This window comes from Lissotriton helveticus, chromosome 12 (assembly GCF_964261635.1).
Source record: "Lissotriton helveticus chromosome 12, aLisHel1.1, whole genome shotgun sequence".
Taxonomy (NCBI): Eukaryota; Metazoa; Chordata; class Amphibia; order Caudata; family Salamandridae; genus Lissotriton; species Lissotriton helveticus.
The window spans coordinates 349,875,342-349,947,430 of record NC_136073.1 but is presented as its reverse complement, the minus strand read 5'-3'; positions in this window follow the sequence as shown (position 1 = coordinate 349,947,430).

Below are 72,089 nucleotides of genomic sequence, written 5' to 3'. Positions count from 1 at the left end.
GACCGCTACTGACAAGAATATTTCATTATTGGTGCTGTCAATTTCAATAAATCTATTGGATAATTAAAAAGAAATTGCCACGGTCTCTTCGTTGTTTAAATGTTTTTACTGTTTTTGTTTTGTTGTATATATTTATATGTTATTAAAGTTTTATATTCCTACTACTTTGTTGGAGTGCTATATATTTTTAATGTGACACATAATTGTAAAAACTTTGATGTACAAAGAGTCATTCCTGGAATCTTCCGCTTCAGGCTCGGTCCCCTCCCCAATCACAATACAGGATGGTTTTCAGATAGTAGGAACACGTGTGGTGTGACGGATCTCATCGGGTGTGGGCCTTGATCTACTATAACTCCTTTGAAGAGGGGTGATTCTTTACAGCTGGGGCCATAAACTACATCTGCAGGGCTAGCTGATAGCCTGGACAATCGGACACAGAGAAAGAGGAGTGTCAGAGGGTGCGGTAGTGAATAGGGCGAAAGGGAGGTGTCGGGCGGGCACAGAGTGTGATTCTCAGGGAAGAGCAGCGCAGATGGGGGGAGGTTTATTGCCCATGCATAAGACAGAGAGCGGTGGTGACCAGTGCCTAGGGAAGATGCTTGCGTGGGTGAGGAGCCATGCTACGAATCGACAGCGTGCAGAGAGTGGGTCTGGTCAAGACATCTAAAATGGCTGCCGTGCACGACAAAAGTGTGGCATTTCAAAAAAGGCAAGATGGCGCAGACAATGTTTTTCAACACTTCCTCATTTCCTTCGAATCGAACGTTAACAGACGTTGGGGCATATTACCAAAGTTAAGCGATATTTATCGCTAACGATGCTTACCAACCAATTTTTCTACGACTAAGCATCGTCAGAAATTATCGAAGATAAACCTTACTATTATCAAGGTTTATCGCAAATGTGATAATAAACGGCCGCAATGCATGAATATCGCTAAAAACTCAGCGATATTCATGCATTACCGAGCTAATGCTCTTAGCCATGTTATCCACCTCCCATTGGATAACATGGCTAAGAACTGCTCAGGGCAGGTGTTACTTTTTGGAGATATTCGCGCTTAGCGCGAATATCTCCAAAAGTTGGTAATAGGAGATAGATATCTTGCATGTTGTAATGCAAGTTATTGTGGTATATGGAACTCATACCATAATCTCTCAGGAAAGCAGAAACTGATCCTTTTGGGACCGCCTAAAAAGGCCTAGGGGGTGAGGAGTACTCTACTTTGCCCCCTTTTCACGTTCCGAACTATTTTATTTTACTCTCTTCTGTAATTACACAAAATAGCAGCGATAAGATGCATCGGAGACACACAGTGAGAGAAAGGAGGCCGGAGATGAAGAAGACATGTCAAATACACATTGGAGATAATATAGTGGCAGAAGGGAAGTAAATATGAGTAAACTTACCATGTAACATAAAAATGTTGCACTCTATACTATAAGTCTCATTTTATACTACAATCACTTCGCTACAACCTCATAAATTAAAAATAAAAATGAATAATGTCTCAAACTATTTTTGATTTCTAAATATAAATTTATTCTTCAGAATTTTCTAAATTTGAAAGAACTAGTAACATGTCCTCATCAGCAATGTCCTCATTAAAAGTCTCCAATGATGATTCTTGTAACTCTATGGTCTCCAAACACTCGATAAATTCGCCATCAAGAGATTGATCAAAAAAATCATTCAAGTCATCTCCTCCTTGTGACAATATTTCATTATTGGTGCTGTCAATTTCAATCAATGTAGTGGAATCATTCAAGTCATCTCCTCGTGACAATATTTCATTATTGGTGCTCTCAATTTCAATCAATGTAGTGGAATCATTCAAGTCATCTCCTCCTTGTGACAATATTTCATTATTGGTGCTGTCCATTTCAATCAATCTAATGGAATCATACAAGCCATCTCCTCCTTGTGACAATATTTCATTATTGGTGCTCTCAATTTCAATCAATGTAGTGGAATCATTCAAGTCATCTCCTTGTGACAATATTTCATTCTTGGTGCTGTCCATTTCAATCAATCTAATGGAATCATACAAGTCATGTCCTCCTTGTGACAATATTTCATTATTGGTGCTCTCAATTTCAATCAATGTGTTGGACAATTCAAAAGAAATTCCCACGGTCTCTTCATTGTGAGCCATTTTATTTTGAAATTGCTTGCTGTAAATTGCAGAAAAAAATAATCACTTTCATTTATCGTTTTTAGTAATACATAATATAAAACTAACTTTATCAAGTATTTAGTATAACAGAAGGACTGCAAATAAATAACAGAAAACATTTTTCAAATTATCTTCAAGTGTACAACATAGTTCCCCTTACAAATTAACAACTCACCTTTTTAAAAGTAGCAGAAGTGTTAGTACTGTGTAAATCAAACACCAGAAATTCACCACCAAAAATTCCTCACAAATGTACCTCAGACAGTAGTATCACAAAATGGCTGTGGTTTCCTCTCATTTGACATATATACATAACCAATTAACTTTCATCACACACAAATACAAAACCAAAGTAACTTTTTAATTGGTTCTAAATTTCAACACTCTCAAATGTGTTTTCCCCATGCAATTTTCCATAGGACATTTACATACGTCTACAGCCTGAATGGCTGAACGGAATTACACCAAACTTGGCAAAATGGTACATCAAACCTAAGAGGTCAGGAAGGATCTACTATGCCCCCTTATGGTCATTTCCCCCTTCGCTTTGGCCTCCTCTTGTCTCTCAATCCTACCGAGGGACAAGATGGCGGCCGCTACGGACTGTTTGGAATGTTGACAGACGCCGGAGAACCAATCAGCTTCGCAAAGCTCCGTAACGCGAAAAGTACGCGAAGCGGAGCGCTGTTACAGATATATATCTTTTTTTGAACGTTAATTTCTCAAAATCCACTGGAGCACATATATTGAGACCTAGCAAAGGCACATCGGGCTACCAGTCCCTAATATTTTGCCAAGTTTCGTGCAAATCCATTCAGCCGTTCGATTATTATTATTTTGTTTTTTTTTTGCCCCGCGGGGCCCTTTTAAAACCTCCACATCAAACCTAGGGGGTCAGCGAGGATCTACTATGCCCCCTTATAGTTATTTCCCCCTTTGTTTTGACCTCCTCTTGTCTCTCGATCCTACCGAGAGACAAGATGGCGGCCGCTACGGACTTTTTGGAATGTTGACAGACGCCGGAGAACCAATAAGCTTCGCTTCACAAAGCTCCGTTGCGCGTAAAGTACGCGTCCTGGGACGCTGCCAGGTCCGCTGTTACAGATATATATCTTTTTTTAAACGTTAATTTCTCAAAATCCACTGGAGCACATATATTGAGACCTACAAAAGGCACATCGGGCTACCAGTCCCTACAATTTTGCCAAGTTTCGTGCAAATCCATTCAGCCGTTCGGGCTAAAAGTGAGGCCAACCGCCCTATGGAAAACTCAATGTTAAAAACACGTTTTGGGACCCCCCTTTTTTCTCGGCCCCCCCTTGACGAACCCCCCCCAAATTTTCAAGGGCTGCTCAGAAACAAAATGTGCCATTTTCCTGAAAATTTCAGCCAATTTCGTCCACAAACGCCAAAGTTATTAGACATAGAATTTTCAAAAAACCCATAGAGAAAAAATCCTAACTATATATACCTACTGGCGACCGCCAGTAGGTAATATATATATATATATATATATATATATATATATATATGTATATATATATATTTATATATATGTAGCACAAAACCACCTCTGTTGAATGATTTCAAGGACACAAGGGGGATACAAGAAGGACCTCTTTATTTTCAGTTCATTGCACAGCGTAATGCATTTCGGCTTTCCCAGCCTTCTTCAGACGCCGACTGCAACAGGATGTCGCCCTTTCCTCCCCTGAAAATCCTCCGGTATCAGCTGACCCGTCTTATTGGGAACACCTGCAGTCCAATCCACGACTACAGTTCCCAGCATGCAATAGCAAGGTAAGTGATCAGGCGGGATGAAACGCTGAATTACCCAGTCGGGGGGGGCCATGTAGTGGCAGGCAGCTTCCTTAATTGTAGAATCGGATGTCCCTCGAGTCCCCAACGCTCCAGCCACGTTCACAGGGAGAACAGACACAGAGCTGAGGATAGCGCAGGGTTTACCCTCTCCTTCGTGTATTTCACGGACTGTCAAAGCAGCAGCCCCGCATCCAGCTGATTCCCATGGCGGTCCTGGGAAATTCGATACCTCGAACACAATGGAGCAAAAGAGCAGGATGCCAGTAGCTCCCAGGACACTTGAGGGGGCGGGTCCTTGTACCGCGTTTCTGGCTTCACGCGGAGAATATGTAGCACAAAACCACCTCTGTTGAATGATTTCAAGGACACAAGGGGGATACAAGAAGGACCTCTTTATTTTCAGTTCATTGCACAGCGTAATGCATTTCGGCTTTCCCAGCCTTCTTCAGACGCCGACTGCAACAGGATGTCGCCCTTTCCTCCCCTGAAAATCCTCCGGTATCAGCTGACCCTTCTTATTGGGAACACCTGCAGTCCAATCCACGACTACAGTTCCCAGCATGCAATAGCAAGGTAAGTGATCAGGCGGGATGAAACGCTGAATTACCCAGTCAGGGGGGGGCTATGTAGTGGCAGGCAGCTTCCTTAATTGTAGAATCGGATGTCCCTCGAGTCCCCAACGCTCCAGCCACGTTCACAGGGAGAACAGACACAGAGCTGAGGAGAGCGCAGGGTTTGCCCTCTCCTTCGTGTATTTCACGGACTGTCAAAGCAGCAGCCCCGCATCCAGCTGATTCCCGTGGCGGTCCTGGGAAATTCGATACCTCGAACACAATGGAGCAAAAGAGCAGGATGCCAGTAGCTCCCAGGACACTTGAGGGGGCGGGTCCTTGTACCGCGTTTCTGGCTTCACGCGGAGAATATGTAGCACAAAACCACCTCTGTTGAATGATTTCAAGGACACAAGGGGGATACAAGAAGGACCTCTTTATTTTCAGTTCATTGCACAGCGTAATGCATTTCGGCTTTCCCAGCCTTCTTCAGACGCCGACTGCAACAGGATGTCGCCCTTTCCTCCCCTGAAAATCCTCCGGTATCAGCTGACCCGTCTTATTGGGAACACCTGCAGTCCAATCCACGACTACAGTTCCCAGCATGCAATAGCAAGGTAAGTGATCAGGTGGGATGAAACGCTGAATTACCCAGTCAGGGGGGGCCATGTAGTGGCAGGCAGCTTCCTTAATTGTAGAATCGGATGTCCCTCGAGTCCCCAACGCTCCAGCCACGTTCACAGGGAGAACAGACACAGAGCTGAGGAGAGCGCAGGGTTTATCCTCTCCTTCGTGTATTTCACGGACTGTCAAAGCAGCAGCCCCGCATCCAGCTGATTCCCGTGGCGGTCCTGGGAAATTCGATACCTCGAACACAATGGAGCAAAAGAGCAGGATGCCAGTAGCTCCCAGGACACTTGAGGGGGCGGGTCCTTGTACCGCGTTTCTGGCTTCACGCGGAGAATATGTAGCACAAAACCACCTCTGTTGAATGATTTCAAGGACACAAGGGGGATACAAGAAGGACCTCTTTATTTTCAGTTCATTGCGCAGCGTAATGCATTTCGGCTTTCCCAGCCTTCTTCAGACGCCGACTGCAACAGGATGTCGCCCTTTCCTCCCCTGAAAATCCTCCGGTATCAGCTGACCCGTCTTATTGGGAACACCTGCAGTCCAATCCACGACTACAGTTCCCAGCATGCAATAGCAAGGTAAGTGATCAGGCGGGATGAAACGCTGAATTACCCAGTCAGGGGGGGGCCATGTAGTGGCAGGCAGCTTCCTTAATTGTAGAATCGGATGTCCCTCGAGTCCCCAACGCTCCAGCCACGTTCACAGGGAGAACAGACACAGAGCTGAGGAGAGCGCAGGGTTTACCCTCTCCTTCGTGTATTTCACGGACTGTCAAAGCAGCAGCCCCGCATCCAGCTGATTCCCGTGGCGGTCCTGGGAAATTCGATACCTCGAACACAATGGAGCAAAAGAGCAGGATGCCAGTAGCTCCCAGGACACTTGAGGGGGCGGTTCCTTGTACCGCGTTCCTGGCTTCACGCGGAGAATATGTAGCACAAAACCACCTCTGTTGAATGATTTCAAGGACACAAGGGGGATACAAGAAGGACCTCTTTATTTATATATATATATATATATATATATATATATATATATATATATATATATATATATATATATATATATATATATATATATATATATATATATATATATATGTATATATATATATATTTATATATATATATATATATATATATATATATATATATATATATATATATATATATACATATATATATATATATATATATATATATATATATATATATATTCCAAACCAAAGTTTTCCAGCGCGATTGCGACTTGCCACAGCATGCGCCAGGAATACAATGCACGGACCAGATTTGCGGTGCTCAAATCTCTTTATTCGCATGTCGGCTTCATAACGTTTCGGCACACAGGTGCTTTGCTCACATGACAGCAAACATTAGTGAGAGTGAATTATTTAAAGTGCAAGTGCTGTGCTGTGATTGGACTCTTTCGAATAGAGCTAGAAAGCAGACCCAGTATTATTTCAATGTAAAATACATTTCATTTGAAATCCGTCGGTAAAATACATTTCAATCGTAAGTTAAATACATTAGTTTGAAGTAAAGCATGATGTACCTTAGTTAAAATGCCTTTCGTTCTAAAAGCAATAATAACAAAATACCATCATAGATGCTTACATAATATATAATGACTCCATATGTAAGTCTTTGCTTCCATGTTGGTTTAGCTATTCATTATATCTCTATAACAATCCTTTTACCTAAATTGTACAGAGCCTCCAACACATAGTGCATATGTGTACTTATGTTAGTGCAATACCGTGATGAAAAGTGCATTGTGCATAAAATAACCACATATAATCCTTTAAAACCACATTTCTAAAATACTTGACTGAGCCCAGTCAGTATAATAGAAAAGAAGACCATCTCATGTCTGCATTACCTTCACAAAATCAATAATTGTTATATTTAGCAGACACAAATTTGAATGCCCCCAGTTAAAAACATCTTCACACTAATAATAAAGTTCCATGTGTGGGTGCCATAACTTGAAAAAAACTGGATAATTTTAGTTAGGTATTACTCCTAAAATAGGGGGGCATAGATATCATCCCTAGATAAATCAAAATATTACGATTGTACATTGCAGTACGCTTCATTCAATTTCTAGTTCTTATATAATACAGATAGCCCTTATGTCTCATAAGTCCAAAGTCCTTGCTCACAATATTGGTTGGTAAGTCTGATTGATTTATACTTTAGAGGATCCACCTCGTAGACATCTGAATTTCATTTTTTCTTTCCTGCATATTATAGATACTGTTGAAGAAACAGAACAAAATTCCTGTTAATTCCATAAATGTTTGACCGTAACCATTTTTAATCAGGTGTCATCCGTTGCTAACCAATAATAAAGACCAAATATACCCTCATTTGTATTAAAAAACACATTTTACAATAATTGGTAATCAATATCATATATTAATAAATAAATAGGATAAAAACCATCTTTTTGATCAATATTGTATCTTTCTCCATGTTAAACTGACACTTGGGTCCTAATCTTGATGTTATTAGATCACATCACTGTGGTATATCTAGTATCCTAGTCTATCTAATGCTGACAAGTATAAAGGTCTTCAGTCACATTTAACCCATTGGGCTGTTTACTGTTGAGCTGTAAGATGTATCTTGTCTCAAGCTTTCTGAGGTTGGCCTCTCTGTCGCCTCCTCTCCTGCAAGGTAAAATGGAATCCACCACCTGTTACTGTGGTGTTACTGTTGTGGTGGGTCCTGAAATGACGCCCCACAGGATAAGTATTATCCTGTGATGTTATAGCCCTCAAATGCTGCAGGATTCTCTTATGTACAGGGAGCTTGGTACTGCCCACATATTGTAGTGGGCAGGAACATTCTAAGATGTATATAGCAAACTCAGTTTTGCATGTTAAGGTTTTAGTAATTTTGTGCTCCCTGTGACCAAACCCGTCTTGATAGCTCGTGCGATTAATCCCATGTGTGCAGGCCTTGCATGTCTTACACTTGTGGAAGCCTCCTCTAGTGTGATACCATGCTGTTTTTGTTAGTACTTCAGGTCCCGTCTCCACCAATCTGTCCCTCATACTGGGGGCCCTGCTATATGTTATTGAGGCCCGTTTAGGCAGTTTATGCCCTATTATGCTGTCCTTCAGTACTATGGGCCAACTTTTGTTAATAATCCTCCTCACCTCCCGGTGCTGAGATGAGAAGCCCGTAATAATTCTGAAGGTTCCTGATTGGGGATTGAGTACGGATCCTGTAACTGCTACACTGGTTGCTGTGCTAGTGGGAGGGCTATGTTTTACTAGCAGGTCTTGGCGAACTAGATTTCTTGTTTTGTGAATTGCTTCATCAATGACTTTCTGTGAGTAGCCTCGCTCCCGGAATCTAGCGCAGCTGGCATTCTGTGCTTCGATTAAATCATTCTCAGTACTGCACAGTCTGTGGAGTCGCAGCATTTCGCCGTATGGTATACTCATGCTCAGGTGGCGGGGGTGTGCACTATCAGCATGGAGTGTTGTATTGCCAGCTGTTCGCTTGCGGTACAACTTCGTTTCCAGCTTGTTATTTTGTATATACACTAAGGTGTCCAGAAAGGGGACCTGTTGCTGACTTAGCTCCCCTGTAAAGTGTATGTTGAGATTGTTATCGTTAAGACGATCTATGAACCCCAACGCCTCCTCCTTACTCCCCCTCCACACCACAAATAGATCATCAATGAATCTATGCCAACTAATGACATGATTCCTCATATATATATATATATTCACTGAAAAAACCATAGGTTTCACACATGTTATAGTTAGCTGGACATTTCACTCATACAAAAGCATTGAAATTCCCTTGTTATAGTTAATTTAGCTAACTATAACTTGCGCGCCCGCAAAGTGGAGGAAGCGTGGCTCAGTGGTTAGAGGCGGCAGACCCGGAAGCTGAGATCGACCGTGGACCAGGGTTCGATTCCCCGCCTCGGCGGGTCTCGGGCTCAAAATTCCACAGACTCGACAATTCTCGCTCTGGTGCCTACTCAACCCACGGAGTCACACTCTGCGACTCTGGGCAATAGCTTGCTTAATCTCCACTACAGCCCCTCGCGGCGGGATGCCTGGCTTTCACCTTGTGGACACCCTGCCGGGGTTTCTCACAGGGGAATACCAGGACGGGTTCCCTAAGCAAGCGCCGGGACGCTTACGGGCAGCTGTCGGCGATTTACAAGTCCAGCACATTTACATTTACATTTACATTTACAATGCACTACTGATGACGTCACATATTGCATCACTCATGACATGGTCAGTGACATCACTCATGACATCACTGATGACATCTCAAATGACATCATTGATGACATCACTGATGACGTAATCCAGTGAATGTGTGTCTTTCTGAAAAATAAATATGTTTTATATATGTATATCTAAAGGTCGATGGAAGAAAAAATGTGTAAATAAGTGTCTAAATGGATGGTTTTTTTTGTAAAAATGATTGTATAACTGACTTATTAAGTGTATATTAGTGAATACATGTATTAGCGAGTAATGTTTAAATATGAAAATATCTGTATCAGTGTCTCACTTTGTGTATAAGTGGTTGCATGGGTTGGTGACTAGCTACTTGAGTGTCGATATGGGTTATTAGTTGGTTTTTAGAGTATCAGTATGAGTGACTGTATGGTTTGGTGGGTGGTATTACTTACCGCATAGATGCATGAATGGGTGACTCACTGTTTGTATGTGTTTTGAAGACAGCATGTGTGTAGGACTGTATGGGTGGATGAGTGTGTGTATGGGTGTGTTAGTGAGTGAATCACTGCCTCAATAGAATCTTTATGAGTAACTACATATGTGTTAAACTAGTATATGTGAATATTGATGTATATAAGTGAGTATATGTGAGAGACGAGAGTTTGTAAGAGTTCCTGTGTAAATAAGTATGTGTTTCTATAAGTGATTGTTTAAGAGAGTAAGTATGTGTACGATTCTGTAGAAGTAAGTGTAGTGGTGGGTGTATAGCTCTATATGCAAGTAAATGGATGTTTGATAGTTTATTTGCATGTGTGAGTTTGTGTGTGAGTAACTCTATAGATGAGTGTCCATGTGTAATAAGATGTATAGGTGTATGAGTACATATGATGAGTGAGTACATGTATGAGTGCCTATATAAAACTGTTAGTGAATGACTGGATGTGTATGTAGATTTTGGAATTACTGAATAGGTTGTTCTAACTGGAATTGGTACCTCCATTTTTTTGAAAATTTTAGTTTCTATTTTTGAATGTGTGTATCAAGGGTTATATTACGTTGAGAGGAGGTCTGCCACTCTTTCACAAGGATGATGTCATCAGTGATGTCATTTGAGATGTCATCAGTGATGTCATCAGTGATGTCACTGACCATGTCATGAGTGATGTAATATGTGACGTCATCAGCAGTGCATTGCGGGCGCGTGAGTTATAGTTAGCTGAATTAACTATAACGGGGGAATTTCAATGGTTTTGTATGAGTGACATGTCCAGCTAACTATAACATATATGAAACCTATTGTTTTTTCAGTTAATTTCTAAGGTTTTTTAAATGCTAATTTTTAACTATAACATAACTAAAACCTATGGTATTTTCAGTGAATTCCTATGGTTTTTTAAATGCTAATTTTTAACTGTAACATGGCTGAAACCTATGGTTTTTCAGTGAATTTCAAAGGTTTTGTAAATGATAATTTTTAAATGTATTGATTTTTATATTTTTTATACTGATTTACTGCATTATTTTAAACTATTTATTTTTAGATATTTTATTTTTTAAATTACATTACACATTTTTAATATAAATTGAAAAAAATGTTTTTTAAAATATTGAAATTGTAATATTTATTTTATTTAATATTTTTTTAATTTAAATATATTTTATATAGCAAGCAATGATATCCTATGGAAGGAAATTCAAGTTACTGGTAAGTACAGTTACATTTACTTTTCAGGATTAGTAGTGAGCTAGATTGGGAAATTAATTCCTTTTCAATCCTGAGGTCCCCTGTGAGCCAACTAGCCCTCCAGGTACCTCCAGTATGTGCCAGGCAGCTGTGTTGCAGAGAGTCGTTCAAAGGGCACGCCCCCTTTTTACAACACTCTGCAACACAGCTCTGTGGCGCTTACTGGAGATACCTGTTGGACTAGTTGCCCCCTAGGGGACCTCTGGATTGAACAGGAATTAATTCCCCAACTTAAAATGCGCCTCAGGGCATGTTTGCACTCACATCACCTCAAGCGCCGCCCCCTACCTTTACCACTGTGCTAACGGGCCCTGTAGAGTGTTCTAAGTTTGGGGATTAAGTCCCCTTGCATACTGAGGGTCCCTGGGGGCCAACTAGCCCACCGGGAACCTCCAGTATGCGCCAGGAGGCTGCATTGCAGAAACGTGTAATGAGGCCACGCCCCTTTTTACACCTCTCAGCAATGCAGCCCCCGGGCGCATTTGCAGAGGGGGAACTAATTCCCCTTGCATACTGGGGGTCCCTGGGGGGCAACTAGCCCACCAGGAATCTCCAGTATGCTCCAGGGGGCTGCATTGCAGAGAGGTGTAATGAGGCCACGCCCCTTTTTACACCTCTCTACAATGAAGCCCCCGGGTGCGTTTGCAGAGGGGGAACTAATTCCCCTTGCATACTTGGGGTCCCTGGGGGCCAACTAGCCCACCAGGAATCTCCAGTATGCTCCAGGGGGCTGCATTGCAGAGAAGTGTAATGAGGCCACCCTCCTTTTTGCACCTCTCTGCAACGCAGCCCCCTGGCGCGTTTGCAGAGTGGGAACCAATTCCCCTTGCATACTGTGGGTCCATGGGGGCCAACTAGCCCACCTGAAACCTATAGTATGCGCCAGGGGGCTGCGTTGCTTTGCCCCGGGGGGTGGTGGTCACCGGGGCAATGTGGGATTGGCCCCCCCACACTTCTTTTTCACTATTCCCCCGGGATTTGGTCCCCCGGGGGGTAATTTGAAAAAAAGCAGACCGGGTTTTAAAAAAAAAGAAATTTGGGCCTTGGGGGTCCTTGTGGGACCACCTGAGCAGGCCTAGGGGGTCAAGCTGTTTCTACCCTGCCCCCTTGTTGGGTTCTACACGTTTGTTTTTCTGCTTTCTTGTGCCTCGGTCTACCGAGCACAAGATGGCTGCCAACACTTCCTGGTTTGGAGTGTTCACAGCCAATGAGCATGCAGCTCGTACTCTGAAAGGTACGCGTACGGTACTCATTAGGTACTCGTACGGTACTCATACCCCGCGTTTTTTGTAAAAAAAAATAATTTGGGGGGCCTTGAAGGTCCTTGTGGGACCCCCTGAGCAGGTCTAGTGGGTCAGGGTGTTTCTAGCCTGCCCCCTTTTTGCGTTCTACACGTTTGTTTTTCTGCTTTCTTATGCCTCGGTCTACCGAGCACAAAATGGCTGCCAACACTTCCTGGTTTGGAGTGTTGACCGACAGTTGACAGTCAATTAGCATTCAGCTTGTGCTCGGGAAGGTACAGAGTACAGTAAGCTTACAGTAAGCTTACCGTATGCACCTCTAGATATACTTATGATTTTACTTTTGATTTTCTAAGGAATTACTGCACGGATTTAAACCATTTAACAAAAAGGCCCATCTGTGAACAGAACTCTACCTTTTTGCCAAGTTCGGTGTAATTCCTTTCAGCCGTTCGGGCTGTAGCCCCAGGTAAAGGTCCCATGGGAAATTGCATGGGGAAAACACATTTTGGGACCCTTCTTTTTTCTCAGCCCCCGGTTCATGAATCAACTTTCAGGGAAGGAGCGGAGCCAAGCAGGCCATCTTCTTGGGGAAATTCGCGAAGATTCATCCACCGGCGCCAAAGTTATTCCAAATAGAATGTTGCGGATTTCCTATGGAAACTAGACTTTAACTATAACTACCTATTGGCGACCACCAGTAGGTAATATATATATTGGAATATTAGAAAATATAACTGACATTACTGACTCTTTAGTAAGACCACACTATTATACTGCCAAACATAAAGGTCCAAAGTCACGTGCTGTTACACCATACACAGGTGTAACTTTATAAGCCTGACTACAAGATAGAAATTGCAACCTTAAACTAATGTGATCAGAACCGGCTGTCAGCATGTCAATGTAAACCATTTTTTACATATTGAAAGCATACACTTTATATTAACTAAGTTAACTAAGTTACCTACACTTACCCCCTTGTGCGCCACAAGGTATGTGTGCATATTATGTAAATATGAAAAGTCATATTTTCCAGACGTTGGATTTTGATAGGACCAAATTATTACCCTTGCACCTGTAATATTCACAAAAATCTAATTCATTAGTTAAGATGTATTCTTGGTAAATATGCCACAAAGCTGGAAAATGTTATTTCTGCTCCAGGAACAGGCTAGTTATGGTAGGTTTATTCTTAACTGCTACATTATTTGAAATACTCAGCTCTGCTGAAGAGGTGTGAAGAGGTTCCTACAGAAGAACAAACAAAGCTTGGAAGCAGATGGAGAGAACTTGAATGGCCTCTCGCGGTTGTTGCAGAGACCATTCAAAGTTGCTAGGCCTTGTTTCTCCAGCATAGCTAGACAAATTTAGGCTGAAATCTCATTTATTTATTTGGCTGTTATTATCACTGAGTTAATGCTACATCACAATTGTTCTTGGTGCATAACTGTGTGATTTCCATTAAGAGAGCTACAATGTTCTAGGGCCAGCCTCAGCATGAAGGAGATGTGCATGCTTTGTTGACAGAAAGCACTGGTATTGAGTTGCACAAAAGGCGTGCACATGTGTTCCATCTTTCAGTTTGGAGTGTGGAGACTCCATACTGACAGAACCGACAACTCTCTCTTCAGCTTTTGATGTCAACATTGTATTACATGACTCAAGTGCTAGCATGTGTGACGAAAGCCAAACCCTGAGACCAGCCTTCTCTGCTCATGGCTGAAGAGGATCAATGATCCCCAGAAATTCATGCTCATAACGCAAGAAATATAACAGAAAAAAAAGAAACGTTAAAGTGACATTACAACTCAGTATGATTATAAATTCTTAACTTTCGTTAAAAAGACATACATGTTCACAAAAAAAACATAAGTACCTACTTGATGGAATCAGAGATGCAAAATTGGAATAAATGTCCCACAGAGAACACTTCAGTAAATTAACAAAATAAGGGGTTCTTTTTGGCACAGGAAGTATGATTGGTGCTTTAGAAAGCTAAAATACAGACACATTTTCTGTGAGCTTTCAAATATTTTCATTATCCATTTCAGTAAAACAGTCTGACATGCAGAGTGAAACTTGTACTTTCAACACCAGCAGCGATCTTGCAGGCAATTCCTAAGGACCTAACTACAGCATCACCACAGAATTCTCACAATTAGAGCGGTAACATTTTACATTGAAGACAAAAATGAGCACTCTGAATAACATTTGGTTGGAGTAAGAGTTCTAGGGTTTAAAGCAGCATTGTAAGGTTAGGTGCCAAGACGTAACTCATTCTTTAAAAAAACAGAAATTTACTAAAAAAAACAGCAGTTAGGGACATTATATTTATGAGACACTAGGAATGTACAAAATCCCCAACCACTTTAAAATGGCAGTTATAGTAAGGTGAACTCACTTGTGCCATGCACTGCTTATGCTCACATATTGCATCACTAATGACATGTTAAATGGCATTGTTGATGACATCACTCATGACATCTCAGTTATAGCCTCTGGCCAGTCTGCACCCAAACCGCATCAGACTTGAACTCAGTACCTAGAATCTGGCAAGGTCTGGCCTTCACCCAACCTCCCACCAGCCTCAAACCTCCACTGCACACACATTTCAACCATATGTAGGACTGGTTTGTCAGAGGGCTTGGTCTGTGCCCAAGGTCTGCACCCACCCCTCTACAAGCAGCCAACTCACACTATACAGAGACTTTGGACATACACAGTGAGATTGACTGCAGGCCTCCTATCACACTAAACCGAGAATCCATCATACAGTAAGGGTTGGGTGATGGGCTTGCCCTCTGTCTAGACCCTGCCATCAATCTTTAGCATGCGGGAAACCCCTACTGTTTATCCCCATGCTTCCATGACTACCTAACACCCAAATGCTCAGCATTCAGCCCTCCGCAGCAAAATTTGACCAAAAGGTCAATTGTTCAATGATGCTCAGCTGCCAGCTTCCTGCAGGTGGCCTACCCCACTGTGTTGATCCTTTAGGTGAATATATTGGCAATCATCAAACGTTCTTCACTTCTCAAATATCCAGTGTATTTTGCATCTTTTGAAAATGAACAGATAAGGTTATAAGAGTTGAACAATTGTTTTAGGTTGTTGTAGTACTCCTCATTCACAAAGCCCAGAGCAAACTGTCAGAATCATTGTTTGATCTCGAGTTTGCCTCCGAACAGGTGAGGCATGGAGGGTATAGGAAAATGTGGCCTGCCTACATTTCTGCGGAATCCATCCCATGCAAGTTGTGTTGCTCTTTGGAAAAGGATGATAACAGAATGCAAATAGGAGAGGGGTCGGTTCTCCATTAAACACATATCTGTTCAAGACAAAGGGGCAGATTTACAAGCCCCTTGCGCCACTTTTGCGTCATTTTTAACATGGGAAAAGTGACGCAAAAATGGCGCAAGGGGCTCGTAAATCTGCCCCATAGTTCAGTCAACGGTGACTGAGCGAAGGCAATCTGTGCAGGATGCTATTTGACACTCTATACAGACTCATTGATCATTTTCCCTGGTGTACTCTGGAGCTTGCACATGGTTCACAGGGAGACAGTTCCTCCCTTTTGATTTCTAATGAAGGTTTCTCTAGAAAAGCAAACTGCTGCCTTCAGTTTGGTTTTGTAAAATACACAAGTTTGCTGAGAGGCGGCATCAAACATGGTGGGAGCTCAGCAAACTTTCAGTACTTTCAAAGGAGCCACTAGCTGAGACCTCTAAATATGTCTGGCATTGTTCACATGTCAAACTCTAAGTGATGCCCTTAGGATCCCAGGGAAATCTGGAGGGGTTACTTTACTGAGAGATCCATTTTTTAGAACGCAATCAGGCCAGGTGACTTAGGCCTTGATGACCCTGGTACAGGAATCATTTTCTCACTTCCTTGTCAATTTATTGAAAGAGTGACAATGACAATTTAGTGGATATTGTGGTCACCTCACGAAATTCAATTTGGGTCATTTTGCATTCTAAGGGCAATCCTTATTTTATGCCAGAGGTTATCACGAATCCTGAGTTGGGGGGGATGGGCTACATCTCCTGCTATCACTACATTTGTCACACACATAATCTGATGCATGCATGTGGTAGGAGTTAACTGCACTCAGAATGTCAAATAACTATTCTTCTACATAAACATGCTATGACCCCATGTGTTTTGCCGGCAATAGTGTTCTTCTTATCTGAAAAGGGAAGGATATTGATAGAACCACTCAAGACTTTTGTCAAGACGTACTGTAATATGTGTTGTGTCCTTTAACTCAAATCATAAAAAATCCTGAGGATACGGAGGTCACTGGTAATTCAGTCACTCTGCCTATCTTAAAGTGTTGTAAACAGTCAGCTATCTGTATACTGGAAAACGCTGATATGGCTATTGTGGCAGAGAGAAGAAAACCCTCTTGAAGACAATAGATCCAAAGTTGGTGGGGATGGCAGGCAAAGAGTTGAGTCTAGATGCTAAAGGCGATTTGTTTGGGGAGCATTTTGTGGAGGAAACATTTTCTTACATTCTGACTTTCACCTCTTTAGGCAAGGGGCAGTAGAATATCAAGAAAGCCTTCAATCCCTGCGTTTTGGATCGGTTGACTGAGACAGAGCTTACTATTCTGTCTCGTTACAACAGGACTCCTTGTGACTTTCTTTTACGCCAAGAGAGGAGGGCATTTTTCAGGCTCTATGATAGAGGAAACTATACTCACTATTCTCCCCAGAGAGGGGCTCAGTTCAGAGACCGGTTACAGCATGGCAGAGACCACTCTCATCCTAATGATAATTAATCCCTTCCTATGAAGTCTTTCTTCCTCTAGGAGATGGGTGGCAAATGTGGCCTGTTTGTCAACACTTAGAGTACAATTGCATCAGAAACATGGAGACATTTTATGGCATGGGCAAAGTGGGCAATTGCCCAGGACCCTTACCTTCCATCTACCTTCCATGGGGCCATCTGGGAAAGAGAAGCCTTTTCCAAGTCTCATCTTAAGGATTTTAGGCCCTTGGAAAGACATATTTCAATTGCTCTTTGTGACTCCATTCTCAAAGGTTTATTTGGCATTGTGTGGGCTTGAATTAATGTGAATAGTGTAATAAAATTAAACGTTGCTCAGAAAAGAGGCATCTAAAATATGTCTTTCCAGGGGTTCCAAAAATCCTCAAAACGAGACTGGAGACACATGGATGTTGCAAACAGTTCAGAGTTACAATATATAGTTATACGTTCATGGCTGCTCCATGTCCACTGGTGTTTTCTTGCTTAGAGAGAAGATTTTTCACTGAGGAGGTGAGGGAATGGTTAGTATTTTTGTTTCAGGTAACGGCTACATGACCAAAATGCACCCCTCTTATCTTCCAGTCGTCTGATCTGGTGTTCTAGGCACACCCTACTCCACCTCATGGGAGCCGGGATAGAGTGCTGGATCCTGTCCCCAGTCCAGGTAATGCACACACATCTCTCTGAGACACCCTTTTCTTCCTGAAACCGGACATCTGGCTTCTGTGCCGTTTTGTCTGATGCCATCTTCTTTGCCATGTCTGTTCTGAAATGGGTGCCAAGTGAAGTCTCCCACAGAACAACAAGGGCATCTTTGCTGGCTTTGTATAGTCTCCTAGTAACTGTTTAATGCAAAATGTGACGCCTCCCCGATTCCTGATACACGTTTTAATAAATAAAAGTGATAATGATTTTTGATAACTGTCGTGCCTCTTTTTAAATTATAATGATAATTTTTCATTAGAAACTACAGTAAATCCAGGAACCAAGATAAGACAAATTAAATAAAAAAATTTGTTTACTACATGCCCTATTTTCTAGTAGTATATATGGAAATTGCTCCTGAGCTAGGATTCGAAACGGAAAGGAATATTATGGCACACGTTAACTTGTAAATTATTTCTCTATCTTCAGGGCACAAACCTTTTTACATTTCTCTAAAGTAACCAACTGCCTCCGAGATCTTGGTTATTATTTGACACGGAGTACACACAGTTTTGTTCTTCTAAAATGCTATATCACAAATATGCACATATTGAAAAGATAACTCGACACTTGGGAATCAGAAGAAAATAAACATTTTCACTTTCACTTGAATTTAGAGTTGCATATTCCTGCGGTGATGCAGTGCACCCCATAAAAATGCAAATGCAGTAGAATCAAACGAAAGAAATGCTATCTCAGTTTTATTTCCACTAAAACAACAATTTCAGGTCATGGGTGCAGTTATATTGTATTTTCTTCCGTGCTTGTGATTTCAGATGATGTCTGTCTGTTCTTGACATTTCATCCTATTAACAGATCTGCTCCTCCTATATATTCCCCCGTGGCTGGAAAGATGATAGACAGGAGGATACATTTCACATGAAGTTTGCGTTTTTCCTCCTGCTTACAGTGATATTCTACATATAGGATCTGTCACTAAGGTAATACGGCCTGCATTTCCCTCTCTGAGGCATCTTGAGATCTGTTTTGCTCGGAGACCTCTGTCAGCAGTGCAAGCTGAATTTTAAGTAGGACATAAATTACTTTTTTCAAGTTGAGTTTAGCATTGAAACAATTCTCCTTCTGGCGGCGGTCAAATTGCTGGTGCATCTTCTGCCATTTGACATCTACGGATTCCAGACTGTGAAAGGCTTACTAGCACGTATATGTGGAATTATATCCAAATCACCAAACACTTTCCTTTTTAATTACAGCTGAGGTCATCTCTTTCAAAACAAGAACCCCTCGCAAATATTATTTCAATATACCTTGACAAGGTGGCCCATTTCATGGCACAATAAACATGCAATGCTGAGAGTGCATTGTATGTGATAACCTAATAAGTGAGAATGTAAATAGTAATGAGTCTGATTCACAATCTACACTTTTGAGTACGTTTACACCTTTGAGTAGGTTTACTACTTTTTGGTGTTCACAAACTGCTCTTTTGTAGTGAATTACTATTGTAATACATTTTATAGTAAGTCCAGCACTGCACATGGCCAACCAGGCATCACCCTCCCGTAGGATATGATGAGAGTAGAATCTCAAAATAAAACCCCATAGGAAATAATGATGAATTAAATCAAATCTTTAAAATAGATGATATATACAGAAAGATAAAGTAATGTTAAAAAGTATAAAAAATAGTACGGATTTATTATTTAATAACCTAGTTTGACATAGTTTCTGCAATCTGTAGAATATTCACAGCAGTTGATGATTGCCTGAGTGACATTAGGAGAATCTAATTAAGAGAATATTGAAAGACTGAGTGGTTTTCAGGGCACTCTTACGACTGTATTTAACTGAGAGCTGAAATGCTGCATGGGACCTAAACACTTGGGGGCCCATTACGATGTCGGGCGGATTGCCTCCGCCAGGCTGGCGGTAGCCACCGCCGGCCTGGAGGAGGCAATCCGCCCGACATCCATTCCGAATTTCCCCCGCCATATTAGTATGGCGGGGGACCGCGGCGGACGGAAAGACTGTCCGCCGCTTTTCCGCCCCGATCGCCTTGCGGCCGGGGCGGAAAAGGAATAATATGGTGGCTGTGTCTATCAGACACGGCCAGAAATATTATGATGGGGTGAAACAGATGCCGCCACGGAAAGGCATGTGGTCTTCACTTTGGGGGCCTCCTGCGGGCCCCCAAAGTGAAGGAGGGGTGGGGGTACCACACATTTGCATATACAATGCGGTAGGCAACGCGCAGTGCCTGCCGCATTGTGTATGCAAATGCATACAAGCATTTATAGCATTGTGGCGGGCGTTGCTCTGCACCGCCAGCCAAAATGTTATAAATGCAGGATGCGGCCGCTACCCTAATGCCAGCCACGGGACCCCCGCCCGTGGCGGGTGGTCCCTAGGCCCGATAGGATGGCGGGCGGACTAAGTCCGCCCGACATCCTAATGACCCCCTTGATATTGAAACTGACACCAGGGCAACTCAGGGTTGTGTTCGGTATCTGCCTTACTACTCCATGTCAATCAATCAACCATGTCAATCAATCAAACAAGCTTTATTTGACTATTAACAAATTGCCATAAAAGCATAATAGATCAAACAAATAGGGTAACAATGCAATATGCTATCCATACAATTAAAGATACAATTTAAGTTGCCATACTTTTGAATTATAAAGAGACATAATGAGGAAAGAACAAATAATTAATAAAATATCAAAACATCATACTTTTGCGGTAGTAAACAGCTGCTTTTAAAAAAACGACCCAGAGCACAGCAAACTGCTGCATTCTAGAGTGACTGTAAATAATAAAGAGCTGGTCTACATTAAATAAAATCTTGTTTTTTTAGTCTGGACCTCAAGAATACTTGGTAAAGTGTTTACAGTGCCCACAAAAAACTCCCAAAGCGCATCAAGGACTGGATTGAAAATGTATCACATGAACAGGCAAAAATGGATGAAGTATCATATTGACCAATAGATGATGATTATAGAGACTTGAAATGTCTGGTCAATAAAGTTCTCTCCCAAACAGTATTTACCCAGTGAAGGTATGACCCATTTGAAAGAGCAAAATCCTGAACTGAAGGTTTTGATAATATGCACACTCTCTGCCACTCACCCTTCTTTCCAAATAATTTTCCTTCACCCAATTTTTATCTCTATTAGTAATGTTCTCGGATTTGAGGAACAAATCTGATCTACCTAAATCTTCAGTCAACTTTTTAAAATAATCCAACCATGATATATTATGATTTTAAGCACAGCTCACACAGTCCTCAAAAACCTCCCTATTTAGGTGGGCTTCATCATTGATTGAGATCGATTGCCAGAGCCTTAGTAGAGCCAGCCTAACATCATCCACGACGTAATTGAGCCTCAGCACTTCATGGACCATGAAATTAAAACTACAGTGCGATAGCCTGATGAGTTTTCTGCAGAACCTGTTTTCTTCAACCTGTTGGAACATAGCACCAAATTAGTGCCTCGTAGGGCTAACAGGCAGAAAAAGATCCCCAGTTGTTTGCACAAATCTATTGATCCTGTTTGGCAGGCAGGGTCTCCAATTGCATCGAAATTACATGTTATCATGGGCACTATTTCCAGTCCTGAACTTTTCAACTGCAAATTATTATGAATAGTTGTTTCAGTCTAATTAGTTCAATGGAAGCAAAACAAGACTAAAACACCAAGAATACATTAGGCTGACACACAAGAAAGCTGTGTCTGTATAGTTATCTAATCTAAAGATTTATGGTTAGACTGACATTTCTACGTAGAAGCACAAAAATGGATCAAGAATGAGAATGGAGTGCAGGAGAGTCCTTTTTGAAGGGCGGTTTCCCTCACCCACCCTTAGGTGGCGTTCTTCATCATTGGGTAACTTCCTCACACTAACCAAGTCTCAGTGCGCTTTACTACCCCCACACTGAGAGGGAGGAGCTCTGGGATGGTACATTCATCTATGTTCAAACTATGGATTTGTCTTCAAGCTATGATATGGCCTACCATAAATCAAATGAAGTTTTGAAAGATGATGCATACGTGGCACTTCTCCACTTAATCACTGGAGCACAAAATAGTATATTTTGCTAGTTAATACCTGGTGGTAAGGATCAGTAAAACCATTCTTATGCTCCCCTGCCATTGGAGAAGACTCCCATGAAAAAGTGAGCATTAGTTTCTTCTTTCCAAAAAGTAAATCCTGTTTCTTGATTTACAATTTGAACTGAAAAAAGAACACATTTTGCTGCAGAGGTGCGTCCTTCTGATGCAGCTATACAGCAAACAGTAAAATGCATGAGTAGGAGTAGGAGTAGGATAATATTTATGAGGTGCACTTATACCAGCAGGTGTCAAGGCTCTGAACGGATAGGGGAGGAGGGACAAGTGCCAACATCCAGCTAGGAAGCAAATAGCCAAGTTTTCAAAAGTTTCCTGAAGTCCGGAAGAGAACCTGACTTGGAAATATAAGGTGGCAAGGAGTTCTAGAGTTTGGAGTGTTGTAATTCAGCAGCGATTAGGTTAAGCATTAGCAGAAGACATCTTGTATTTAGAGACTATCTTGTCCGTTGTGTGGAATCCATTTTGTATTTCTGGCAGCCATTTTGTTTGCCATGTGCTCGCCATGTGCTCTGTCCTACCTTCATACCAACTGCTCTTGAAATCTGCCTAGAGATGAGATATATTTAGCCTCTTCTGCTTCGCACATGCTCAGTTGAGCTTACAGCTGTCCCCAACTTGTAACTGTCAGGATGTGTCCACCAGAATTAGCTAACTCTCCGCCCCTCCCACTTGTTGGCAGCACACTGACCTTATATGTATTTAAAACCAGCATTCTGTACTTGTACCACCTTCATTTGAGCCCCTGTGTGGGTATAAAAGGACCAAGCTCTTTCCAGTCAGTGTGCTATTTCATATATTGCCGAAGGGTATTGTGTGAATGTAGTTCCACCTCATGAGGTTTAATAAATTCTGTCTTTGCTATTCAAGCTTCTGTGCCAACTCCTTTCTATTGGTCTGAGGACTCTGTGCAGAGAAGGGAGTACCCCTAGCACTGGTAGGCCTTGCTGAGGCTCACCACCACAAATTGGCAGTTCCAACGGGGGGCTCATCGGCAACTCCGATGCCCGAAGGACTGGTCGTGATGAAGGATTGGAATATCGTTTTGGACGCGATCGCTGCCTGAGGAGACCCGAGTCTTGGCACCCACGGCGTTTTTCCTTTCTTTCTTATCTGACCATCCAGGTGGCGCCGGTCCTCGACTGAGATCTCTTCTGTTGATTCGCCATGCAGTGACCATTTGGTCGATTTGAGAACTTGCCAGTTGGAACCTGGACACCATTTGATTGGTAGGAGCCGTTCTGCGGCACTTGCTGTTGGTTTGACGCCTTTGATTGGTAAGGTAGTTTAGTAACACTTACTGCGGCTTTGTTTGTAAGATTGGCTAATATTGAAATCAGTTTGACAATTATACATGTATTGCAATTCATATAGGCAGTTAATGAGGAGATTTTTCTCTATTTAACTTAGTTTGAACGGCGCAACGTACGAAGAGTACCTTAAGCGCTACTTTGATTATAATAGTGCATATTTTGCCCTATTTTTGGCATGCCTGTTTCCAGCACACTTCGTAGGATGTGTTGCTTTTGTAGTGGTACCAATTTGAGAATTGATGAAGCTTAACCGGCCCCCCCGGAGGGGATGCCTAATAGGGACATGTATGTTAAGTATGGTATTTCTTCCATAATGTACAGCACGTTATGGAATAAATACACTTGTAAAGATCCTGAGTTGTGTTGGCCTATGCATGGGTCATTTGATTTGCGAAAGATTCAGTATGTGGAGCAACGGATGTTTAAGCGAAAGGCTAGGCAAGATATGTTTGACTGTGTACGAATGTGGGAGAAAGAGGTATATGAGCGAATGAAGCGTGAGCAAGCCTTGATTGAAAATGAACAACGGAAGAGTATTCATGCGAAAGCATTGGAAATAAAAAAAGGGAAATTAAAGAAATTAAAGAGCGGGATGATAGGAAGCGTCATTTACAGGTAAATGGCCAATACGCTGTTTGTAGACCTCTTTATCCTATTCTTAATAAACCCCAAGATGATTCTCTCTTATTAGATCGTTGTCCTCCTCCGTATACTCTTCCTACTGCTCCTTATGAGTCAGATGAGGACTCTCCTACAGACCTGAACAAAGCTCGAGAAACTCGTTCAATTTTATCTGCTGGGCGTGCATCTGACATCAGATATGCTGCGCGTAAAGCCGTTCGTAGTACTGCCACTGCTCCTGAACTTTTAGATAGTATAAAAGGTTGGCAGGAAAGGGAGCAAATATATTTTACCGATACATTTGCCGCAGAGGTTATTGAATGATTTAGAAAACATTCGGTAGAAATGGAGCCCGATGATGTAGCAGCTGATTGTAAACAATTACATGACGGTCTTTTTGTCTTCTCGCAGGTGCCTGACTTCAGACGCTTGGTTAAAGTGCGTATTGATGCAGCCCGTTTGCGAGAGGAGAAAAAGGCAGCAGATGCAGCTGCACAAACATCCCACGTCAGCATGGCACAAACTTCTACTCTTGAAACAGATAAGAATGTTGTAATTAATGTGAAACCCATGCAGGAAGCCGCGTCTTTATATGTTCCTTCTAAGGGAACGGGTACAAATGATGATAAGACTTCTGTAGATGCTAAAGTGTATTTTATTTATAATTTGGTTTACACTCCTTGGAATAGAGCAGATGTTATGGCCCTTAAAAATTCATTGCCTGATCCGCGAAAGAATCCAGCAGCCTTTAATGAGGAAGTTGAGGGTGTAATTAGTTCTTGTACTATGACTTTGCCTGTTATTGATTTGTTTTTTGGATTAATATTACCGCTGGATATGTGGAGAACTGTGCGTGAAGTTGATGACCTTGATACATTTGGAGCATTATGGAAATATTTAGAGCAGTTAGATGAAGACAGAAAACCTGCACAGAAACCGTGGGGCAGATGTATCAATGTTCCCTTGTGCGATTTCTTATTTGCGATCTTTTGCGTTTCGCAAATAAGGAATCGCAAAAGGCGATGTATGTACTTTTTTGCGAATATTCTGTGATTCCTTAAAAATCGCAGAATATTCTGCGATTTTTTGCGCTTTCTTATTTTGTGAATTTCGCAAAATAAGAAATCACAAAAAAACGTGAATCTGCTAATGCTGGAACCAGCTGATGACATCACAGTGAGGAAGTCTTGCTGATTACCTGCACCTGCTTGCCTGAGCCACACCCAGTGGCAATTGGAAGCTTGTTTGGTAGCTGTGAAGACCTGATTTGCTGCAGCATGGAGCCAGAAAATTCACAAGGAGGTTCCTCTAGAGAAAAAAGAAAAAGAAAGCAGAAATTCTCAGACAAGGAACAGGAAACCCTTATTGAATTGATGGCTTGCAACCATGAGTTGCTTTTTGGAAAGGCAGCCCTTAAAGTTCCTGAGGCTCGCAAAAGAAAAATCTGGTTGGAAATCCAGGAGAAAGTGAATTCTGTGGGAGTTGTGCCACGTACCATTGATAAATTAAAGAATAGGTGGTATGATATTCGCCTCCGGTCAAAGGAAAAGCTTGCAACCAGGATAAAGGACTCAAGCAAGACAGGCGGGGAAATATCCACAGTGGAGCAGCCCACTCCTCATGAGGAACTTGTGGAGGCAACTATCTTACCAGTGAGTGTCAGTGGTGTGGCACATATTGACAGCTCTGAGCATGGACAGGGAGCAGAAGGTAAGAGGCATGTTTTTATATTAGTGCAGTTGTGGGTCTTGCATGTTGTAAAATGTAGTGCCTGTGCACAGTGTAATTCCAAACAAGAGAGGAACCCTGAGTCTCAGTCATTGGGGATTAATTTCAGGATTTTCTTGCGCACTTCAGTTTGGTTCCCAAGCCTACTTTAACTATTTGAAAAATTAACAATTAATAGTATTGATTTGAGAAGCAGAAACACAATACTTTTTAATGTTTGAAAATTGAAAAGTGTATTTAAAGAAAACAGTACTACACACCACAAACTCATATGTCTCAATCTACATCCAAAGCACATGCAGGTCATTCCTGGAGGATAATGATGTTAATGAGGGACAGATCCCACTTGTTTCACCACCAGAAGACAGTGGCTCTGAGGAAGTTGAACCCATTGTCAGGGAAAAAAGAAGATGTGTGGCCCCTCTGCCTCTATTTGACGTAGATGATGTTGAGCCTGAAGGTTCTAGAGATAGTACACAGAAGGAACACGTTAGACCATCACATAATGGACAAACACAAGCACAGAGAAGAAGAGCATACACATTTGAAAGAGCAAGGGGCAGCAGGGATGGAGTAGTGGAAAATCCAACTGTGTTTGCTGGTTTGGAGAAGGACATGTTAAGCATTCAGCGCCAGCAGCAGAAGTCCCTACGGTCCATACGGTCCATTAACAGCCAACTGATTAAAGTTAATAAAAACAACGCAGGCATGGGTGAAGGTATGAGGGCAATAGCTGCATCTGTGGATAGACTTTGTATGGCCATATAGCGCTATGAGGATGCACGAAACAGGGCAGGACGTCGTATGCATGCAAGGATGCTTGTGTACTCTAAGGCTATTAACAGGCTGTGTGGTGTCACTACAAATTTCACAAGGCGAAGTGTAACAATTGTTCTGCCTTCCACTTTCACAAGTGGGTTACTTCTTTTCCCCTTTTTTCCACTCCCACCTTTTATGCATTTTTTCACCCCCTTTATTGTTATTCTATTTCCCTACACGAACACAGTTTAACTGATATGTCAGACCAAGCCCCATAATACTCAGTGGAGTATATTAAAAAGATTTGTGAAGGTCCCTCACTATTCACGGACCTAGATGTTAATACCCCTACAGCATGCGCTAATCTGTCGGAAGATTTAGAGAAACAAAGAAAGAAATGTGTCCGATTGGAGCTTATGATATTGATGCTCACTGAATATTTAAATCTAACACCATACCCCTGGGATTGCAAGTGAGAAATATTCCAGGAGGGTTTACAGATAACCCCAAGTACATCAGTGGGTTTAGCCACATAGGAACTACATGCTCCCGTCACTGGTTAGTCCTTGGCATTGAAACAGCGAATGAAGAATTAAAGAAACTAGGTGAAATTATCAAGAACATTGAGAAACAAATTAATGAGAACAATACCGTTCCTGACGCAAAAAAACTTTTAGAGAAAGTTGAGAAAACGGTACATGAATTTCACCGCATTGAACAGAACAAGAAATCCAATGAAGTAAAAAAAAGACATCAAATCCTTCACACCTGAGCGTGCATATCCATATCTCCAAAAAGACTTTTATACGAATCGCAATTTCCATCAAAACTCACAAAATCCTAGACCCTGGGGGCGCTTTAATAAGAGAAACACCGTTGTTGGCTTTACAGACTCGTCTGCAGACTCATCCGATAGCTCGGATCCTGGAGAGGGGGCCAGCTCCTCCACACATAATCAGAACCCCCATTTTTTAGGGAGAGGCGGTTCAGAACCAGCCAGAAGGGGAAGTGTAAAACGACAACAAAGGTGGCACAATCCTCCTGGAGAGAGGCAAACCCGACAGAAGTTCTACCAATGGTAATTGATCCCAATAATATGGACATGACTATTCCCCTATTTAATTTATCTGACCATATCCTCTCAAGCTCAGAGATCTCTATTCTTAGTAAAGGGTTGTCATTCGTCCCCTCCACCTACCCTAACTTTCTAGACCTTCAATCTGAATTATTGTGTTTCTTCAGAAAGATCAGACTCCGTGCTTTCTTTGACCTTAAACCTCCTCAACCGACACCCTTCAGATCCCCATCTACTTTCTCTCCATCCTCCAATATGATCCCCAAAGAAATAATCACTTTTGAAAAAGTGATTCTCAAAGAAATTATTGATCTAGCAAAATCCCATCTATTCATCCCTTATAATATCTCACTGGATGAAAAAATGGCCATCTCTAACCTTCGTGACAATAACCGCCTCGTCATTAAACCAGCAGACAAGGGGGATGGTATTGTCTTGCAAGGCATTGATGACTATAAAACAGAGGTCTTGCGCCAGCTTTCCAATACGGATCATTATTGTAAATTATCTACCAATCCCACCAAGGAACTGCAAAGATTGATTAGACAAATTACCCAGGAGGCACATGACACCGGTTTTCTCAGTAAACTTGAACTCAAGTTCCTCAATGTAACCAACCCCAGAACACCGGTAATCTATAACCTGCCCAAGATTCATAAAAGACTGAATTCCCCACCTGGTAGACCCATTGTGTCTGGTTGTGGGTCAGTATTGGAGCCATTAGGTCATTACGTAAACTTCTTTCTTAAAGACTTTGTGGCTGGTACATGTTGCTTCATTCAAGACAGTATGTTTATGATGAACTTAATTGAAAATCATCCTTTTGACCCCACTAAAGAGACTATATGTACCCTGGACGTAGAGTCTCTTTATACTAACATCCCCCAGAGAGAGTCACTCTTGGTCATGGAAAGTATATTAAACAGCAGGACCCGTCCCCATACGGTACCCACTCTATTTATCATTCAACTACTCGAAATCTGTTTGACACAAAACTTCTTTGTGTTTGACACCCAATATTACCAACAAGTGAGGGGGACCTCTATGGGTTCCATTTTCGCACCAACCCTGGCTATCCTCTATATGGACTGGTAGGAGTGTAACATCATACTCCCCTTGAGCAATCCCTTCCATCAAGGAATCTCACAGTGGAAACGCTATATAGACGATATTTTCCTCATTTGGGAAGGCCCTGTAGAATCACTCAATTCCTTTCTACACTGGCTCAATAATAATTGTAGCGGCCTTACCCTCACTCACAGCAAAATTAGCATACCATTCCTCGACCTCTGTATTCAACACAAAGAAGGACTCCTGCACACCTCCCTTTTTTGTAAACCTACCGAAAGGAATACTCTACTCAGTTACCAGAGTTGCCACCCGAGAGCCCTCAGGAACAGCCTACCATACTCCCAATTTCTCCGATTAAGAAGGAATTGTTTACAGAAAACTGACTACTTTGAGGAAGCAAATACATTATCGACTAAACTACAACAGAGAGGCTACCCTCGTAGTTTGGTCAAAAATGCAATGAAAAGGGCTTGGTACTGCCCTCGAGAAACATTGCTAGAACCAAAGCCGAAAAAGTCTACTGAGAAATTGGTATGGGTCACCACATTCTCAACAATTTCAAATAAAATCCGGAAATCCATCACAAAGAATTGGCACATCCTAAACTCAGGCACACTTGATTTAGAAGCACCCATGTTTGCTTTAAAAAAAAAAAAAGTCTAAAGGATCAACTGGTTAGGGCAGCTCTGCCCTTAAACGCAACCGTAAACACCACCCTGAATGTTCACTGGTCTCTACCACCCGTTAGGGGTCACCATAAATGTGGTTCTTGTGTTGTCTGTGAAATTTGTATTGATGGGAAAGAATTTATTTTTGAAAATGCGAAAAATGAGCGTAAAACCTTCACAAACTGTAACAGCTGTAATGTCATCTATGCCATCTTTTGTCCCTGTAATAAGATCTATGTTGGACAGACAACACAAAAGATAAAACTTCGGATTTCCCAGCACCGGAGTAGGATCCGTTGCAGAACAGCAAATGCTCCCCTTGTTGAACATTTCACTGACAAGGGACACAACCAAAATGATGTCCGCTGGACTGTGATTAACCAAGCAATCCTCCCCCCAAGAGGCGGTGACCTCAATAGACTATTGAATCGTGAGGAATCGAAATGGATCCTGAAAACGGACAGTCTTAACTCCGGATTGAATCTTCAGGAATACTGGACAAATCTGGTCTAAGTGATGTCCTCAACCAGACTTTTCATATCTAATTGAGATACCAGAGTGTCTCTGGTTACCTGAATGCTTTGATTGTTCTTGTTATTTAGTTACTGTGTTTTTAATGTTCACTCACTTTCCTTCTTATTCTTCTCACATCCCACCGACCATGTCACTATTCGCATGCCTTCTCACTCCGTGGCCCTTTCACCCACCTCAACATAAACTAACCAGTTCCAATATGGCCTCCGAAAATCTCACCCTTTCCCAGTCTGTTTTGAGGCATCCTCTATTTCCATGGCTCCTTCCTGAACCAATCAGATTGCCCCTATCAATTTAAGTATGTTACAGTGCTTTCAGCGAGCGATCGCACTGACGAGCGGGAACAGATACTGACTAAACCGGTAAGCCCTGCTCCTTTCCAACCCCCGGACTACTGCATTGGCCAAACCCTGGGCAATTTCCCCTAACTTCCTCCCTCCCTTCCCTCGTAGGTACTCCCAGCCACTCATGCGATTGGACTCCCGACGCCTCGCAGTGGTTCCTGATTTTGGTAAGTCCGCCACTCTGCTGTTCGCTTAGCCACGCTCAGAGGTTGCCTCCTTCAATTTCTGATCATAATCCCTGTTTTATCTCTACAGATGACCACCCATTCGCCTTATGCCCAACCCCTAGCCATGTTAATGAAATGGTAAGCCCGTTTTCTCACTGCGCCGCTGATTATTGTTTCACGGTCTCTCCCCGTTCTCCTTTCACCCGGCGCATGTTTAGTTTCATTCGGTCTCCATGCCCACTCTCGGCAGGTTATCACGCCCTTTTCGTGCTTTAACTCCGTCAAATCACATCACCACGAGAGTCTTATTTTCGCAATTATAGTCTCGTTTACTGCAGTTCCTCGCAAACGTGGTACTACATCTACCCATTGGATCTCATACAAACTTTTAACTCTTCACCTTGGCAGATTCCCACCCACGGGAAATACCAGTAGTCACTAAGTCTACGGGCACACCCTTGTATCTACTCCACGAGTATAAGTCGCTTGATCTGTTGCCCGACTCGCACTGTTCTGCTAAATACCTCTAGTAACCTGGAGTTACTTTGAAAACACTCAGCCCGACCGAACTAATATTGATGTCACGCTTCAATTCACTTCTGGTTTTTAGTCCAACCGTTAGAAACTTGCTTGCCTGCTTTGTTTTTAATTAGCACCACCTCTCCACCTATCACCACGCTGTGAGTTAAATTCTTTAAGTGTTGATATTTTATATATCCCCTTATATCTTTTTCCTCCCCCCATTTCCTTTGGGTTTTAGAGGCTTGAAATCAATTAGGCACTTATCAAATGTCCTGATGATGATCCCTTTGAATTAAAAGTGGGATTGAAACGCCGTTGACCAATTTATGTGCCTTAAACAATGTTAATACCATGCACTATGTTGATGTAAAGGTGCATCTTGTAATTCTTGTTCCAACTGCGATTTTGAGAACACTTAAGCTTTTTGCCTAAAAGCCCTTTCCTGTTCACTTCTAGTGTACTAAGGTGTTATATTGGGGTGCAGGCTTGTGCCCCACAACGTGAAATTGTTGAAGGAAATTTTCTGTGTATTCCTGCTTAAAGTAAAAATGTACACCTCTGTCCGGCTGGACAAGTCACTTAATACAGAATCGACTATGTCTGTGTTCATCTTGACGCTTGATTCCTTTATGCATGGGACCATTGTTGTTACAAAGAAGTGTAACAATGCAGCGCAAGATCTCTGACTGCACAAGAAATGTTGCAAAAGGACGGGACAAAGTCACAAGTGCAGTTGAATTACAGCAAACTGCAAACTCAGGAGCGAGGGCACTTTTTGAACCTGCTACTGACCCGAGGGACTTAACAAATAGAAGTAGCAGTAATCCAACTCCTACTTCTGACAGTAGTCAGCGCAGAAGTGAAAGGCATGCAGCCCATACTGCTTCCAGCAGTAGCAGGGAATCAGCACATCACTCTAAACGCAGGCAGTGCAGAAAGTAATGCTTTGTGTCATGTATGAAGGAAAACTTAAACTTTACTGTTGCATTATTTATGTTAAATGAGTACAATGACCGGTGCAGTAACAGGTCAGGTATCACATTTTCAGTCGGCCTTTTGTTAGAATGATTAAACAAATAATACTTTAAACAGCTTTTATGTTTGTGGTTTTTAGTTCTTATCTAAAAGTAATTATATGTAATGTCAGTACGTCTTTGCTTTCCTGCTGCTGCTCCAACTGCAGCAGCAACTCTTCTTGCGGGGGTATTTCTTCTTCATCTGATGTGTTTGAATCACTCATTTCCAAAGTAGTTCCTTTTCTCATTGCCATGTTATGTAACATGGCACAGCAGGTCACAATTTTACAGCACATTGCAGGATTATATTGTAATGCACCTCCACTCTTGTGAATCCTTCGAAACTGGCTTTTTAAAATTCCAAAAGTCCTTTCAATTACCCCACGTGTTGAACGGTGTGCTTTGTTATATCTTTCATGTACATTTGATGGATTAAGGTATGAGGTCATGATGAAATCACGAACAGCATAGGCACTATCACCTGCATGATGAGAATTAATAAAGGCCTGCTTAGAACATGGGATTAGTGAATTTTCTGCAAATAATCATTTTAATAAAAATATATTTACCTAGTAGGAAACCCTCACCAAATTCGCCAGCACTCAAGTGTCTGTGAAGTCCACTGTGCCTAAATATATAAGGGTCATGTGTGCTCCCTGGGTACTGAGCCACTATATCGGTGAATATATACTTAGCACTGCACACCATTTGAATGTTGATGGAATGGTAGCATTTTCTATTTCTAAACACATATTCTGTGGCAGCAGGTGGAATGATGGAAACATGGGTACCATCAATGCAACCAATAACATGCAGAAAATGTGCAATTTGATAGAATTCAAATTTTGTATCTTGAATGTCTTGCTGATTGCTGGAGAGGTATATATGATGTTGAAGCCTACTCATCATTGCTTCTAGGAAAACCTTGAAAAAGCGTGAAAGGACACTCTGAGAGACACCTCCACCCTCAGCAATGACCCTTTGAAAAAAAACAGAGGCCAAAAGGTGCAGGGAGCACAATACCTGTACATGTGTTGGAATTGATTGTGTCCTGGCTGTTGCATGTTCCAAATATGTCTTCAATTCATCAATTAGGTCCAAAATTGTGTGTGGATTCAGTCTGTATTTCTCATAAATTTCCTCTTCAGTTTACTGAAACAGCGTAATACGCAGTCCGAAGATTCTGTCCTGCCTCTGTCTCCTCTGTGCAAGGGCTTGAATGCGCAGCCTCCTGGCAATCAGGTACAGTCCAGCCATTGTGACAGTTGAAACAGCATTGTGGAGTTCTTTATATACTTTAAACTTGGTTACCACCTGATTGTTCTTAGTGTTAATTGCGATTTCTTAAATTGCGATTTCCATGTTTTCGCAATTAGCGATTTATTCATACATCTCTTTGCGATTTCTAATTTTGCGATTTCTACATTTGCGAAATTCGCACAATGAGAAGAATGCAAAAGTAGAAATCATAAAAATATTCGCATAAACACAGAAATTGCAAATAAGTAATCGCAAAAATAGCAATTACTTATTTTGCGATGCTAAAAATTACATACATCGCGAATTTCTATTTATTTGTCGCAAACGCTGTAATTTTGCGATTCGCAGCGTTTGTGACAAAAAATAGCTTGACACATCTGCCTCCGTGTCAGTTAATTTTAGACCTTCTGACAGCTATATAAGTTAAGTTAAAGACGATTATTCCCCCTAAAAAGATAGATTGGACTGTATTAGCATTGAATCGGTTTCAGATTTCTTTACATGCTTTGAAGAGGCATTTCACAATTTTAGTTGCCAGTCATTAACAGATGACACAAGTAGGCATCTGTTTGTCGATAAATATGTCGCAAACCTTTTGCCAGGAATAGCTAGTCGCCTAAAGGCCAGTGAGAGTTCATGGACTACCTCTTCTCCGGTTTCTCTCCTAACCATGGCTCAGTATTATGAGCTACAAGAATTAGAAGCTAAATGTAATGAGGATAAAAAGTCTAAAGAGTTGAAAACAAAGGTTATGTTAGCTCAAGCATATGGACCTCCTTCTAGAGGTAATGATAGAGGCGGACGTGGATCTTATAGTTCGTTTTTTCCTTCCTATACTCGTTCGAATTTATCTGTTGACCTGAGTACGTACTGCAAGATATTTGGACATTGGTTTTCTGATTGTCCCGTACTGCATGCTAAGCAGTGTCCACGTGATCAGGGACAAATGAGAAATGGCTCAGGATATTCAGGGCCTAGAGGAAGCACGAATGATCGCGCTAGGTTTGATGCTAATACACGTGGGCAGGATGGGTTTGCCACTTTTGATAGAAGGAACCAATATCAAATGTCCGACTATGTGCCGTCTGATTTTCAAGATTCTGCTTATGCATAGGATTGCCTATGATGGGGTAAGGAATCAGTTGAAGTTCCAGTAGATCAGAGGGGTCCCTATGTTACAGCACATGTTTTGGGTTCCACTGATTAGTTTCTGGTTGATACAGGAGCTACTCATAGCACCTTGTCTTAACAATTGGTTCCAAGGGCTCCCCTGTCTGGCTTAACCACTTCATCGATAGGTTTCGATGGAACACCTTCCCTTAGCCCATTGTCACAACCACTCGCATTCCATGGTGATAAGTTTACTGCTCCATGTCCGTTTTTGCTTTCTCCAAACACACCAGACAATATTGTGGGTCTTGATATGCTTAAATATTTCAGGGCTACGATACGATGTTCTCCGGAAGGATTACGGGTTATTTTGAATGACAACTACCCTGTGATTGAGAGATCTTGTATTGTTAAAGAGGACATTGTACTAGCCTCACTCCCTAGTACTTTGTGGCCTACTTCAGACACCCATGTAGGGCAAATGGTTATTCCGCCAGTGCATATTAGTGTCAAGGAGGGTGCTTCTTTGCCAAGACTCCCTCAGTATAAAATTTCTAAAGAAGGAGAAGAAGCACTTACACGCATTGTTCATGATTTGATTAAAGTGGGGGTTGTGGAAGAAGTTCCTTACAATGTTTGCAATAGTTCAATTCTTCCCATTTTGAAAAAAGATACTGACACCAGGATTTATCATTCATTTAAGAGCAGTCAAGAAGATTGTAGTACCGCAGTACCCTGTGGTTTCTGACATTACGACATTACTTACCCTAGTCTCTCTGACAGCAACTACATTTTCTGTAATCGATTTGAAGAATGCTTTCTTCTCGATTCCTATTCATCCTGATAGCCGATATTTGTTCGGTTTCACTCTGAATAATCGATCATACAGATTTTGTAGAGTTCCTCAAGGGTACACTGAGAGTCCGAGTATTTATAGTCAAGCCTTAAAACGACAACTCGATTTCTTTATTTTGTCTGAAGGAGTGGCTCTCATACAATATGTCGATAACATCTTGTTGGCAGCTGTAACGCCTGAGCAGTGTGAAAAATGTACTTTGTCTTCTTTTCTTGCTACAGACCATCATAAAGTATCACAAAAGAAATTGCAATACTGTAGACCGAAGGTAACATACTTAGGTCACCTTCTGTCTAAGGAGGGCCGTGCATTGACACCAGATCGCATTCAAGCAATTTTAGACACCCCAGTACCTTCCACACAGAAAGATGTCTGTGCGTTCATTGGTTTGACTTCGTTTTGCAGGCAATGGATATTGGGCTTTTCACACATTGTTAAACCCCTGCTAGCGCTTTTGACTAAAAACACTCCGATCCCCCTTCCATGGACAGATGAATGCCAAACGCTTTTCGTCAGTTAAGACAAGCGCTCTGCTCTGCACAAGTGTTAGGCACACCAGATTACAGGAAGGCTTTTACACTCTATGTACACGCGAAAGATGGATGTGCATTGTCCGTTTTAGTATAGACACATGGTGATAAGCAGCGTTCCTTTGTATATTTTTTTGCAGTTCTTGATCCTGTTGCTTGTGCGTTGCCTGGATGCTTCGGTTCAGTTGCAGCAACAGCTGTGTCCATACGTCAGAGTTAAAGGATAGTTTTGTCAGACAAACTGTTGGTGCTAGTACCCCATGCAGTAGATGCCCTTTTGAATCAGACCATGACACAACACTTAACTAGTGCTCGTCTGACAGGATACGGATTAACACTGTTAGCACCTCATATTACCTTGAAGAGGTGCGCAACACGGAACCCAGCCACTTTGTTGCCATATCCTCAGACTCAGTCCCAGTCAAAGGAACCTCACAATTGTATACTCCTTACTGAGGAACAGACAAAGGGTTGCATCAATTTGCAAGATACGCCCCTCCCAGATGTAGATGGGCAACTGTGGGTTGATGGGTCCTGTCTGAAGTTACCAGATGGCACAACTTCAGCTGCTTATGCAATCACCATGCTTGAGACAGTAGTGGAAACAGCTCGCATACCTTAAAAGTCGGCTCAAGCAGCTGAACTAATAGCTTTGACACAAGCGTGTGAACTTAGCACTGAATTGTGTGTGAACATTTACATGGATAGCCGCTATGCTTTTGGAGTGGTTCATGATTTTGGCCTACTCTGGAAGGAAAGAGGCTTTCTTACATCCCACGGGATGCAGATAATGCACAGAGAATTTGTACATAATCTCTTGACTGCACTTACATACCCAAAGAAAGTTGCTATTATGAAGTGTAGCGCACACAAGACAATCATTGACAAAATAGGACAAGGCAATGCCTTTGCAGATCGCGTAGCTCGTGAAACACTGCTTCCATGTACGTAGTAAAGTCTCAAGCTGAGTGTGGGCATGACGCTAGAGAGGAAGTATTGGATATACAGAGACCTGCCTCTGTGGAAGAGCTTTAGCAATGGTCTAAAGAAGGAATGTTAGACGATGAGGGTTATTGGCGTAACAAAGAAATGAATAAGTGGAAATTGCCTGCATCCTATTTACAACCTATGGTTCAAATGGCATATGGGCTGGCACATGTTGGAGCTCTAGCAAAAACTAAATTGCTTACACAAGTTTGGAGCACGCCAGGAAGAGAGATCCTTCACCGACTAACCCGGTCCCCTGGCTGCTGATGAATACCACTTATTAACACGACTCCCTCCGCCCGATTGTGGGTGGACGCGTTTGCCTTCGCTACCCTCTTATCCGGCTACTGCCTTCCGAGGCAATTCGGCATTTAGAGGCTTAATAACCTTAAGGCTTTTCATTGTAACTGTCCTGATGATGGACCCTGTGATTTACTAAGGGTCCGAAACGCCGTCGACTTTTCAAGCACTGAAACTAAACTATGATTACTATATGTTGTAAAGTGCTTAGCTGTAATACTCTGTACAATTGTATTGTTGGTAGAGTAACTTGTTTTGCCTTATAAAGCCCTTGTTTGCTGTCTATATCATCCCTATGTACCTTTTCTGTTAGTGCTGGGCACAGGCTTGTGGTCCACACTGGCTGATCGTTGGAAGGTATTTGGTGTGATTTAAATACATGAGTTTTGAGTAAAATCTCTGAAAGACCACTGTCCGGCTGGACATGTCTCTCTAAAATATAGATTGACTCTGTCTATATTTTATTTTGTTCTGATACTTCGCTATGCTTGGGACCAATGTTGTTTGAAAAAAGTACACAAGTTTGGGAGCATCCTGAAATTGCCAGCACAGCTAAAAGAATAGTACAGTCCTGTTTGATCTGTTGGCAGTGTAATCCTGGAAAAGGGACACAGACTCTTACAGGAGGGTTTGGTACACCAACCGCACCTTTTGAAGTCTTGCAGATGGATTACATCCAATTTAAACACTGCAATAATCTAAAATATGTCCTAGTGGTGGTATGTGCCTTCAGTAAATGGATAGAGGCATACCCTACGAAGGATAATACTGCTGTCTCCACAGCAAAGGTGCTTCTAAAGGAGTTTTTTCCTAGATATGGTGTTTGTAAGCTTTTGTGGAGTGACAACGGACCTCATTTTTTTGGGCAAGTTGTTGAGCATGTCCTAAAATGGTTAGTGATCAAACAGAAATTCCATACAGTCTTCCACCCGCAATCAGCAGGATTAGTGGAAAGATACAATGCTACTTTAAATTTGAAGTTGGCGAAAATACTGGCTTCCACGTCTTTAAAGTGGCCAGAATCATTACCCTTGGCATTGTTATCCGTAAGATTGATGCCACATTCACGATCTGGTCTCACCCCATACGAAGTGGTCTTTGGGAGACCGATGAATATTTGGGGAGTTCCTAAGCCACGCCCCATACATGATGTTCCGTGTGTTCTGATGAATGATTATTTAGCACAGTTAACCGACAGTTTGATCTCTATTCAGCAACAGGTTCGAGAAGCGCTTCCTGACAGATCTACAGGTGAGGCCCATGAACTCCATCCTGGTGACTATGTGATGGTCAAGGTCTTCGACAGATCGAACAGCCTGGAACCGAGGTGGAGAGGTCCGGGGCAGGTGCTCCTGACCACAAGGACAGCAGTTCGAGTGACGAACAAGAACAACTGGGTCCGCAGCACACACTGTAAGCATGTGTCGCCTGCCCTGGTGGAACCTGCTGTGCTGACCGACCATCGAGAGATTCTGGAGACGGAGAAAAGTCAAGCTATCTCACCTGACGAATCTGCGGAAGGCTTCACGGACCACATGATTCCTGGAGCATCGCGATATCACTTGAGACCAAGGAAAGAATCTGCAGTGTTGAAAAAGACTGGTTGAGCTACTGCCCTGGGTTAGTGAAACGGAGAGCCGATGTGGCAAGGAGGGGGATCAGCCCTGCGTTAGTGTAGTGACACCCGTCTTGGCCCGTATTGAAGAAATCAGCGGCTGCCCTAGGAATAAGAGCTCCAACTATTGTTTTCAATAAGTTTTTAGGAAGATCAATTATCGCTGTTGCTGAAATGAATAACAAAATAATCATTTGTGCTGTTGGGTTTGTTGTTGCTCTGGTTGCGATAATCACCTGGTTTGTTGAGAAAGTGGCTCCTGCTCGACAGCTTCTTGTTGCCACTACTCCAGCTTCAGTGGAACATCACTATTTTCACTTCCCTATCACGAGCAGAAGCATCGACTATCCTACCTAAATAACACATTCATCCAGATGTTGCAGCAAACACACGATGCCACGAATACTACCAATTGTTGGGTGTGTGAGATGATACCTGCACACCAAAAGAAAGGAGGAACACCTTTTATTCCTCTACCGTTTTCCCACAATGGTTCACGTCAAGCTTGGTATGCCCTTTTGTTTGCTTTTGGAAAGCCCTCAGTAGGTAGAATCATCTTTCGGATGAAAAAAGTATTCTACCAAGATGAAGACGGTTATCCTCAAGCTAAAGGGACTAAATGGGAATGGGAAGAGTACCAACCGGACAATATTTCAACACCATATGTCTTCACGAATATGAGGACTATCAAAGATAATGGACCTTTTGTAATTTCTGTGACCAGAGCTAAAGCAGAACTGTGTATAAGTAGTGTTGGGAGAATTCCCGTAGGACGGAGTGAATGTATTTTGACATTGATTATTGAAGGAGCTAATAATAGTAGTTTTACATCATCACACAATACATACTTTGCATGTGGTAATAAAGGATACTATCAATTGCCTGTTGGGTGGTCCGGGGTATGTTACATATCATTTTTGTTACCTCCTGTGTTTTTAGCACCTGCGTCATATCACCTCGACCTAAAGTTGTATAATGATATTTCCAAGAATAGATTCAAACGAACAATAAGTACTGATGAGGTTGACCAGACAGATACCACTTTGCAACAATATGTCGATTTCAATTTGGGTTTGTTCTTCTTTGTGGGTGCTGCATTGAATAGCAGAAAGATAAGGCGATTAACTTGTGTTGTGGAAGCTGTCACCAATCAAACAGCTATGGCACTTGGGAACATTACAGAGGAACTACAAATTGCGAGGATTGTAGCACCCTAAAATAGAATGGTGCTAGACGTGATTTTGGCTGATCAAGGTGGTGCATGTCGCATCATCGGTAGCTCACTCACCTTCAGTATATGATGCAATCTCAAAACTGCATAAGATTGCTGCAGAAATTCACACAGAGACTGGTACATGGACATTTTCAAACTGGATATGGACACTCTTTGCTACTTGGTCAGCTTCTGACTATTCTATGTATACTACAGGAGATACTATTTACATGCTGTACTTGTATACAATGTGGTCCTATGCTTTGCTCCATGTGCATCGCTGCTTGTACACACGCCGAAGGAAATACTGGTAACATAAAAGCACAACAAATGTTAAATAATGAAATTACTGAGATGATGAACATCAATGTACAGGATGCATATCTAGATGACCCCAGATAAACTAATGTCTTCAGCTAATGCTGAAAGGGTCGTCTGTTGTTATTTAGCAGCATACACAGAAACAGGAAACAACTAGGAGTAATAAAAATAGTTCTCCTTCTTCTGACTTACCTAGGAAGACGTAACATTTTAATGCATTCCCAGGTCTACCACTCATAGTAAATCTGAGAATGAGCCAAAATCCCATGGAACACCACCCTGGGGCAGAGAAACCCCAGGCAGCACTGTCTTGCATTACTCCAGATTTACCAAGCCAATGTGGCCTTGCATGGCTTGGTAAACCTCATTCTAGGTTTTGAGTCACCCTACACCCCCTTGCATGGTGCAAGGGTGCCCCATACATTTTGATAAATATGCCCTTAAATCTGGGTATCCAGGGAGATGCATGCTACTCATCTGCAAAGTGTATCAATGCCTTGTCAGGGGCAATAAGTGTTAAATAAATGCAATTCTAAAAGATGTATACAATGTTTTCAATAATGCTTGACTAGGTGAAGGGGTTTTCATCCCTCAGCAGTTTTATGTTTGTCATAACACTGTTACTGTACACACCGGGGCAAAGTTGCTTCTTGCATCATTGACCATGGTCCTATAAGCATATGTAAATATGCATTTCAGTGTTGCATTATATACTAGATAATTTAGGGCTGGTTTCGAGATTTGAGGACAGGCACTCTGCTACAATTGTGATGGATATTCTATTTGCGTTATACATTATCCGCCAACCTCTAAATCTGGACCTTAGTTTCTGGCACACCATTTGTAAAATAAATACCAAGAAAGTTTGTGTGTGATGGCAGTTGCATTTTCCATACTAGAACACTGTAGAAACTTCCGGAACAACGTGTACAGTAGAGTCATGAAATTACCATTAATTCTAAGGCCTGAATCTGTGCAACAGGTGTCCTGCAACAGTCCCAGATCTCAGGGTAACACGCTGGCTCAGCATCAGTGATCACCCCCGATAGGCTAGCATTCTGAGAAGTACTCTGGTGTAGCTGAGTGGAACCCATAAAAGGATTACATATTTACATCATATAATTGGTATCATAAAAGCACTGATGGCGTCTTCACTACCTTGTATGCAGCTATGTTATGACTTTCCATAACATTAAAAACTGTTGTTGTTTCACTCATCTGATGATTTTATCGCTACTTATTAAATGGTTCTTTTTTGTGCATCTAGTTTTTTTTTTAATTTGGCACATCATTCTTTCCTAAGGCTTAAAGGACTTTCTGCTTTCACAATATATTTGTTCTTGGTTTTCTGGCAGACACTCTGTAATATGCTATTAGTTTTCCTGTAGAAGTACTTGTAAATCCTGTGGGCTTCGGTAAAATGCCTTTCAAATGAACACAACTGGGCTCCTTTTTAATTTGGGGTGGAGACCACTCAGACCTGCAAAGAGAGTGCCTAGTGCTCGCTCTCTCTCTCTCTCTCTCTCTCTCTCTCTCTCTCTCTCTCTTCTCTCTTCTCTCTTCTCTCTTCTCTCTTCTCTCTCTCTCTCTCTCTATCTTCTCTCTCTCTCTCTCTCTCTCTCTCTCTCTCTCTCTCTCATGATGGGCTGGCATAATTTTTTTTGCCAGTGCTGACTATGGAAAGGGAGCGGCCCTGGTCTCCACCACTTACTATTGTAAGCGAATCAACTGCGGTGGAAACATATTGGACCTGATTCGCAAAGTGCCTCCGCATTCATGGCAGAGGCCCTGTGGTTTGGGATGAATCTCCGCACTCAGGGTGGACTCTCTGCAATGAGAAATGCAATTGTGGAGATTCTGCTCGAGTTTGGCGACTCCCCCATGACTGCAGTGCCTCTGCAACGAGTGTGACAGCCCTTTGTGAATCAGGAAATACTGCTTTGAAGCCTTGATGCAGCTCTGAACCAAATACTGTGACAATGCTGGTTACAAGGGCTAATACAAAATGTAGGCATCTGTAGGCAGCTGCCAAATTACATCACCACTGATTCACAAAGGGAAACCAGGTCTTAATTTGAGCCAGTGGTTTGCGGTGCATGGCACCGGCACTTAATTGTCATTACCAGACTCATGAAAGTCTGCCACATGATGGTGCTGTCTGTCTAATTTAGAAATGAGCACAACAGTAGTTTATGAATACAATATATGTTAAAAGGGAATAATACCTGCCGCCTCTGCTCATTCTTACAGTGCTTGGTACCCGGGATGAATATAGTACTTTACCACGCAGATTTTACACCGCAATACAATCACAACACGGTCGTTACAACAACTGCGTTGTTACAATTCAGTGCCATTACAACGCAAGTCGTTACAACGACTTGCGTTAGATGGTGCGCTGGACGAAGGAATAGTATGATTTACTATTCCAACTCCAGTGTGTGCAAAACCAGGGAAGGTGTTGGAATAGTAAAACATACTATTCCTTAGTCTTGAGTGCCATCTAGGGCAAGTCATTGTAACGACTTGCTGAGTAATGGCACTGGGTTGTGACAACGTGGTTGTTGTAACAACCGCGTTGTGATTGTATCGCAATGTAAAATCCGCTTTGTTAAGGTTGTTTCCCGCCTAGGGATAGTCAGAATTGCAACACTTGTAGGAGTGTGATGGTTAGCAGTTGTGTTGATATTGTCATTCTCAAACTGGCATGTTAACCGGCGGTGCAAGCTGCAGTGTTCCCACGACGAGGTTACTGGCCCTTTTATGTTTTTTTTACAAATTAAGTACTGACTGGGAAACCCATTGCTACGTAGTCCTCAAAAATTGGCTGTGTTGCTGTGGGATTTGCATATATAGGACTCACTGCACAGATATTGCTTTTAACGAAGCCGAGACTCTTTGGTAATGCAGTGACACTAGGGAAAGGATCTGCCTAGTAATGAACTAAAGCGAGATTGTAGTCATGTTTATTTTCTGTGTTGCCATCACATATAACCATTTTTGAAAATGTGTTTTGCCTGAACCTTGCCAGAGTAGTATATTTTCCGTCAGTTTGAAATACTTTACATTTTGCATCAAAACAAAAAATGTTTACTTTGCAAATATATTTAACTGTAGTCTATATAGACTGTAGACTATATACGAATATGTTCCAGCATTCCCTGAAACATACATTTTTACAGAGAAACACGAACCCTTCCAAAATCATTGTAAAACTGTCCCTTTAAAGTTGGAAACGCACAATTTCCTTATGAATGTATTGCTTCAAAAAACGTAAATGCACATTCCACAGACGAGACCTTAGCTATCAGATTTGGAAAAAAATTGTTTGAAGTATCCTTAATGAAAAGTAATGTAATTTCTGACTTTCCATTACGTTAAAGAAACGATTTTTTGCTTTGCCTTCCATTTTCATGCATGTAGTCCTAGGGTCACATTCAAGCAAGCTCGTCTAATCAATGAAGGTACCTCTGGAGATTTGACATCACTAACACAAGGTCCTATTTCATGACAGTTTGTAATTATTCTCTAAAATCTGTACGAAGGTAATGACAATAGCAGAGCCAATTCCCTTTTAAGATCAGAATGTTGCTAATCGTTGCACACAGATTTGTGTATTTCTTGGACTAAAAGATATTGGTTACAATGCACTAAAGCCAGTGCTTTATTTGTAAAACAAAAATGAGTGCTGCTCTGCTCCAACTCCAATGTCAGTGTGCCAAATACCAAGGATGTGTGGTCTTCAGTTCCCCTAATGCTCTTTAATCCCCCAGCAGACACTATCTTCCCCCTTATCTCACTATTGCACGTTCCTTTTTTCCAGCCGCGGACCATGCAGGTAAGAGCGGTGGGAGGTGGGACCCGGTTGGGGGAGATTTCGACAAACGACGAGAGAGAAATGTAATTATTTATTTAATTTTACCTCGTCGTTGTCCGTTGAAATCGCCCCTCACTCGGCCCCACCGCTGCCTACCTGCACAGGCCGCGGCTGCTTCTTTCTCATCTTGCAACAATTTTTCTGTGTTTCTCTTTCTCCATCTTTCTCCTTTGTGCGTTTTCCCTTTCTTGCTCTCGGGGAAATGCCTTATGAGTTAAAATAAGTACATGTCCCCAAAAATGAGTGTCGGTGGTACCCGCTGGCTCAAATTAAGCACTGGTTATAACATAGGTGTCAAAATAAGCCCAGAAAAGCCTAATCAATATCCTACTTTGGTGATAACCGCAGACTGTGTAAATGAGTCAGTTTTATTAATTTTATACAGTGAATTCCCTGTAGATGTCGGAAATATGTCGGAAATATCTGCCATGGTTTGTACTTTCTGGATGGAGCTTTGACACCACTGCAGTCAAGGTTTCTAAGGTTTGCAAGCAATATATATATATATATATATATATAATCGCTCAAGTTGACCCAAAAAGTCTGAGTTGCATTCTAGGACCTGCAATGCCTCGTAGTCTCCACAGCACGCAGGAGGCAGCCTGATGCGTTTCGCTTTGATAGCTTTCTCGAAGGCCGTTTCCCTGCTTCACTTAGCAGGATGCATCACCTCTTTTATTTCGATGCTGCCACCTCTTGATAGGTCTGCAGTCTCTCACTGAATCATGGTACTTGTAGTGATGCATCAATATTCCCTGTATGGGTGCCAGGTGCTTAGGGTCACTGATGCTTAACCTGGATAGGCCCCATGCGCTAAGGAATCATAGAGTGCAACTCAGACTTTTTGGCTCAACTTGAGCGAATATATATATATATATATATATATATATATATATATATATATATATATATATATATATATTCACAGAAAAAACCATAGGTTTCACACCAGTTATAGTTAGCTGGACATTTTACTCATACAAAACCATTGAAATTCCCCCGTTATATTTAGTTGTACTCACTATAACTTGCGCGCCCGCAATCCACTGCTGTTGATGTCACATATTACATCATTCATGACATGGTCAGTGACATCACTGATGACATCACTGATGACATCTCAAATGACATCACTGATGACATCACTGATTACATCATCCATGTGACAATCAAATACACCTCATCACACACTAGTATAATCTTTCATCACTGACTGTAAAATAGAAAGTGCCATATTTGAAACCATTGACACACCAATAGAAATTTCTAAACACCCACTCAGTTATTCATAGAACTATATACACTTCTAATCACTTACCTATAGATTCAGTGTTATATGTAGTGAATAATCAACAGAACACTATCAAATATACTTATACGCCAATTTCAACATTACAGACCAGCACACATTGTATTCACTTATAAAGACATCCTTCTGACTTATGCAAACAATTGATTAAACTTACATTTACTCACCTGCACACTTATACAAACACCACTTCATCTATTTATATAGAGAGTAACTCACACTTAGTGTGTTATAAAATCACTATTACAAGTATACAGTTATCCATATAGTGACTCATACAATCACTAAGTCTTAGGCACACCTAATCAGATATAACTGTCACATACACTGCCTTTTTTCAAGTTTAATGGAGATGTAGCTTTGAGAGAAATATTTCATCACCACTACACCCATAAACATATACACTCACTGAAACAACTGTTTTAACATGTAGTCGTAACCTCATATACCTATTGAATGAACTATTCACAAATTTTTTGGCAATCACACACCCCCCACCAAACCACATAGACATTCATTTACCCATACAAATACTCAGTTAAGTAACCAATAACAAATATAGTCTTTAACATAGCAATTAAGACAAAGCAATAAAGACTTTCACACAGTTTAGTAACTACACATTATATATAGTGAGACTCTACAAATTACTCAAGGAAACAATCAATGATACTGTTACTAAATCCACCATCCACACATTTATATTTATATATCCACTCATTCTTCAATGCAAAGTAGTGTATTTATAACACATATTTAAATATCAAAGCAAACGACATTCACTGGATGATGTCATCAGTGATGTCATCAGTGATGTCATTTGAGATGTCATCAGTGATGTCACTGACCATGTCATGAATGATGTAATATGTGACATAATCAGCCGTGGATTGCGGGCGCGCGAGTTATAGTGAGTGCAAATAACCATAACGGGGGAATTTCAATGGTTTTGTATGAGTAAGATGTCCAGCTAACTATAACTGGTGTGAAACCTATGGTTTTTTCAGTGAATTTCACAGGTTTTTTAAATGCTAATTCCTAACTATAACGAGTGTGAAACCTATGGGGCCTTATTTACGCCTCCGGAACGTCACTTTTTGAGACATTCTGGTGGCGCAGAAGACTGAGTGATATTTATCAGGCAGGACTAAGCCACTTTTTGTGGCGTAATCCTGCCTGATAAATATCAGTCCCTTTAACGCAGTGTCCTGCGGTAAGGGGCCTGCAAGGGATGTTGCTGGGGGCGTACCCAGCAGCATCCATGGACTTGAGTAATTTATAGCATCCTCAAAGTCAGTCTCTCAAAAATTCCAAAGTATAGGACTTGATAATCCAAATCCAAAATGTTTCTCAAGAAAGTCATAAACTGTTTTCCGTGGGTCATATCTGCCCAAACGCCGATATTCCTAACGATTGAAAATGACTTTTCTTGGAGGAGCCTAGCCCGCAACCATGATGGCCGCCTGATTCCTCGGCTCCGTCGACCCTCTTGCCTTTCTCCCGTATTCCGCCCTATCCTGCTGGTGATCCTGATTTTGAGTGGCGGCATCGGAATCGGGAGGCGACCCCGGTTCTACCGGTGTGCTCTTTTGTTCGGTCCCCGCAGTGGAAGTGACGAGACGCCCTCACCTCCTCCTGGTGCTCCACGGCGGTGTCCGGGTCTTTGTTCCCCGAGTGCGGTCAGCCCTGAACTCAACAACAGCGGCCATTGCAGGCGAGACGGAGCCGGTCGGCGAAACGTGTTTGCCGCATTGTGTTTTCCGCATCTTGGTTCGCCGCTTCACAGGCTTTGTGAACTGCCGCAGAGAGGGATACATTGTATCGTCTCCCCAGCCCCCGGACGGCTCTGCTCGCTACTTTGTCTCCCCCAGCGCTGTGGTGGGCGCCATTTTGCTGACTACGTTCGGCACCTGATTGTGAGGATCCTGGGCTGCTACTTACGACACGGACGCCTGTCCACGCCACTTTGACACCGTGTGGGAATGGAGTGTGCTACCCCTGTGCCCCCGGACTGGTTGCGCTACGATGAGTGCTGGCGGGGTGATCAACTACTTGCTGGGGGTGATGGCGGCCAGCTTCCGGGACTACTACGCGTTTGTGCGCCCCATGCTCAGGGGACTGCTGCATCCTCTCTCCCTGAGGCACCAATGTCGATTGGTGACGTTTTGGGCACTCTAGGCACGCTGAGAACTGCCCTACATATGGCTGCTCGGGATTTGGGGGACCGGCTGGACGCGGCTCTGTCTGTGGTACCCATGCCTGTCTGTGACTGCCCTCGAGTGCGGGACGCTGCGCCACACCCTGTGTTTGATTACTGTGGTTTTTCTGCCCGGGTCGCCGTGGAAGCGTTGGGGGTGCGAGACCCTGCTCCTGCTGAGGTGCCGGCTGGAATATCCTTGGAGAGGTCTGAAGTTCGTGGAGCTGTGAAATGGCTGGGAAATCGTCACCGGGTGCCATATATAGCGACTCCTTTTGGGACTACTGGTGTGCCTCGTTGCCTTACCCTGGAGCGGTTGCTACTGCTTGGGCTGGCCGACCTTGGAGGATCACTACTGTGCATGGCTATGTGTCGGATGGACTTTGGTGGGCGGCGTCCTACCTTGCTGTAGTCACCTTGTTCGCTCACTTCATCCAGGATGACTACTATGAAACTGGACTATGTCGCTACACCGGACCGCGGGTGGCAGGGTTGAGGGTGTCTCCTCTCATGTCAGGATTGTTGTTGCTCGCACTGCTGGGACGCTGATGGATAGCCGGGGATATTGAACATTCGTCTTGTATCGGTAACGGGGTCTAGGGACGGGCGGCCCGAGTAATACATGCTGGGAGCGGGTCTATTTCTCTCCTCCTCCACTCTTTATATTTTTCCCTACTATGGGGCAGTTCCGGGGCGACGGGCACGCTGTTAGTGGGCTTGGCCGTAGCCATTACAGGGGTGCAGGGTGGTGGGTGCGGGGGGGGTTTGTTATTTTAGTTTGTTTTGTTCTATGGTCTCTATCGCTCTTTTCCGGCTTTGGGAGGGTTCTTTCCTCTTCGTAGGGTTGGCTGTTTCTGGGTCTTGCACCTTTTCTCTTCCTGTGTCTCACCAAATCTTTGTTTCCTGTTCTTGGGGGTGGGCTCTCTGGGATTACACTTGGAACTGTTGCTTTTTGTAATGTTGCTTATTGTCCACTCTTATTGTTGCGGTTGCTTAGCCTATATAGTTGCTGTATTTATAGCCTAATTTTGATTGTACATGGGGTACGCCCCTCTTGCTGCGTTTCTTTTGTGTCCCTTTATGTAAGGTGTGTAGTCCTTCCTGTTGCAGCCCCCTCGCTTCATCTAATCTTAAAAATGAAAACCTCCTATCCTGTGTTGCGCACCCCGTAGTCACTTCTGGCGTACTTTGCAATATCCTGATTGTATATTGGCCTGCTGTTCTCCTGTTTTTAATCACCTATCTTTGCGGCCGGCCGTGATGGTTGTGGGCTTGCGCATGTATCTCCTACTTTTATCTCAATAAAGGTTTCAAAAAAAAAAAAAAAGAAAATGACTTTTCTTGAGAAACATTTGGTTTTGGATTATCATGTCCTATACTTTGGAATTTTTGAAAGACTGACTTTGAGGATGCAATGAATTACTCAAGTCTGCCCGAATTGTGTGGGTAAAATTGATACCTAGTCACTTTGAATAAGAATGTACTTACGACTCGTCTAACAATTGGAAGAAATATCTAGTTATATGACAACAGGATACTGACATAACTTGAAGGAAATAAGAACGCCCTGAAGAAGTTCTGTTGTACAGAATGAAACGCGTCGGCTGGCTATGGTACATAAACTTAAGGAAAATAAAAGCATTTAAATATACACCAAGATTCAGCGCTTCAATAAGGACTCTAAGTGATATGATTTAATTGGACTTGTTGTGCAAGTGGTGCTGTGCCAAACTTTGGAATATTCTCCACTACTCTCTACTACTCACTCTCTACTACTCCACTACTCTCTAATACTTACTCTCTACTACTCATCCTCTACTACTCTACTACTCTCTGCTACTCTCTCTCTACTACTCACTCCCTACTACTCACTATCTACTACTCTCTACTACTCACTCTCTACTACTCTCTACTCTCTACTACTCACTCTCTACTACTCACTCTTTACTACTCACTCTCTACTGCTCTCTACTACTCACTCTACTACTCACTCTCTACTACTATCTACTACTCACTCTCTACTACTCTCTCTCTACTACTCTCTACTACTCTCTACTATTCTCTCTCTCTGCTACTCACTCTCGACTACTCACTCTCTACTACTCTCTACTACTCACTCTCTACTACTCACTCTCTACTACTCTCTACTACTCACTCTTTACTACTCTCTACTACTCACTCTCTACTGCTCTCTACTACTCACTCTACTACCTACTCTCTACTACTCTCTACTTCTCACTCTCTACTACTCTCTCTCTACTACTCTTTACTACTCACTCTACTATTCACTCTACTACTCACTCTCTGCTACTCTCTCTAAAGCTCTCTACTACTCTCTACTACTCACTCTCTACTCTCTATTACTCACTCTCTACTCTCTACCTCTCTCTACTTCTCTCTCTACTAGTCTCTACCTCTCTACCTCTACCTCTCTACCTCTACACCTCTACCTCTACACCTCTACCTCTCTCTACACGCACACATATACACATATATATATGCATATGCATTTATATATATGTATGTGTATATATATATATATATACATATATAAACATATATAATCTGCATATCTATATAAATACAAATATAAATGCATGCATACTTATACATATATGCATACATATGCATGGTATTTACATGCCATTTTGAAAACACTAATAAAAGCAAAGCTAAAAAGCCACCTCATTACAAACAGTATGGCTTTAACTTAAACGAGGGTGAGATCTATTGCTCTTTCAATGCTTGTTTACTTTGGTTCCATCAAGAAGGCATTCAGATGTGTCACACATTTGCCATGAATTCTGAATGTTAGCACGCTAGTTGCTCATTAGATCACTGTAGTAAAGCTACTGCTCACCAGGGAAGTCTGCTGCTGGTATTCAAAGTGCATGTTTCAGTCTGCATCTCAGAATTTTTTTTAATGAAATAGAAGAGGATTTGAGAAGTCAAAATGTGCCCTAATTTTTCTTTCTTCAGAACTAATCATAATTTCTATGGTAAAATGAACCCCCTTATTTTGTTCCTTTTCAAATTAAATGTTTTAAGTGCTACCACTTTATTCCAATCAAGATGACTTCAGGTGTGCCACACTTTTGTCATAAGTAAGACTGTTAGCTCTCTAGTTGTTTTTTAGAACACTCTGGGACATTCTGTCGTTGGGCTATACTTTGGCTACATCTGGGGGATATTTGTGCTACATTTGACCCTTTTGTCTCTGGTGGCCATCTTGGGAGACTTATTTGTTAAGAACTTTCCTAATTCCCTCATTTACTACAGTCTCCTCAGTAGGAAATACTTTCAGTTTTCTACTTTGATTCCATCTAGAAGGCATTCAGATGTGACACACATTTGCCATAAATTCAGAATGTTAGCACGCTAGTTGCTTGTTAGATCACTGTAGTAAAGCTACTGCTCACCAGGGAAGTCTGCTGCTGGTATTGAAAGGGCATGTTTCAGTCTGCATGTCAGAATTTTTTAATGAAATAGAAGAGGATTTGAGAAGTCACTCAAAATGTTCCTTAATTTTTCTTTCTGAAGCACTAATCATGCTTTCAATGGCAAAATGAACCCCCTCATTTTGTTCCTTTTTAAATTAAATGTTTTCAGACTTACCACTTCATTCCAATCAAGATGGCTTCTGGTGTGCAATACTTTTGTCATAAGTAAGACTGTTAGCACTCTAGTTGTTCTTTAGAACACTCTGGGACATTCTGTCATTGGGCTACACTTGGGCTACATCTGGATGATATTTGGGCTACATTTGGGCGCTTTTGTCTCTGGTGGCCATCTTGGGCGACTGCATGTCAGAATTTTTTAATGAAATAGAAGAGGATTTGAGAAGTCACTCAAAATGTGCCCTAATTTTTCTTTCTGTAGCACTAATCATACTTTCTATGGCAAAATATACCCCCTCATGTTGTTCCTTATTAAATTAAATGTTTTTAGAGTTGCCACTTTATTCCAATCATGATGGCTTCAGGTGTGCCATACCTTTGTAATAAGTAGGACTGTTAGTGCTCTAGTTGTTCTTTAGAACACTCTGGGAAGCTGCAGTAGAACACAAAGGAATCTACTGACAGTCTCTGTCCTTGTTGGATGTACGTTTTACTGAGAATGTCAGGCTTCTTGCTCACATGACTGAGAAAGATAATGTGAATTTACAATAAATATGCTTTCAGTTTAGCTTATTGATCCCCTTCCAAACCACTGTGGGAAAAGCATGAGATAATAGTTTTCTTTCAAACATGATTCATGATATCCCAGCAGAAGGCTTTTTCACATGGTAAAATGACCTTAGAACACACCACAATTCCTAAAATAAGTATGGTACCATCAACAAATGATTTATAATGTAACTAAAGTCCTAAAACCTTCTGTTAACTGCAATGCTTTTTAATGAGGTGCTATAATGTATATTGGTCCCAAGATGCCTGCCAACACTTCTTGGATGAAGTGCTGACAGCCAATCAGATCTCACAATGAGATGTGTGGTTAGGCTCCGCCCAGATATATATATTTTTTTCTTTTGATTTTCTCAGGAACTACTGGAGGGATTTACACCATTTAACAAAAAGGGTGATCTGCGTACCAGACCCTACCATTTTCCAAAATTTGGTGTAATTCCGTTCAGCGGTTCGGGCTGTAACCGTGTCTAATCGTCCTATGGAAATCAACATGGGGAAAACACGTTTTGGGACCCCCCTTTTTTCTCGGCCCCTGCTTGACGAATCTTCCGAACACTTTCGGGGAAGGAGCGGGCCATCTTCTTTGAGAAATTCGCCAAGATTCAACAACCGGCGCCAAAGTTATTCCCAACAGAACGTTGCGGATTTCCTATGGAAACTAGGTCCTAACTATAACTACCTACTGCCGATCGCCAGTAGGTAATATATATATATATATATATATGTATATATAGATATATATAGATATATATATATATATATATATATATATATATATATATATATATATCACCTACTGGTGGTCGTTATAGTTAGGACCTAGTTTCCATAGGAAATCCACAACATTCTATTTGGAATAACTTTAGCGCCGGTCGACGAATCTTCGAAAAATTCTCCAAGAAGATGAGGCGCTCCGCTCCGCTCCTATCCTAGCGGGGTGATTTGTCAAGTGGGGGCTGAGAAAAAAGGGGGGTCCCAAAACGTGTTTTCCCCATGTAATTTTCCATAGGGACCTTCAGACACGGCTACAGCCTGAACTGTTGAACAGAATTACACCAAATTTAGCAAAAAAGGTAAAGCTTGGTTCGCAGATTACGCTTTTTGTTAAATGGTGTAAATTTGTTCAGTAGTTCCTGGGAAAATCAAAAGTAAAATCATAGATATATCTATAGATGAAGTACGGTACGCGTATCCTCCCGAGCATGAGCTTTATCATGGTAATTGGCTGTCAACACTCCAAACCAGGAAATGTTGGCAGTTCTACCGAGGCGCAAGAAAACAGAAAAACAAGTGCGCATAAGATGCAAAGGGGGCAGGGTAGAAACACCCCGACCCCCTAGGCCTGCTTAGGGGGTCCCACAAGGACCCTCAAGGCCCAAAACATATATTTTTTTAAATCGTGGGATACATGTACCCTGCCGATCCCAAATAAACACCACTCTGCAAACGTGCCCCCTGGCGTATTTGCAGAGGGGGAAGTAATTCCCCACTGGCGCATACTGGAGGTTCCTGGTGGGCTACTTGGCCCCCAGGGACCCCCAGTATTTAAAGGGATTTAGTTCCCACTCTGGAAAAGTTCCCTCGGGCTGCGTTGCAGAGAGGTTTAATGAGGCCACACCCCTTTTTACACCTCTCTGCAATGCAGCCCACTGGCATATACTGGAGGTTCCTGGTAGCCAGATGGCCCCCAAGGATCCCCAGTATTCAAGGGGATTTAGTTCCCCCTCTTGAAATGCGCCAGGGGGCTGCATTGCAGAGAGGTGTAATGAGGCCACGCCACTTTTTACACCTCTCTGCAACGCAGCCCCCTGACGCATACTGGAGGTTCCTGGTGGGCTAGTTGGCCCCCAGGGACCCCCAGTATTCAAGGGGATTTAGTTCCCACTCTGGAAACGCACCAGGGGGCTGCGTTGCAGAGAGGTGTAATGAGGCCACGCTCCTTTTTACACCTCTCTGCAACACAGCCCCCTGGCGCATACTGGAGGTTCCTGGTGGGCTAGTTGACCCCCAGTATGAAAGGGGACTTAATGCTTCAACTTAGAACGCGCTACAGGGCGCGTTTGCACAGTGGTGAAGGTAAGGGGTGGGGCTTGAGGTGATATGTGTGCAAACATGCCCTGTGGCGCGTTTTAAGTTCGGGAATTGATTCCTCTTCAATCCAGAGGTCCCCTAGGGGCCAACTAGCCCAACAGGTACCTCCAGTAAGTGCCACAGAGCTGTGTTGCAGAGTGTTGTAAAAAGGGGGCATGAGCTCTGAACACCTCTATGCAACGCAGCACCCTGGCGCATACTGGAGGTACATGGTGGGCTAGTTGGCCCACAGGGGACCTCAGGATTGAAGAGGAATTAATTCCCCAACTTAAAACGCACCACAGGGCGTGTTTGCACACGTCACCTCGGGCCCCGCCCCCTTCCTTCACTATTGAGTAAAATATTCCTCTAAAAACAGCCGAACTACGAATTCCGATTTACTCACCTGTTATCAGGAAAGACCTCAGTGCTGCATCATTCAGCCCACTACTGATCCTGAAAAGTAATTCTAACTATACTTACAGTAACTTGAATTTCCTTCCATAGGCTAACATTGACTGGTTTCACTTGGAAATTCTTCTAAGTGTGGAGTTTTGGAACTTTAAAAAATTACTCTAAAATCAGCCGAACTATGAATTCCGATTTACTCACCTGTTATCAGGAGAGACCTCAGTGCTGCAGTTTTCAGCCCACTACTGATCCTTAAAAGTAATTTTAACCGTACTTACCAGTAACTTGAATTTCCTTCCATAGGATATCATTGCCTGCTATATAAAATATATATAAATTAAAAAAAATATGAAATAAAAAAAATTACAATTTCAATATTTTTGAAAACATTTTTTTTCAATTTATATTAAAAATATGTAATGTAATTTAAAAAATAAAATATCTAAAAATAAATATTTTAAAACAATCTAGTAAATCAGTGTACAAAAAATATAGCAATTAATACATTTAAAAATTATCATTTACAAAACCTTTGAAATTCACTGAAAAAACCATAGGTTTAAGTCACGTTATAGTTAGGAATTAGCATTTAAAAAACCTTAGAAATTCACTGAAAAAAACATAGATTTCAGCCACTTTATGGTTAGGAATTAGCATTTACAAAAAACCTTAGAAATTCACTGAAACAACCGTAGGTTTCACACATGTTATAGTTAGCTGGACATTTCACTCATACAAAACCTTTGAAATTTCCCTGTTATAGTTAGTTCAGCTAACTATAACTCTCGCACCCTCAATGCACTGTTAATGATGTCACATATTACATCACTCATGACATGGTCAGTGACATCACTCATGACATCACTGATGACATCTCAAATGACCTGTACCAAGCATGAATGCGGATGTTCATATGGCTATATGGAGACTTGCTCTCTGTGAAATCATAAAAAAGATTAAAAAAACAGTGACCTTTACCGAAGAACAGCAATGTGGAACCATTAGCTTGGAGTCGCAAAATGACAAAAACAGGCAATATAAGCAAGCAGTAATAAAATGGTTGTATAACTGAAATAAAAAAAGAGACTTTCAGATGACAGAAAGAAGGCAATAAATAAATGCAAGTATTAGATATATTGGGCCTCATTACATTGCCAACCGGACGAGCGTCTGAGAGTCCGACCGCCATTGTAACAGAATTAGGACCGACCAACAAGTAGTCGGAGGTCCACCCGCCAAATTATGATGCGACCACCGTGTAGGCAGTTGTAATCATAACTTTAAAAATTGTGGCTTGTGCTGTGGCCCTAAAGTGCTGCAGCACAAGGCACCAAGAAAAAACTGATATTTTCAAACATCCGTGCTGCCTGAGCCATGCACCATGTGGTTTTTGAGGGGGACAGCACAGGTGCCCCCCTGCATTAATAGCCCAGGCCCAAGTGTGCCCTTCTAGGGGCCTCCAAAGTCCCATTCCGGAGGTCGGAATGGGCCATTATAATCCCTATAGCAGTGCCAGAATAGGCACCGCCTTTAATGTAGGGTATTACGTTCCGACCTACGCGAGCCAGTCGGAAGCATTCATTGGTCTCTCTACCCGCTGCCTCCAACTGCCATGCACCATGATGAAGCGGTCGGACCATTGCACCAGATGACGGAAAGACCACCACCGACAGCCTCCAACAAGACTGCTGCTTTTCCGCCTCTGCCCCCAGGTTTGACAGGGCAATGACATGGTGCAGGAGGTCCATAAACTGCACAGAGGCGCCACAGCGTAAAAATGTAAATACAAAAATATTTTTTTTTAAAGAAAAAGCATATTATCATTTTAAATACACAAGACAAATACCTACAAATAGTATATTAAATAAATACATTCAAACAAACAAATATTTTAATTAGGAATTATTTAGAAACAAAACAATTCATTATTACATAAATTATTAATTACATTTTTTGTTTCCTACCCTATGACACCACACAATTCACAACCCAAATCTAAATTTGTAAACAAATGTACTCCCTTAATTAACAGAATTAATTTCCAATTAAAGAAATATTATAAATTAAAAAACAAATTAAAACTCATAACAATGAATTGACTTCCCACACTTTACCCCTATAATCTCCACAACTCACAGCTAAAATTAAACTGTAAAACATTAATTACGCAATTACAACTTATTTTCACTTAAAAACACTAATAGTATTTGACAACTAATTATAAATTAAGTAGAATTAATTTAAACCCCACACTCTACCCCTCTAACAGTAAACCCCACACACAAAAAACAAATACCCTAATTAAATATCAATTCATTTTAATTAACAACTAATTATTAATTAATTAAACATAAATTACGTCCCACCCATTACCCCTATAAACCCCACAACCCGCACCTAAAATTAATTACACAATTTCCATAATTAATTTACAAGAAATTAATTCATATAAATTAACAATTCATTCTTAATCAATCAAAAATGGCATCCCACCCTATAACAGCAAACCCCACACACAAAAAAACAAATACCCTAATTAAATATAAATTAATTAATTAATATTAATGATCAACTAATAATTAATTAATGAAACATAAATAAGGTTCCACCCTTTACCCCTATAAACCACACAACCCACACCTAACATTAATTACACATTTAACATAATTAATTACCTATTAATTATTTAACATTAATTAACAACTAATTAATTACAAATAAATTGCATCCCACCCTTTACCCCTATAAAACCCCACAACCCGCACCTAAAACAAACTACACAATTATCATATTTAATTGCCATTTAATTACTTAATTTTAATTAACAACCAATTAATAATTAATTACAAATACATTACTTCCCACTATTAACACTCTAAAATCTCAAATAAATAAATATTAATAAATGAAAAAGAATCATTAATCTATTATAATTAAATTACTTCCCACCCTATTCCCCTATAAATCTGCAACCCGCTAAGCAACTAAAAAACACACAATTTACTTAAAATAAAATTGATAACTACTAAAAATGTAACACATATATTAAAAATTATAAAGAATACTTATACAAAAAAAATACATTACATAAATGTAAAATATAAACTAAAATACATGACACTGAATTTTTTTTTAAACAACTATATTTTTACAAACAATATTAATGACTTCTATATTTTTGAAAACGATATTTCTTACCTCAAATTTGATATCTTCACCACGATATTCTTGCTGTTGATATTTCTGTCACAATATATCCAAATCAATGTTTGTGTAAGTCGACATTTCCTACTCAATATTCTGTCTGAATAGCATATGCAACAATACCCATAGATGCAGACAAACCAATATCTCTGATTCTTTGAGTATTGCATGTTAGGAAAGTAGATAGAGCACACAACAGCAAAAGCAAATCTGTGAGCAAACAGGATATTCTGATATTGGGACAATTTTTATTGAAGTGTAACTTACCATAGTCCACTCCTCCAGCTATTCCTACGCAGCCCTCAGAATGCAGATTGGCCAATAGTGTGCTGGGAGTGACACCGCCAGTCCTCTGAACCTCCAGGTGAAGGTTGTTGTACCAAGTACGCACCCTTAACCTGGGGTCATTCCACCTCTTTCTAATGTTGGCCTGTGTGCGCAGGCTGAGAATAACAGCCTTCACTCTGTTGACTATCCTGTTTCACATTTGTGTTTTTCTACTGAGAGGAATATGTTGGCTCTGAGAACCAAAAATGTGGGGCTCAACTCTAATGATTTCATCCACCATAACTGTCAACTCAAGCTCAGTAAAGAGTGGGGTTTTTTGCCATGCGTGATGAAAAAACAAATCTGAGTAACTCTATGGAAAGTAAAACAAACAAGTGATACAGGTAAAATATTGCAAAACAAAAATTGCAAATGGTGGAGAGTGCTTAATGGGAATATAAAAATGGGAAGATGAAAAAAGGTCTGCCAGTCTTGTGGGTTGCAGTTGGGAAGCAAAGAATGCTGGTCAGGGATGGGGTGTGTTTTATAGTGTGATTTGCAAGCGTGTCCACTTGGTCAAAGCACTTCAGCTGTGTAGTTTTTAAATCCATGCAATGGTCACTGTTGGGTTTTTTTTTTGCACGCGTAGCGCGGTGGTCTACCACAGTTGGGTAATCACGATTTGATAACAACCACTGGGAGATGTCAGTACGATTGTGTAGCCGTAATACACTCAGCAGGTGATGGGGTTATAGTGATCCCACAATTTCATGTCATAGGTGTTCAGGGACAAAGATGTATCTTTCTCCCAAATGATTGGACCTCCATGTTGTTCCCTTCTGCTGAGGAGTCCCTAAATGTGTAGCTGTATCCCCATTTGCTACTCAATTTGCGTAATTAATCCTGATTACTAGAAAACATATAATGCAATATCAAACTATGAGATGCCCCAAGGATCCCCTCTGTAAGTTTGTGAGAATTTAATGCATCATAACCACCTAAAACAGAGCATCTACAAAATTGAAATCCTCCTAGTTCAAAATAAGCCAGATACCTGAGTTTAATCACTCTGATCTTCTGCAATGGGAAATGCCATGACCCAGTCTCAACAGTAGATGACCCTGGAATGCTACAAGATTCAGAACTTTACTCGGAGCATCAGATCTTGTCTGTCACTAAGACCTGTTTCTTCCAACTATGTGCCATCCGGCACCATTTCCAATTAAGATCATTCACTCAGACAGCGATGGTGGCTAATAATACAATTATACAGGCCAGAATTGACTACAGTAACTCAGTTTAACTGGGCTTACAAAAGAAGCATAACCTTTGGCTCTGAAAATACAAAATACTTTGCTTGCATATGTATTCAACTTGAAAGAATTGGACTCCATCTCTATTTATATCTGTCAAGTGATCTGGTTCCCAAAGGGATGGGAAATTCTCTTTAAATCCTCCTGCATCATCCATACAATTTTTAATGATGTGAACCCCCATTTACTTAGAAAGTCTTTTTAAACCTATCTTCCTTTCTGTTAAATGAGAACAGAAAAGAAAGCCAATTTTGTAATCCCTCAAGCCAAATACTTGTAAAGGGTACAAGAGCTTTCAGCATCCAAGAATGCAGGATATTGTCACTACAGCTCGGGTAATCTGTGGCGGTTACACAGATTATGGAAAGCAAAGATATCAGGGGACAAAATAATGTGTCAAAAATGTTGGGAACAAAAATATTGTAAAGGTAAGTTTCTGTAGGTAAGCAAGGTTTACATATATATATATATATATATTCCGCTCATCAAAATCCAAATGTCGCAGGAAAGAGAAGACAGCACTTGAGGGGTACTCGTCACACAGTAGTTTATTAACTACAAGCTCGCCACAGACGCGTTTCAGCACTTGGCCTTCGTCAGTGTGTGTGAGTTTACACACGTATAACCGGTTCATTAGATATAGGTTACAAAGTACAAAAGAAAACACCTCCCAGTCGACATCGACAGAGGACTTGAAATCTCCCAGCAAGCGCCATCTTGTAATGGTTAACTATATACATGGTATCAAAATTGCTCAAATTAATTATTCTCAACAAACTCATACCTTGAATAGGTGAATATGCACGCATGGGAGATATGTAGTATTTTACAAGTGATGTATTATACACTATTAAATATAGCCGTGGATCGGCAATGGTCCTCTAAAATAAAGAGAGGTAACTCTATATACATCCTATTGTACATATTATATACACCAAAGGATTAGTTAAACGTAAACATGTCATACATAGTGCAAATATATATTCACTTAAAAAACCATAGGTTTCAGGCCTTATATAGTTAGGAATTAGCATTTAAAAAACCATTGAAATTGTTCCTATATAGTTAGTGGTACTAACTATATTTCGCGCAACCGCAATCCACTGCTGATGATGTCACATATTACATCATTCATGACATGGTCAGTGACATCACTGATGACATCACTGATGACATCTCAAATGACATCACTGATGACATCACTGATGACATCTCATTTGACATCACTGATGACATCATCCAGTGACTATGTGTTTCTGTAAAGTTTAAATATGTTTAACATATTGAAGAATGAGTGGATGTATAAGTGTCGGGATGAAGGATTTAGTAGGTGTGTGACTGACTGTATGAGTGAGTGATTAAATGTGTCTTACTAAATGCATGGGTTAGTGACTAAACTGTCTGAATGTGTGCATCAGTATGTCTGTTGTTGTGTAAGCTGCTGCATGTGTTGATCAGTAGCTATATGAGTGGCTATATGGGGTATTGATTGGTTGCCCAAGTATTTGAATGGGAGACTGAGTATGTGTGTGGGTGGTGTGTGACTCTGTGCATAGATGTGTGAGCAGTTGATTCACTAGGTGTATGAGTTCAAGAGTGCATGTGGAAACAGCTATATGGGCGGTTGACTGTGTGCATGGGTGTGTTGGTGAGTGAATGGATATCTCAATGCTACATGTCCAAGTAAGTACATATGTAAAACATAGTGCATGTGAGAGTTTGCATATATAAATGACTATACATGAGAGCCAGTGAATGTGCGAGTGGCTGTATGGATCATTATGTACTTGTATCAGTGAATGTATAAAAGAGTAAGTATGTGTTAGTATATGTTTGAATAAGTAAGGAGTTGTGTGTATAACTGTATAGTTGAGGAAATGGAAGTGTGATGGATTCTTTGCATGACTGACTAGGTGTGTGGGTAACTCCATGGATGAGTGGCAGTGTGTGAGTGTCTGTATAGGTGTATGAGTGCATATGATAGTGTTGTATTGATGAGTGACTGTATGTATGAGTGATTCTATGGGTGAACGAGTGAATGTGTGTGTAGACCTAGGAATCAGTGAGTGCGTATGTAGTAACTGGTATTGGTCTGTCAATGGTTTCAAGAATGGTAGTCTGTTTTAACACTGGGTGTATTAAAGGTTATATTAGAGTGTGAGGAGGTGCATCGTATTATCACATGAATGATATCATCAGTGATGTGATCAGGGATGTCAAATGAGATGTCATCAGTGATGTCATTTGAGATGTTATCAGTGATGTCATCAGTGACGTCACTGACCATGTCATGAATGATGTAATATGTGACATCATCAGCAGTGGATTGCGGGTGCGCGAAATATAGTTAGTACAACTAACTATATAGGAGCAATTTCAATGATTTTTTAAATGCTAATTCCTAACTATATAAGGCCTGAAACCTATGGTTTTTTAAGTGAATTTGTAAGGTTTTTAAAATGCTAATTCCTAACTATATAAGGCCTGAAACCTATGTATTTTTAAGTGAATTTGCAAGGTTTTTTAAATGCTAATTCCTAACTATATAAGGCCTGAAACCTATGGTTTTTTAAGTGAATTTGCAAGGTTTTTTAAATGCTAATTCCTAACTATATAAGGCTTGAAACCTATGGTTTTTTCAGTGAATTTGCAAGGTTTTTTAAATACTAATTCCTAACTATATCAAGCGTGAAACCGATATTTTTTTTCAATAAATTTCAAAGGTTTTGTAAATGCTAATTCTATTAGCGGATAACGTTTATATATGTTATTATCCTTCTGGGACCACCTGAGCAGCCATCTTGTTTCTCAGTAGAAGTGAGGCACAAGAGAGCACAAAACAAGAGTGGAAAATGCGAAAAGGGGGCAGGGTTGAGACCCCCTGACCCCATCCCTTTTTTTTTTAAATCGCGGGGTACGTACACCGTACACGTACGGTACGCGTACCCCGTGATTTTTTATTTTTTTTTGCCCTTGGGGTCCTTTTGGGACCCCCTGAGAAGGGCTAGAGGGTTTGGGGGTCTCTACCCTGCCCCCTTTTCATGTTTTCCACTCTTGTTTTGGGCTCTCTTGTGCCTCAGTTCTCCTGAAAAACAAGATGGTGGCGAACACTTCCTGGTTTGACCAGTTTGGAATGTTGACAGTCGACTGTCAGCCAATTAGAAACTCGCTCGCGCACGTAAGGGTACGCGCACGTACACATACGGTACGCGTACCGTATGCGTACGGTGCGCGTACGGTGAGCGCATATAGATATATAATTTGCTCAAATTCTAATTTCTCAACAACTACTGGAGGGATTTTCACCAAATATAGAAAAGGCACTACTGCATACCTGTCCCTACCATTTTGCCAAGTTTGGTGTAATTCCGTTCAGCCGTTCGGGCTGTAGCCGTGTCTAAAGGTCCCATAGAAAATGCCATTTGAAAACTTTCAAATCCGATTTTCTCAAGAACTACTAGAGGGATTTTCACCAAACATAGCAAAGGCACATCTGCATACCAGGCCCTACCATTTTGCCAAATTTGGTGTAATTCCATTCAGCCGTTCGGGCTGTAGCTGTGTCTAAAGGTCCCTATGGAAATTAACATAGGGAAAATATGTTTTGGGACCCCCTTCCGGCCCCCGCTTGACGAATCCCCCGAAAACTTTCAGGGAAGAAGCGGAGCGGAGCTGGCCAAAATTCTGGAAAATTACACACAGATTCCTCAATCGGCGCCAAAGTTATTCCCAATAGAATGTTGAGCGCATATAGATATATAATTTGCTCAAATTCAAATTCTCAACAACTACTGGAGGGATTTTCACCAAATATAGAAAAGGCACTACTGCATACCTGTCCCTACCATTTTGCCAAGTTTGGTGTAATTCCGTTCAGCCGTTCTGGCTGTAGCCGTGTCTAAAGCTTCCATAGAAAATGCCATTTGAACATTTTCAAATTCAATTTTCTCAAGAACTACTGGAGGGATTTACACCAAATATACTAAAGGCACTGCTGCATACCAGTCCCTACCATTTTGCCAAATATGGTGTAATTCCGTTCAGCCGTTCGAGCTGTAGCCTTGTCAGAATGTCCCTATGGAAATTAGCATGGGGTCAACACGTTTGGGACCCCCTTTTTTCTCGGTCCCCGCTTGACGAATCCCCTCGAAACTTTCGGGGAAGGAGCGGAGCGCAGCGAGGCAAATGTAAGGAAAATTACAGGCAGATCCCTCAATCGGCGCCAAAGTTATTCCCAATAGAATGTTGGGGATTTCCTATGGTAACTAGGTCCTAACTATATATACCTACTGGCGACCGCCAGTAGGTAATATATATATATATATATCTATATATATCTATATATATATATATATATATATATATATATTCACTGAAAAAACCATAGGTTATAGACCATATATAGTTAGGAATTAGCATTTAAAAAACCTTATTTTACTCACACAAAACCATTGAAATTCCATATATAGTTAGTTGCACTAACTATATATCGCGCACCCGCAATCCACTGCTGATGATGTCACATATTACATCATTCATGACATGGTCAGTGACATCACTGATGACATCACTGATGACATCTCAAATGACATCACTGATGACATCACTGATGACATCATCCAGTGACTGTGTGTTTCTGTAAAGTTTAAATATGTTTTACATATTGAAGAATGAGTAGATGTAGAAGTGTCTGGATGAAGGATTTAGTAGGTGCGTGACTGACTGTATGAGTGAGTGATTAAATGTGTCTCACTGAGTGCATGGGTTAGTGACTAAACTGTCTTAATTTGTACATCATTATGTCTGTTGTTCTGTAAACTGCTGCATGTGTTGATCAGTAGCTATATGAGTAACTATATGGGTTATTGATTGATTGCCCAAGTATTTGTATGGGAGACTGAGTGTGTGTGTGGCTGGCTGGGAGGTGTGTGACTCTGTGCAGATCAATGTGTACTTGTATCAATGATTGTATAAGAGAGTAATTATGTGTTAGTATATGTTTCAAAATGTAAGGTGCTCTATGTTTAACTGTATAGATTACAAAATGGAAGTGTGATTGATTCTTTACAGGACTGACTAGGTGTGTGAGTAACTCCATGGATGAGTGACAGAGTGTGAGAGTCTGTATAGGTGTATGAGTGCATATGATAGTGTTGTAAAGATGAGTGATTGTATGTATGAATGATTGTATGGGTAAATGAGTGAATGTGTGTGTAAACATAGGAATCACTGAGTGCGTATGTAGTAACTAGTATTGGTGTGTCAATGGTTTCAAAAATTATACTCTGTATTTAACACTGGGTGTAACAGAGGTTATATTAAAGTGTGAGGAGATGCATTGTATTGTCACATGAATGATATCATCAGTGATGTGGTCATTGATGTCAAATGAGATGTCATCAGTGATGTCATCAGTGATGTCATTTGAGATGTCATCAGTGATGTCATCAGTGATGTCACTGACCATGTCATGAATGATGTAATATGTGACATCATCAGCAGTGGATTGCGGGTGCGCGATATATAGTTAGTGCAACTAACTATATATGGAATTTCAATGGTTTTGTGTGAGTAAAATAAGGTTTTTTAAATGCTAATTCCTAACTATATATGGTCTATAACCTATGGTTTTTTCAGTGAATTTTCAAGGTTTTGTAAATGCTAATTCCTAACTATATATGGTCTATAACCTATGGTTTTTTCAGTGAATTTTCAAGGTTTTGTAAATGCTAATTCCTAACTATATATGGTCTATAACCTATGGTTTTTTCAGTGAATTTCAATGGTTTTTTAATAGCAAATATCATAAGCTGTCGAATGTCAAGTACGTGGTAAGTAAAAACATTTTCGTGTTTATGCACACCGTCTGCTTTGATTGCTGCCCCCCACCCCTCATTTCTATTAGGAGTACTCTCTCTTTGCAGATAGTGAAGGGTAGTTAACGCAGCCCTTTGCCCCCTTTGTAATCCGTCGTGCCTGCTTCTCTCTCCATTTGATTGATTGTTCTCTTTGGTTCATTCTCTATTTACAAACAAGCACAGAGTCGCAATACTCTGTTTAGTCTTTGCAGATAGCGAAATATCGTGTAAAAAAACAAAAGGAATCGAGCAAAATCAGTAGGCCACTAATGGGATCTCTTTTGACCTCGCTAAAATAGAAACATTAGGAACAACCTGTTGAAAATAGCAATGCGTATGTATATAAGCGGCGTTCATTTGTGTTCACAGTACCCCTTGTTGATTGTTTCAATCGAGCATTGAATTGTTCGAAGTTAATTCTCTTAAGGATCTTCTCTACCTGCAAACGAGGAAGAATAGGAATATTCTATCTCCCTTTGCAGATAGTGAAGGGTAGGTAACGCAAGCCTTTAACACGTCGTACCTATTTCATTCCTCATTGATTGATTGATTGTCCGAACATTGACTGTTTGGGAATTAGTTCTTTTTGGAGGTATTCCCTGTTTGCAAATAAACGTAGGAAAATCTTTGCAAGTAGTGAAAGGGTACGTAATGCGGACCGTTCTCCCCCGTTGTAATCTGTCATGCCTATCTACTCCCCACTGATTGATGCACCTTTTTCACCCGGACCATTTACTAGAGATACGTCATCTGGCCCGACCAGAGAGCACCCCTAGTGAAAAGGACATATGCAATAATAACAAAGTGATCACTGTATCCTGTTAACAGAAACTTTACCATGAAACAACCTGGAAAGAAAAAAATAGGAAAACGAAAATCAGTAGGCCACTGATGAACATGAACTTTTATTAAACAACGAACAAAGAAACGATAACATAACGTAATGATAAAACCTATTAATGTCCTAGAAACAAGAAAACGTTAAAATATGCCAGTGGTGAGAGACCAGAAAAACAGTAAGAGAAACCAAATCACCCCTCGCTGTCCCACCGCCTGCCACGCCAAAAAAATCGATAGACTAGGGAAAATGCAAGTCAGTAGAACATCCACCCCCACTCTGGAAACTTCCAAGGTGGGGCAGGGTTCCGGCTACGCCCAGCCGGGAGCAGCCCATATAAGGCAGGTCCTGCTGCCACGCCTCGGCCAGGAGATCCTAACGTAGGGTGTAGCCGAAGGAGAGGCCGAGGCCAGCGGGACCCGGCCAGGGGATTGCCTTTACAACGCTGAACAGTTGCAGGGGGGGAGGAATGTCTCCTCGACCCTCCCCTCTCTCTCCCAGTCCGGCCGCGGTGGCCCTTGAGAGTTGCAGGTAGTCCCGCCACATGCTCTTCCGGTCCGACCACCAACGGTCGGGGGGCCGAGGCCGACGGGATCCGGCTGCAGCCGATAAACCAAGAAACCCGTTCATGGGGCCAGAGCCAGGGGCGTCCGGCCGACATCCACCGGAAGCCCGGCCCGAAGACGGACGGGACACTTCTTTCTTTTATAATGGCTGCGACAACACTGGGGGGGGGATGTCTTGCACATGCCTCCGACCCCCCCCTCGTCCTCATCGCCTGGTCCGGCCATAACAAATCTCAAGCGAGACGCCGTGGGGTGCACTGGGAGGGAGAGACGGTGCGAACAGGCCTCTCCCGCCTCCCCAGGTGGAGACTTCCCAGCTGCACCCTCAGCGCTCCAGGCGCCCGGAAAACGGTTCTTCCACTGTGGCCATGCTGCAACGTCTCGCCCGGCAGGGTGGAGCCCGTCCGCTCATGTGACCCCGCGATCGCCGGTAGCTGCCGAACTCTCAAAATGGCGGTCGACCTGGCAAGAGCGGGCCCAGCATAAAGAAATGGCCCGGTCACTGGTTGACTCCACCACCGTAGTCCTCCACGACCTTGAAGATTCTAGAGGAGCCGCGGGAGTCTCCGACCCCCGATGGGGAATGACTGCCATGATCGCCCGTGGAGTGACGAAACTGTATCCGCGGGACGTCGGCGCTCCCATGCTGGCGCCAGCCTCACTTTGAATTACTAGAATCCTGCAGACCTCACTTCCGGTGAAAGCACAGTGTGACCCGGTAGGAAAAATTATTGCACCCCCTCCCCTTTTTGACTGATAGTTCAAACCACCGATCCTTTCCCCTTTTAACGGAACTTTGGACTGCCTCCCCCTCTTTTACATTTTCTAGAGAAAACAAAACATTAACCACTACATTAGCATAGCAGTTGACACCAGAACTGTTTTCAAATTGAAAACCAACAACATCTTCAACAGAATCCTTTTTGTTTCTGCTGTGACCCTGCTACAGCACAGGCATTGTCCCCAGCAGTAATTCTGCAATGCCGGTAAGAATAGCTGTGGTGCCTACTGGACTCACTCACCCCCGCGGCGCCCCACGCCGTTTTTTGCTGGGCGGCAACTTACTAGACATCACTTTCGTGCCATCTAGATTTCAGCGCGTTCTGCTGCCTTGGAACTATTCGCACAACAGACCGCTACTGACAAGAATATTTCATTATTGGTGCTGTCAATTTCAATAAATCTATTGGATAATTAAAAAGAAATTGCCACGGTCTCTTCGTTGTTTAAATGTTTTTACTGTTTTTGTTTTGTTGTATATATTTATATGTTATTAAAGTTTTATATTCCTACTACTTTGTTGGAGTGCTATATATTTTTAATGTGACACATAATTGTAAAAACTTTGATGTACAAAGAGTCATTCCTGGAATCTTCCGCTTCAGGCTCGGTCCCCTCCCCAATCACAATACAGGATGGTTTTCAGATAGTAGGAACACGTGTGGTGTGACGGATCTCATCGAGTGTGGGCCTTGATCTACTATAACTCCTTTGAAGAGGGTTGATTCTTTACAGCTGGGGCCATAAACTACATCTGCAGGGCTAGCTGATAGCCTGGACAATCGGACACAGAGAAAGAGGAGTGTCAGAGGGTGCGGTAGTGAATAGGGCGAAAGGGAGGTGTCGGGCGGGCACAGAGTGTGATTCTCAGGGAAGAGCAGCGCAGATGGGGGGAGGTTTATTGCCCATGCATAAGACAGAGAGCGGTGGTGACCACTGCCTGGGGGAGATGCTTGCGTGGGTGAGGAGCCATGCTACGAATCGACAGCGTGCAGAGAGTGGGTCTGGTCAAGACACCTAAAATGGCTGCCGTGCACGACAAAAGTGTGGCATTTCAAAAAAGGCAAGATGGCGCAGACAATGTTTTTCAACACTTCCTCATTTCCTTCGAATCGAACGTTAACAGACGTTGGGGCATATTACCAAAGTTAAGCGATATTTATCGCTAACGATGCTTACCAACCAATTTTTTACCACTAAGCATCGTCAGAAATTATCGAAGATAAACCTTACTATTATCAAGGTTTATCGCAAATGCGATAATAAACGGCCGCAATGCATGAATATCGCTAAAAACTCAGCGATATTCATGCATTACCGAGCTAATGCTCTTAGCCATGTTATCCACCTCCCATTGGATAACATGGCTAAGAACTGCTCAGGGCAGGTGTTACTTTTTGGAGATATTCGCGCTTAGCGCGAATATCTCCAAAAGTTGGTAATAGGAGATAGATATCTTGCATGTTGTAATGCAAGTTATTGTGGTATATGGAACTCATACCATAATCTCTCAGGAAAGCAGAAACTGATCCTTTTGGGACCGCCTAAAAAGGCCTAGGGGGTGAGGAGTACTCTACTTTGCCCCCTTTTCACGTTCCGAACTATTTTATTTTACTCTCTTCTGTAATTACACAAAATACCAGCGATAAGATGCATCGGAGACACACAGTGAGAGAAAGGAGGCCGGAGATGAAGAAGACATGTCAAATACACATTGGAGATAATATAGTGGCAGAAGGGAAGTAAATATGAGTAAACTTACCATGTAACATAAAAATGTTGCACTCTATACTATAAGTCTCATTTTATACTACAATCACTTCGCTACAACCTCATAAATTAAAAATAAAAATGAATAATGTCTCAAACAATTTTTGATTTCTAAATATAAATTTATTCTTCTGAATTTTCTAAATTTGAAAGAACTAGTAACATGTCCTCATCAGCAATGTCCTCATTAAAAGTCTCCAATGATGATTCTTGTAACTCTATGGTCTCCAAACACTCGATAAATTCGCCATCAAGAGATTGATCAAAAAAATCATTCAAGTCATCTCCTCCTTGTGACAATATTTCATTATTGGTGCTGTCAATTTCAATCAATGTAGTGGAATCATTCAAGTCATCTCCTCGTGACAATATTTCATTATTGGTGCTCTCAATTTCAATCAATGTAGTGGAATCATTCAAGTCATCTCCTCCTTGTGACAATATTTCATTATTGGTGCTGTCCATTTCAATCAATCTAATGGAATCATACAAGCCATCTCCTCCTTGTGACAATATTTCATTATTGGTGCTCTCAATTTCAATCAATGTAGTGGAATCATTCAAGTCATCTCCTTGTGACAATATTTCATTCTTGGTGCTGTCCATTTCAATCAATCTAATGGAATCATACAAGTCATGTCCTCCTTGTGACAATATTTCATTATTGGTGCTCTCAATTTCAATCAATGTGTTGGACAATTCAAAAGAAATTGCCACGGTCTCTTCATTGTGAGCCATTTTATTTTGAAATTGCTTGCTGTAAATTGCAGAAAAAAATAATCACTTTCATTTATCGTTTTTAGTAATACATAATATAAAACTAACTTTATCAAGTATTTAGTATAACAGAAGGACTGCAAATAAATAACAGAAAACATTTTTCAAATTATCTTCAAGTGTACAACATAGTTCCCCTTACAAATTAACAACTCACCTTTTTAAAAGTAGCAGAAGTGTTAGTACTGTGTAAATCAAACACCAGAAATTCACCACCAAAAATTCCTCACAAATGTACCTCAGACAGTAGTATCACAAAATGGCTGTGGTTTCCTCTCATTTGACATATATACATAACCAATTAACTTTCATCACACACAAATACAAAACCAAAGTAACATTTTAATTGGTTCTAAATTTCAACACTTTCAAATGTGTTTTCCCCATGCAATTTTCCATAGGACATTTACATACGTCTACAGCCTGAATGGCTGAACGGAATTACACCAAACTTGGCAAAATGGTACATCAAACCTAAGAGGTCAGGAAGGATCTACTATGCCCCCTTATGGTCATTTCCCCCTTTGCTTTGGCCTCCTCTTGTCTCTCGATCCTACCGAGAGACAAGATGGCGGCCGCTACGGACTGTTTGGAATGTTGACAGACGCCGGAGAACCAATCAGCTTCGCTTCACAAAGCTCCGTTGCGCGAAAAGTCCGCGAACCAGTGCGCTGCCCGGTCCGCTGTTACAGATATATATCTTTTTTTAAACGTTAATTTCTCAAAATCCACTGGAGCACATATATTGAGACCTACAAAAGGCACATCGGGCTACCAGTCCCTACAATTTTGCCAAGTTTCGTGCAAATCCATTCAGCCGTTCGGGCTAAAAGTGAGGCCAACCGCCCTATGGAAAACTCAATGTTAAAAACACGTTTTGGGACCCCCCTTTTTTCTCGGCCCCCCCTTGACGAACCCCCCCCAAATTTTCAAGGGCTGCTCAGAAACAAAATGTGCCATTTTCCTGACAATTTCAGCCAATTCCGTCCACAAACGCCAAAGTTATTAGACATAGAATTTTCAAAAAACCCATAGAGAAAAAATCCTAACTATATATACCTACTGGCGACCGCCAGTAGGTAATATATATATATATATATATATATAGATATATATAGATATATATATATATATATATATATATATATATATATATATATAGATAGATATATATATAAGTTTACAAGGTATGTAGATGTGGAAGTAGGAATAATAAATCTATACTTACCTATTTGCACTTATCTTCCTGATATTTTGGTCCTTAATATGTTTTCCACAATATTCTGTCCACATCTTTTTGTTTCCGATTTTTTGTTAGTGATCCATCGGCCCATCTCCATCTAGTTCACATGCAGTGCTCTTATCACTAAAATTCTCCTCTGCAGTGTTAGTTGTGCCGTATAGAAATCCACAAATAAATTCATATGTATACAGCAAAACCACAACAGATGACAGATATCACTGCTGCACACCACAGTACACTCTCTATGTACTTGGGCTCTGTGAGTGGAGGCATGTTCCACACAAACAAGTCCTCATTTCTGACTCCAAAAGCTCTCAATACAAAAATGAAATTCTAGGCCTGTGGGGCCCAGGAAAAAACACATAGATTTAGAACAGCCTTTTTTCTGTTCTATGGGATCCCTGGTGCATAATTCTGAGACCGATTATGGGCATTAGGAATCCAAAAATACCCTCTCTATACCCACGCTGGTGGATCAAGATGTCATCCTCTTGCAAGGCACCACACAGCATCCTGAAGCAAGCCCAGACATTGTGGAATGGCACTTTGATGGAGCTGTGGGAGGGAATCATGCGGCAGAATGATAATGTGTCTCTTTATCCCATTTAACTGCTCGCCCAGTTGGAAGTGGATAGATTGTATATTTATTCTCCTTTTGCCCGATAATATTTGTACAAAGAAAAGAACAGTTCATTCTAGTGGGAAATATGTTTTATCTGATCAGCCAACACAAGTCTTCTTTAGGGTAATATGGATTCATCCACGAAATATTATGCCATTGTATTTTACTAGTACTCAATCAAATGTATTAATACTAAATATTTTCAAATGAAATTGTTTCATGCAAGTATATTTTATAGTTTTTTTTATGATGCATGTGCCATTACATAATGGAAGACATTCTGGACAACACGAGGTAAACACAGCATTCAGTCTATAAACATGTTATAGTTATAATAAAGCAAAAAATACATTTTATATTGCAATGCTTGTAGCGATAACACGGAAAATAATGTCCAAAACAATACTACTAGAGTCAGACAGTATCTGAAATAGAACATTTTATGACATATGACAGGGATAGAGGAGACCATCAGTCTAAGGAAGTATGCAGCAAAGCAGAAAATTTGAAAACCACTGAATTATGATAAGTATGATCCTTAACATCGCAGTCTCAAATTTATCTATAACATTCTCTACTGACATTTCATAATTACAAAGATATTTTCGACCATAGCAAACTCATAAATAACTGAACTTAAGCCTCGGCCATTTCGATGGGAAAACAGGAGCCCAACATGCAATTTCTTGCAACTAAACCTGCCGTGTGTGCTATTGCCCATGAATGCCAGGGCAGGATCAAATAATGTGTTTAAATTCTAAATGTTTCTCGATACATTTCACATAACAAAGTGCTTCGGAGCATTCAGCCAATCATAGAGCAAGGGTGTG